The sequence below is a fragment of the Mytilus trossulus genome, chromosome 5 (assembly GCF_036588685.1).
Source record: "Mytilus trossulus isolate FHL-02 chromosome 5, PNRI_Mtr1.1.1.hap1, whole genome shotgun sequence".
Lineage (NCBI taxonomy): Eukaryota > Metazoa > Mollusca > Bivalvia > Mytilida > Mytilidae > Mytilus > Mytilus trossulus.
This window is the reverse complement of record NC_086377.1, coordinates 47,448,611-47,520,699: the sequence shown is the minus strand read 5'-3', so window position 1 is coordinate 47,520,699 and position 72,089 is coordinate 47,448,611. Positions and strand designations below refer to the sequence as shown.

The window sequence follows — 72,089 nt, the reverse complement described above, 5'->3', positions numbered from 1 at the left end:
CACAGTATTGCTCATATACCTTTATGGAATATACTTCAAAAGAAAATTCTTTGTTAAGGACAAAGGCATCAAAGTTGTGGAGGTGGTTACTGATGCACACGTCCAAATAGCTTCAGTAATGAGCAAGAAAAAATAATTTTTTCAAGGCAAACTTATTCCTAAATTCTCCAAAATTGAGACTTGTTAGGCAAGGAGGTAAAACTATTTGATGCATTTGTTCTTGTTGATCTAAAAAAAATAAAGTTTGGGTTTGCTATAGGAACATAGCTCTGGGATGTGAGGTTTAAGTAACATTTTGAATTATATATATATATGCGAAAGCAAATTTACAGATCTAACATTGTTTGGTTGATGTTTAGACAAGTTATATATAATTTGCGAAAGCAAATTTACAGATCTAACATTGTTGGGTTGATGTTTAGGCGAGTTGTATATATATATTTGGATTTTACTACAATATATGGAGGACCTTCATATTGTGAATATTTTACAGAATAACAGAAGATCTTGGAAAGTTATATTGTGTATATTATGAACTGTATTATATTCTGTGAATTGCATTTTTTATGCTGAACTGTTTGCCTCACATCCCGTATGAAAACTTCAACCTACAAGATCTAGGAGCTCCAACTTTTGTATTGGTAATTTGTTACATGGTGATGGTAGGATTGGACCCAAGGTCTATTTTATGGGATGGATTGCCTTTTTTTTGTCCTTTCTTGTCGGGTTGATGTTTTATAAGGGGAATTATTTAGCTAGTAAAATTGAAAATTTAGGGCGGTGTATTGGATTTGTCTTGAGGACGATTTTTTTGTGATTTGAACAAATTTTTGCTATATTTTTTAGTCTACGTATAAGAATAGGTGAAAATTGCATTGTAATTTTATTATCAGCTGTTTAATGTATTTTTGATGTAAAGTGGTTTACTTTTACAAAACAACCACCAAGATGACCACTCACCATACATGGCTGGTAAGATCTAGCCAGCAGTCAACACAACACACAGATGCACTTCCTGATATAGGTAAGTCAATGACAATTCTTGAATAACCCAATTACATCCTTACATACGGCGAAGAGTGACGCCAACCTCTGATGGAAGAAGCTGCAATATATGTAGCCAATCACATGTTTACTTATTCTACTCTCAGCGGCAGATAGAGAGGTTTATAGTATGATCATGCAATTATGAAAAGAATATTTTTACGATAATGACTACGGTATTTTGTAATTTATTTAAACATGTCGGGTTCAAATGCAATTAGTAACTCTTTTGGCAAAATGTGATATAATTTATAATGTAAATGAACACGTGTAGAACTTTATTTTTTGCATAACGTAAAGTAACACACGTTTTCTATCAATGAGAACATTTGACTTAGACAAACTGTACATGTGAAAAGTTTTGATGTTAATTAAGGGGTTTACTATAACAGAACAACCATCATCAACACCAGCCACACCGTACAACTGGATTTTAGCCTCCACCTCAAAGGATTATTATAATATTATTGTAATAAGCACACACACTGTACACTGACGCATGACTCTTGTTTTTTTGGGGGGTATTACTCCTCAATTCATCAATAATAACAAGGACATAACTTCACTGCAGACATGAGCCTCATTAGAAGGCTACTGATAATGGTAAGTCAATGCATTGTTGTATGATGAACCGTCCTACTCCCTGATGGACACTATTCACGCATGCGAAACTGTCAATCCATGTAGGTGCCTAAAAGGTGTTATTACTGTATTATATATGTATGCGATCACATGTTCAAACATCCTTCTCTCAACATCTTTCCTTATTTTGGCATAAATATATATTTTACAGGAAGAAAAGAGAGGGACGAAAGATACCAAAGGGACAGTCACACTCATAAATCTAGAACAAACTCACAACTAAGAAGCTGTTAGGCTATAAAATATATGTGTTTTAATTAAAGGACAACACACATATTTACTACCATTCAACTCCATTATCGATTGCGAAAAAAGGGACGAAAGATACCAAAGGGACAGTCAAACTCAAACATCTAAAACAAACTGACAACGCCAATGTTTTTTTTTAATGTTATTCAAACTTCGGACTCCTGATTACATAAAACTCTTGTACTTTAGAATTATAATTTGATGTTTAAAGTGTTCTCTTGAACAAAAGGGTAAACCAAATGAATGTTTTTCCGATTCATATTGAAGTTAAAATCTAGTGACCATGGGCGTTGCCTGTATTAGGTTATGTCAGAATATCCTATTAAATATAGCCCACGTTACACAGGTAAATTCAAAATAACTTTGTCGTTGATAGTATTGAACTGTGGACGGAAAATAATAAATAGACAATAATTGTGCATTGACTTGACATATCAACGATATATGGATGCGGCTTAGAAACGGGGAAACTTGATGCACAGCATTATTTGTTTCTGTTCCATTGCATTTAATAGAAAAAAGGGGACTTTGAGGCAAATAAATCAAGATTTTTATAGAAAATTCACAGCCTTTAATACAGAGATTTTTGTTTAATGGAGTTAATGGGTATGTTACAAAGTTGGAAATAGTTGATGAAAAATTTCAGGTTTGCAGCATGCTTCAATAAATAAATCAATTGAAATAGAACCAATATGTACTGAATTTTACCACAAAGGAAGGGCAATTATTCTACATCAGTTTCCTTTAATACCAGCATGGCCATCAACAATTCACATAGTCCAAGGGGATACTTCAGAAAGGGCAGCTATTTCAATTGGGACAACAAAATTTGGAAACGGCGTGTCATATGTTGCATTAAGTAGAGTTAAAAAAGTCTTGATGGACTATATCTTACTAATTTCTGTGCTCAAAAGGTATTGCCTTCCAAAAAGATTTTGATTGAATATGCTAGATTGAGACAGTTAGAGCAGTAAAAAGTATGAACTAAAATACAATTCAATTATAAAAAAATATGTTATTACAGATATGAATTAGTTGTAAGAATAGGTGTTTACTCTACCAAATATATAAGTAACCAGATGCTCCGCAGGGCGTAGCTTTATACGACCGCAGAGGTTGAACCCTGAACGGTTGGGGCAAGTATGGACACAACATTCAAGCTGGATTCCGCTCTAAATTTGGATTGTGATTAAATAGTTGACACAGCATAGGTTTCTGACACAGAATGAATGTATTCGAATGAACATAAAATTTTTGTTTTCTCTTAGAGCAATTCACTATGCTGTTGAATATTAATCCTCTCAAAAAAATGTTTGAAGAAATTTTCTTTTTATTTATGAAATTTCAAATGAGAAAAATTGAACCCAATTTTTTAATCACATCCCCTTTCCCTTATTCCAAAACTAATTTCAATTAAAATATTCTAATGGAGTTTGCAACAATTACTACTCATTTAAATACATCATAAAATATTAAGATGTAAAAAAAACTGCTTGTTATCACTGAATGGTAAAGATTATTTAAATTTATCAGTTGGTAGTAAAAAGTAAATATACATTGTATATTGTATATAACAAAGATTTAAGTTGATTCTGGACAAAGAAAGATAACTCCAATTGAAAAAAATTCTTGCAGATATTTCTTGCTTTCTATACTGGACAAAGAAAGATAACTCTTAATTAAAAATATATTTGCTATTTCACAATATTGTGAAATTAGATATTTCTTGCCATTGCACAATACTGTGCAATTGAAAAGACTTGCTATTGCACAATACTTAATATAATAATTTTAGATCCTGATTTGGACCAACTTGAAAACTGGGCCCATAATCAAAAATCTAAGTACATGTTTAGATTCAGCATATCAAAGAGGCCCAAGAATTTATTTTTAGTTAAAATCAAACTTAGTTTAATTTTGGACCTTAATGTAGACCAATTTGAAAACGGGACCAAAAATTAAGAATCTACATACACAGTTAGATTCGGCATATTAAAGAACCCCAATTATTCAATTTTGATGAAATCAAACAAAATTTAATTTTGGACCCTTTGGGCCCCTTTTTCCAAAATCAATACCAACCTTCCTTTAATAGTCATAAACCTTGTGTTTAAATTTCATAGATTTCTATTTACTTATACTAACGCTATGGTGCGAAAACCAAGAAAAATGCTTATTTGGGTCCCTTTTTGGCCCCTAATTCCTAAACTGTTGGGACCGAAACTCCCAAAATCAATACCAACCTTCCTTTTGTGGTCATAAACATTGTGTTTAAATTTCATTGATTTCTATTTACTTTAACTAAAGTTATTGTGCGAAAACCAAGAATAATGCTTATTTGGGCCCTTTTTTGGCCCCTAATTCCTAAACTTTTGAAACCAAAACTCCCAAAATCAATCCCAACCTTTCTTTTGTGGTCATAAACCTTGTGTCAAAATTTCATAGATTTCTATTAACTTAAACTAAAGTTATAGTGCGGAAACCAAGAAAATGCTTATTTGGGCCCTTTTTGGCCCCTAATTCCTAAAATGTTGGGACCAAAACTCCCAAAATCAATACCAGCCTTCCTTTTATGGTCATAAACCTTGTGTTAAAATTTCATAGATTTCTATTCACTTTTACTAAAGTTAGAGTGCGAAAACTAAAAGTATTCGGACGACGACGACGACGACGACGACGACGCCGCCAACGTGATAGCAATATACGACGAAATTTTTTTCAAAATTTGCGGTCGTATAAAAAGATGTCTGGAAACTAGTATAGCTCAGATATATATGAATGAAAAATGTGTAAAAATTAATACTATATTTTTAAACAATTTTAATTTGGAAGTAACACATATTTCGATTGGCAGATAATATTTTGCAGTTTATCAACTGATAGACACAATTTGTTGTTGGCGTTATCAACATTTTTTTCTTGATTTACGTCCATTGAAATTGGAATTGAAAATTAAAATTTTAGAAATGGCAAGTAATTTAGGAAAAAAACAGTTGGCTATGGAAATAATACCATTTAATAATTACACTTTATGTGTGAAAATATATATATTTTATAAGCAGAGGACCATTTTACAGTATATTTAAGTATGAATAATACATGTTTCAATATAGTACAAAAACACTTGATCAATACATGAATATTTGATAAAAATATGAAATTGAAAATTATATTTTAGATGTTGTTAACAGTTCTTGATATAAAGACAATGGAAGAAATTCCTCCCTGTCTTAGTACAAAGTTGACTGTGCTGAGTGTCAGTGAACTGGAAACAGCAATTGATAGGAAAAGATTTTATGCTGTTTTGGCAGATTCACTAGGGGCCATTTCTGCAACAGTGTATAATGAGAAGGACCATGGAAAATTCATAGAGGGCTTTGCTGTTACATTGATGAATGTGCTATGTAAAAAAATGTTGCATGGGTGTTACTATAAAGACAGGAGTAGCAATGTGCCAGGCTGTTGCAGTGAGGAAAGAGGTGAAGAACAATGCACCAAAACTACCAGGCAGCTTGGTAAACACTATTGAAGATACCCTAGGGTCCGCAGACAAAACAGTATTGACTGTGAAAGGAAAAGTAACAATGGTAAAACAATAGTTGAAATTGGCTACAAATTTAATGTATATATTAGTTACAAGTTCCAATATTAGTTGTAATGCATTATCGTATTTTATGTATTTTAACATATACTGAACTGTTTGTTTCTAAGTATTTTCCTATGTCATCAACAGATATATTAAATAAAGTTGGACTTAAACTGTCACCTTGTTTGACACCCTGATTAGCAAGAAAAGGCTTGGTAAACATATTTTTTGATATTTACATGAATATAAGGTATAAGAGTACATGTCATGCAGTATATTATAAAATTTGCCTTGCATTCCTTTATTTTGTAATTTTAAGAACAGAGCTGATCTCCAGACACTATCAAAAACCTTTTTAAAATCTACAAAACACACATATAGTTTTTTTTTTACAATTAAACTAATATTTGTTTATTATTTTTTAAAAATAAAGACATGATCTACAGTTCTGTAATTTTTTCTAAAACCACCTTGATTTGAAGATAATAACTTATGTGTTTCAAGTTAATATTGTACAGAAATTGCGTCACCAAATTCTAAACCTAGACTCCGCTATATTCTTGCACAATAATCACTAATCTCGTGTTGCATAAGGTGCAATAACACAACAGAAGATAGGAATCGATAATCGAATCTTATGGTGGTCATACGCCGCTTGTAGTTATGCTACCAATATCAGAAACATTCCGATTTTGCCAGAATATAAGGTACTGAAGTAAATTTAGAAGAACTGTCATAACATTAATTATGGAACTAAAACCTATGGCATACCTTTATTGCAGAGTAGGGAATTGGTCATAAAGTAGCTAGAATATGGATTTTAGCACAGGGAATACCAGAAATCCTCTATTCAAATTTATTTTTTAAAGAAAACGAAGACCAATGTGAATTAAATAGAGGAGAAGAGATCCATGACGACACCAAACATTCACATGTACAAAGTACCTATTAAATGTCCCAAAACAACATACCCTGTGCTTTATAAAATGATACGACAAAAATATTTTCCAATACCTATGTGATTGACACAACATTGACTGCTGTACCCCTATTTTTGACATTTTTGAGTATGTTTGTTTTGTTCATACATCGTTGACATTGTAATGGATTTGATGCGACTGTCATACAAGTGAGAGTTTTAGCTAGCTATAAAACCAGGTTCAATTCACCATTTTCTACATAGGAAATGCCTGTACCAAGTCAGGATTATGACAGTTGTTATCCATTCGTTTGATGTGTTTGGACTATTGATTTTGGATTTTCCCTTTTGAATTTTCCTCGCTAAACCTTTCACTTGTATGACAGTCGCATAAAATTCCATTACATTGTCAACGATGCATCAACGAAACAAACATACTCAAAGAGTAAATATGTCAAAAATAGGGGCTCATCAGTCACTTAATATCACTATAAAAACATCAAATGTAACGAAGAAGCACAAGGCAAATACATCAATTTAACTTACTCATTTTGCTATTCTTATACGACTTAATTTCTTTATGTAAAGTCTACCCTTAAATGATAGAAGGTTTTCAGTTTCGGTGAAAAATTGCGCGTTTGATATTCGCACAGGAAGACATAAAGATAATTTTGTCGTTCAAAGTATGACGGCCTACATACATGCATAGTCACTTAAAGTAGATTGAACAAAAAACAGACTCAACATAAAATAATATTACTAAATAAAATAATTGTATTGTTCAAAGTATGACGGGATACATAAGTACACGTCGAATGCAAGTATTATAAAACGGACTAAACAGAAAAAGTAGTATAATTGAATAAAATAGTTTGGTCATTCATAGTAGGTAAAGATCCATAAGTAAAAGTCATATTGTAAAATGAAATAATTTTGTCGTTCAAAGTATGATGTTTTAGATAATCACAGAGTTACTTCAGAAGAATATCTCAAAAACTGATAAAAAAAAAAATAATATTAATAAAGACAAATAAAAGAATTCTATAACAAAGTCAGTACGCAAAATATATGTCTTGTATTATTTGTGACCCCCAAGGGTGACGGGTTTGGGGTCAATGTCAGGTCATGGTGAAATTTCACCTTGACCGTCACAGTATACTTTGGCCTTCACCTTGTGATATCAGAAAGGTCAAGTGGTCCTGATTTGAATGGTGATAGTCCCATGTCTCCACGACTACCGGTTCTTGCATAATTTATTTGATGATTAATGGACTTAAATTGTATGCAATATTTGAAATATCCTACCTACAATGTTTATAATGCGACACAGAACATATTTATTTCTTTGAATTGAGCATTATTCTGTGCAGTAATATTAAAAGTCTTTTCCTTCCTAAAATTATTTGAATTAGATGGCGAGCCCTTAAACCCATGCACTGCCTGTACCAAATGAAACTAAGGCATAGTGACTACACAACATACACAGTACATTCAAAATATTCAAAACAGCCAATCAATGAATTTATATATCTGTGTATTCGATCATCTCCTTTAACATATTATCCTTTTTTGGAGTGTTTCCATAGTTTCGTTCCATGTTTTATCATCAACCTGATAATGAGTTGTCCCCTCAATCGCCTTTGGCTGACTTATCATTCCCAAAATGTCTTCAAAATCTCACCAGTTTTTGTCCAGAATTTTCCTTGGCCATGAAAAGCAATTTACATCCTTAGATCCAACTCTATGCCAACACTCAACATATAGCATCTGCGATTCTGAATCAATGTTTGAAAACATACCCTGGATACGCGTGTCCTTGGTATTGTATTAAAACATGAATTAATATAGTTCTCTACCGTATCATCAGTATCAACATAGATAGAATTTGTAGCTTGAATAATTCTTGGAATGCTAAGTCCCAAAGGGTGACTGGGGTATAGAAATATGGTCACTTGGTCTTCTCCCGACCGGCAGTTAAACGCTTGCCGAAGTTGGGCGTCCGTTTGGCTGTACGGGATGTATCAAGTTCGCAGTCATGCCCGGTCAGAAGAGGGGCATAAAATCCGATGCCTCGTGTAAAGAGAGTGCCACGCTCTTTGCACGTTAGGAATAGTTATCAAAAGTACCAGAATTATAATTTTATACGCCAGACGCGCGTTTCGTCTACATAAGACTCATCAGTGACGCTCAGATCAAAACAGTTAAAAAGCCAAACAAATAAAAAGTTAAAGAGCATTGAGGACCCAAAATTCCAAAAAGTTGTGCCAAATACGGCTAAGGTAATCTACTCCTGGGGTAAGAAAGTCCTTAGTTTTTCGAAAAATTCAAAGTTTTGTAAACAGAAAATTTATAAAAATGACCATACAATTGATATTCATGTCAACACCGAAGTGCTGACTACTGGGCTGGTGATACCCTCGGGGACGAAATGTCCACCATCAGTGGCATCGACCCAGTGGTGTAAATAGTTATCAAAAGTACCAGGATTATAATTTTATACGCCAGACGCGCGTTTCGTCTACATAAGACTCATCAGTGACGCTCAGATCAAAATAGTTAAAAAGCCAAACAAATACAAAGTTGAAGAGCATTGAGGACCCAAAATTCCAAAAAGTTGTGCCAAATACGGCTACGGTAATCTACTCCTGGGGTAAGAAAGTCCTTAGTTTTTCGAAAAAATCAAAAAGTTTTGTAAACAGAAAATTTATAAAAATGACCATATAATTGAAATTCATGTCAACACCGAAGTGCTGACTACTGGGCTGGTGGTACCCTCGGGAACTTGCGACAACTCTGTGAGGGGTCCGTAGATTGCATGTTGCAAGGCTAAATTTCTGTCCCTATCCAATATAATTCTTGTACCCTCCATTTCCAGTGGCAGTCAAAATTTCTCCGACCATCATCCCAGATGGCCTCTATTGTATCAACCTACCTATTGTATTTATTGTGAACATATTCTTGTCCTGAATATGCATGACATATTTGCCACTGGACGTCAAGCAACCAACAATCAATTAATGGAATGATCAGTGTCTTTGTACGCTAACTTAACAGTTATGTTTTCGTCTCGTGTGTTTCTGGACATATCTAATGATAGAACAGGTACAAAGTGATTGGGAACCCACTAATTGTTGTTCATATCTATAAGGGTTGTTGTCCATCGTATGATTGCCAATATAGCTGATTCCGGGTTTCTAGGATAAACTATCCTGTTCAGATGTCCTCTTACAACTAGATTTCCAAGGTCAGGATAAATGGAGCAAATTTTCAAAACGCTGGCTGGATAGATGAAAGAGACATAAAGATGTACATATTTGTTATAATATTTTGAATATCGTACATATTCATTATAATCTCTTGATTATCGTACACATTTATTATAATCTCTTGATTATCGTTCATATTTATCATAATCTCTGATTGTCTTGATTGTTTATTCTTCCTGTTCCATGGGTTAACTGTCGCTAATTTGGGGTAGCTGCCTGTTCTTTTGAGATCTGCAAGATAAAGAAAAACATAAATTATTGCGATACAAAATAATATATATATAGTGACTGCATAAAGCATCAACCATTTGATTTTCATACCAAAATACATCCCGAGAAGAGGTTATTCAAAAACATACCAGACCTTTAGCTCAGTCAATGTTTGGAGGAATAGCGAGTAACAATGCAATTCTTGTGCTAGATGTATATATGTGGACAGGATCAATAATTTCAATTCCAGCGAAGGTCATACAGTACACACAGACGTCTTGTAAAACCAATGATTGTTTGCACGTGTTTTAACATTAAAAATATGTAGTATGGTGAACGCGGATATAGCCTGCAATTATTTACAATGATTTTATACCAGTTGTGATATTCTAATAATGTGTATGCTAAAGATATAAAATGTATAATACTATATATTGATATGTTATTATTACATGAATTGACAACCGACTGTTGTTTATGTGACTCCACACAGATTGGCTGATACAGCAACAGGGAAAACTTACACCATTGGGCAAGATGGGTGGGTGACTCCTTCAGTCCTACAGCTGAATCAAGATTCGTTTGATCAAGAATTCAAAAGGGAGCAAACATAATATCCTCTCTTATTCATTTGATTTTGTTTAAACAAATTATCTCTTGTAGAGTTCATGAATATCAATTATATGGTCATTTTTATAAATTTTCGGTTTACAAAACTTTGAATTTTTCGAAAAACTAAGGATTTTCTTACGCCCAGGAGTAGATTACCTTAGCCGTATTTGGCACAACTTTTTTGGAATTTTTGGGTCCTCAATGCTCTTCAACTTTGTATTTGTTTGGCTTTTTAACTGTTTTGATCTGAGCGTCACCGATGAGTCTTATGTAGACGAAACGCGCGTCTGGCGTATTAAATTATAATCCTGGTACCTTTGATAACTATCATTCATGCATTTCCAGAAATTAAATGTTGAAGGTAGTGATGAATTGGAGTTCTTTGGTGACTTTTGGGCTAAAGTGGTGGAGTATTATGATGAAGTAACTAAAAAAGATAATGAAAGAAAATGAGACAGATTAAAGATGTTAAATAGCAGAAAAATGACTCAAAACTAACTTTCATTATTAAAATATAATGCTTACTTGTGTAATTGTATATGGTGTATTAAAAATAGCTATTAATCTTTGAATGTTTTGTTGATTGTTGTCTGCCAAACTAAATGGCAAGATTCTCATAACCTACCTGTACAGGTAATATGATTATTTGTATTCACATAAAAAATAAAGTTGGGATAGGAGTGGGAGGATTGTTGATGAGACTGCAGTCCACAAGATCATAAAATAAGATAAAACTTTCTATTACAACATACAGTTGGTGTGTCAGCATGTACAACATAAGATCCACTATTGGCAGCTGGTGGTGATGGAATGATGCACTGGGGACAGCTGGTGGCTCATGAAATGATGAACTAAAGCCAGCTAGTCTCAGAAAACCAAAATTTGGGTTTATTAAAGTAAAATGTTGTGTTGACTGACCGCGATTTTGCTGATTCTCCGGTTCTAATAATGGTCTAGTGGTCAACTGCTCATTTTCTGATTCTGATTCCACTAATAATTGAGGAATCGGAAAAGAAATTGTATCATATCCCCTGTTGGCAAAGTCATCCCTTTTCTACTCTGAACCTGTGTGTATTAGAATAGCTGAAATGTCTCCATCCAGTGCTGCCCCTCAACGTATCTGCTATTTGTTGCAGGATCAGATCCTTGTAAGAACGATATCGTTAAGTAAAAAAAAAACTCCAAGAAACCCAAAAGATGTCTGGGTTTCTAAAACTGATCATCTATTTTGTGCATTTGGCAGAGTGAGACAAAATCATACCATACCAAAAAGTACAGCCCCTAGTTTGACTATAATTTTGGAAAATGCAACTTTGACATTTACATGAACACTTATAAATATTAATTAAGAAACAACACGAACTCAACTAAAAGCCGGGAGTGATATCAGGTGCTCCGGAAGGGTAAGCATTTACTGTACCGTATAAGGCACCTGTCGTGTTAAAAAAACCTGTCGAATTAGTACCTTAAAATTAAAGCAAATTAGATCAAAGGGGTTTAATGTAAAGTCTCATTAGATCGTAAAATGGCGTTTCCAGTCGTGTCCGTGTATTTACGCATAAACTGTTCTCCCAAAGCTTCCATTTTTTTTTTGTTACCGATGACGAAATGGAGGTCAAGTTCAATAATGACGATTTTGACCATTCAGGAGTTATGGTTCTTGAAAGATTGAAAAATGGAGTTTCCAGTCGTGTCCGTAAATATTCTCACGAACCATTCAATCTAAGCTTTTCAAATTTTAATATGTTGATACTGATGACAATGTAGTAATTGAGTTGTGTTATATCTATTATTTTCTAATGTAGCTAGAGCTTTTGAGGAAATTTCAACCATCCACGCTATTTTATACATTTTTAAAAAAAGTGTCCGCAACATTTGCCTCTTCATTGTTCACTTTAACTTGGGATTTAAAGTACTTATCTTCATTAGATTTATTGAAAACAAAACTCCATCATTTTTTTAGTATACAATATCAGGTAAAGTTCTTGTTCATTGATTGATTGATTGTTGGTTGCTTTACGCCACATTAGCACAAAAAGGCTATATCGCGGCGAGAGCTAATTCGAATATTTTCCAATTCTTCCTTTTGTCTTTTTGCGAGATTTTCCCTGCCCCTTCTGTAAAGTTGAACTTATACTTGTTGGGTTTCAAAAAACTATCTTTCTGAATTTTATTTTCTGGTAAAAACTGTAGTCTTTAGATGATCTGGATCTTTTTAAGTCCGTTCCAACAGCCAATGGTTGGCCTTTCTCAAAGTGATTGACCATATGGCCTGTACCAAAATACTTATACATTTTTTTAGTTTTGCTATACACTATGAAAAGGCATTCCACAGGTTCATATATCTGTTGTTGTAAATTCTTGGCAAATTTTTTTATTTTTTTTATATTCTGGATTTGGATGCCCTCAAGGCCATAATTTTGTCCTGTGTGTTCTGCTTCTTGCTGATGAATGGGGTTTGTTTTTTCCGGGATTCAGTTTTTTTTCTAAACTCTGGTCCGGAGAACATGGGGATACTCTCCCTGTTGCTCATTTCTGTTATTGTTATTGCTTGTTCTGTCATGTTTGTACAACTCTCTCTCTCTCTGTATCTGAAAACAATTAGCAGATGATCAAGCTTCTACTGAACATTGCAGAACATGTTGAAGTAAAAGAGTAAATACTAAATGCAAATCTTGTACAAGAAAATTGGTACCATTAATTTTATTAGCTATGAGCATGATAAGTCTATGAACTTCTGTATAATTTTAAAAGTAAGTAGCCAATTTATTAAAATATGTAATTAGAATGAAATTGTCTGAAGTATTTTAAATTTACTGCGGACTTTTGTTTTGATAGGGTTGGGCCGGCAATTGTTATTCCAAATAGTTATTATATTTATCTGGATTCAGATCCTTTGAAATACCTGTTTTGCGCTTATTTGATATAGTGTATCCTTCATTTGGAATTTGGAATCCTTTTTTGCATTAACGTCATATACTTGATGACGTTTGATTATGTTTTACGTGGATGAAAGGACATAGCCCTTAATATCAATTCTCTGTAAATATAAAAATGAGCTGGCCATGACATGATACAGAATTCCACCAAATTTCACCTCAATACATTTAATGTCTTAATTTTCAAAAAAAAAAATATTTGCCACTCCATAATCATAATGTGTCACCCTGTTGTTGCCATGGAAACATGACTTTTCAGGTAAAAATAAAGGTAATTAAAATCTTGTTAAATATTTGTTTGAAGACTGCTTAATGTCATGAAAAATATTCTCCAAGCTTATTTTAATGTTTTCAAAAGTTTTAGTAGGCCAATATGCAGATTTATCAAGGTTTTCTACATTTTAAAGAATTTAGTGGTTCTACAGTGTTCCATAGATCCTTAAAATCTGTAGATGTTTTTATTCCTTTCCACACTGATTTCAAAGTACTATCTGACCTAAATATAATCTATATTATATAAATAACCAAGTAAACTTGTAAATTGAATGGGATATTCAAGCATGTCCTTAAAAAAGTATTAAGAAAATCTTCATTATTCATTATTGATAATATAGAGTTATCTCCCCTGGTAGAACTCTTCTGATCTAAAGCACACATGTACACAGGAAGTATACACAAATGGGAGAAACTTTGCAGACGATATCAGTGATCAACAGTCAGTGTTAAAACAATAGTTATGGTCTGTAAATAACCATGTCCTTCTGTAGCTTTAAAAGCTCACAGATATGTGAATGTGTAGGTGAAAATTCCCCACTGACTTCTTTGTCATCAGAATTGCAGTCCATTGTTCTTACTGAGGCTGGTCTACTGCCAAGTGATATTACACAGAAGTTTCAAGTGTGTAGTGAACATTTTCACAGGTTTTTGAATAAAAACAAAGCAGGTTGCAAATCAAAGATATGTGGAATACCTGATATAATTTCCTCTCACAACAAAGACAACAAAATATATGGAGGATGGTATGGGGTAAAGGTAGACAGAAATGTATCTTTGGAAAAAGTGAAAGAGATTCATGCTAGAACAGGAATCATAGTTCCAGTTGGAACTCGTAAGTAAAATAATTAAAATGATTTCTTTTTTTATAATTTAGTATCATAATTTGTTATTTATATTTATTAACCAGCTTGGGGATAACATCAAAAGTTCTATGTAGGATAAAAAAACTTAATTCACATAGTGTTTTTTTCACTGACCCCCACCCCACCCCCCATCTTAACTTGATTTGGGCAAAATTGATTGAACAATACGGATATATATGTAAAAATTGATTTTAGATATATACTAAATTTGCAGACATTTACCCCCCTCCCCTTAAAAAACCTACAAAGCAGGCGCGGATCCAGAAAAGGGGGGGGGGTCCAGGGGTTGGAACCCTTTTTTTGTTTGACAATCAATGCATTTGAATGGGGACATGTAATTGGAACCCCCCTTTGTCCTGGGTTTGGAACCCCCTCTTTTAAAATGGCTGGAACCGCCCCTGCAAAGGGTATTTGATTTAAGTTTTTTTTAAATTATATGAAAAGGGTAGGGTAACAGAACCCCAGCAGCACCCCCTATCAATTAAGTATTGAAGTGGACCCCAACCCACCTCCCAGGCAATACTGGACCATTATAAATTAAAACAAAATGTCTTTTATTTCCAAAATAAGAGACCTATTATTAAATTTACAAGGAACAGTCAGGATATTGCATAAATAGTTTCTAAAGTTATCAAAGAAGGAAAAACACCTTTACATTGCATGATTTTATCCATTTCTGATCATTTCTTTCCCCTACTCAAAATATTACCGATGTTTGAAGAAAGTAAATAAGAAACAGAATTGCTCTCCAAAAACATGTAGCTTAACCTGTCAACAACAAAGGTACAGAATAAGTTCAGCAAAAACTGACAGGTTTTATTTCAAAATATTTAAATTTGTCACAATCAGTAGTGTACTATAAACTTAATAAGGAATTTATAAGAATCCATTTCTCCTAAATGCATTTTTTTTCTCTTATGGGACAAACGTCGATTTAATTTGCATATACTAAAAATGTATCTTTAATTATAAAAAAAATAATTTGAACTGTATGTTTCAGCAATATGTCCAAGATGCAGAAAGACCCTTTATTGTGGGCAATCCACTTCATGTAGCGTGGCTGAAATTTGTGCAAATACAAGTGTAAGTTATAATGCTAGTACATGCTAATTATTTTATTCAGAGTCAATGTACATGTATGTATGGTATCTCTATCTGTTAATGGGCTTAATTGTATCAGTCCGACTGTCATACATGTCATATAAAGGGGTATATCAAACATCATGATACATTAAAATAGTTTACCCCTAGCACTGAAAGTCTGAATACCAAAATAATTTATAATGATTCTCCCAATTTATTTTTATTAAAAAGATATTAAAATATTTGTTGAATATTAAATTAACGTTAAACAAAAATTTGGTTGGGTTAATTTTTCTATCAATTTTGCACTGAGAAAAATGACAGATACAGACGAATTTTGTTAGAAGATCTGACAGTGAATTTTTATTCAATGCAAAATACATGTACATGTAGGTGTTGTGTTTCTATTGACATTCAGTATACTTCAGCATTTTTAATATATAAATTGAGAAAAAAAAATGATACTTCAAGTTTTATGTGTGTTATTTTAAAGTGCATAGTACATGTAGTATTAATTTCTTCTACAGTTCATAGTTTTATTGAAAACTTGAACTACATGTATGTACAAATTACAATCAATATTAGTGCAATAAGCAACGGCAGAATATTAACATTATTATTATTGAATATGTGGGTTCATTCAGTACTTCTAGACCTCTAGTCATATATATATTGCATATATATATCATTATGCAAATTGTGCTATCCCATTTTTTCAGTACAAATAAACTCATCAAAATTTTTTGTTGAATTTGCACATGAGGGTTGAACATGACATATGATGGAACAAAAACAAACGTAAAATTAACAGAGTTCTGATAGCCTGTTAATGGATAAGCTTTATACTGTGGTTTATGTTTTTAAAGACTCAGTTATCATCTGATATAAGACAACATTTTTTTTATGCAGTGTTTGATGAACAGCGACAACCTTAGTGATACATGTAGCTATCAATATGAAGAACAGTATAATCTCAGACCTCATCGACTTAATAGTGGATATAATGTAAGTATCATTGAAAATTTCATTTATATAAAAATTTGCAGTATTAAAGCTAGATACGATAAAGTAGGCCCACTCACAGCCTTACGCTGGTTGGGTCCACGTTAACGGAATGACATCATGTTTTCGATAAATGATGTTTGAATTGATTCTATTGAATTGGAAGTTATATAAAAAATTGTCTATATGTTGAATGTTACTCTGAATTTATTTTGCTACATAACGAGACCACAGACCGTATCTTAGCCCTATACAACAAGATGAAGCATCTCCTTTTCGTCATGGCTAAAGACTAAAAGATTTCAAGAAATTTCAATGTACTAACTGCATATTTTGATAATTTGGTTCAATTGAGATCACTCTGATCGTAAAGCTGTTTATTCAATCTGACTTTTGTTCCTGGCACATTTAAGAAATGACTGTAATATTTTTTCTGTCTTTGAAGAAATAACATAAAAAATTTGGTGCACACTGAATAACACGCGTAGCAGGTTATTTAACAGTGTGCACCAAATTTTTCTGTTATTTGAATAGACAGAAAAAATATTACAGTCATTTCTTATAATTTAATTCTAAATTCCATTCAGATTCCATTTTAAACCTTGAAAACCATGAAAAAACGTTGATGACGTCACGGTCAAATGACTAAATTATGTCTATAGGCTCATAACAAAAATGCCAGCCAATCAGAAGACACTTTATATCCAAAATTAAATTATTGTGCAATGTAGAGGATATATATGGAAATGTGGGTTCTGTTTGCCTGAATTTGTAAGCACTCAAGAATTTTTATTTCTTAACTGATTGACTTCAAACTTACAAACAAGCGTTTAAGTGAAAATCTCTTGGCCAAGTTCAAATTTGGGAAATTCCTATTTTATAGGGGTTATTGCCCTTTGATTGTTTTTTTTAATGAATTTCATTTGTAAACATTCTAGCTTTTTTATTTGTTAATTAATTGACTTCCAATTTATATACAAGCTTCATAGTAAGAAAAGCATGCATTTGTTATTTCAGCAGTAATTTTTTCAAATCCCATTAAACACATGACATGTTAAATAAATATAGCATTAAAATTATTTTGTCTGTATTAATCAAAGGCACACATTTAATAAAATTTGTGTTTTTTTATTTATATTTTTAAAATAACATTTATTTTCAGTTTGCTGTACATGCTTCCACATCATCAAGTCAGGAAACAACCAGTTATGTTGAAACTGAAAGTTGCTGCAATACTGATAGTCAGGGTACAGAAGCATCTGTTATCAGAATTGATAGACTTGGAAAATTCAATGAATTCTTGGAAACATGTGACATAAGCCCTGTAAAGTGTCTAACTGAATCTTTAGAGAAGTCAAGTGAGAGAACAAAAAGAAGATATTTATCAAAAGCTAATACTTGTATAACTGCTCTACTGAACACTATTTGTCCTGATGATTCTGAGTTCATCAAAAAATCTCTTTTTGGAGAGCAAGAAAATGACAAAAATAAAACCACAAGCTCTTTGTTGGATGCTATTGTCAGCTCATACATGGTTGCAAACACCTCAACGTTGAGGAGACAGTTATTATCAATAGCAACAAATGATTACAGTTTTGCAGAAGTCAGTGCCAGTATACCAGGATTATCTCACTACAAGTTTTATTCTGCTAAGAAACATGCACAAAATATTGGTTTAGGTGTTCCTGCACAAACATCAAAGATTCCTCGTTCAAAAATAAATGATGGACAGCTTGACCATTTTTTAGACTTCATTACTTCAAACCACTTGATCAAAGATTTACCAATTGGAGAAAAAACATTACAGCTTTCAACTGGAGAACTCATTCAAACACCAAATGTAATCAGAAGTATTGCCCCTGCAACAATCATCAGGCAGTATACACAGCTCTGTGAGGATGAAAACATTCAGAGTTTAGGTATTTATTTCATTTGGATTACAATTCTGCATTAACAGTTTGAATTTTATGAATTTAGTATGTTTGCTGATGACGTCAGCCATTCTGTTAACAAAATTTAAGGTTTTCTGGCTAATCCCATTTCATTGGATTACCTTAAAATATAATGTCCAAAAACATTTTATTTTTAACCGCCCTTTTTGGTGGTAGCATGCTAGCCTTGGGGTGGCATGTCTTCCTGTAGAGTGTTACCTTGTGTGGTAGCATTAAGTTAAAGATCAGGTTCAGCTTGTCCGACTAGTACAAAGCAGGCTTCATTTCATATTTATGTTCATTACATACATACACTTCATGTGAAATATTGTCAAAGATTGGTGTTCTTTTTTTTCTTCTTAAACTATTTTAATTCCATTTGCAGGCACACGTACTATGTACAAGATTTTGACCGACTGCAGTGCCTCAGTCAGACAGTCTATGGAGGGTCTTGACTCCTATATTTCTGAGGGAAGTCGAGCATTTACAGATCTCACAGAAACTGTAGAACAGTTAGATTTAACCTTGGGTGAAAAGAAGAAAACACTGGATAATTTGGTGGTAGCAAAGCATTACCTAAAAACAGATTATAAGGTTTTTATTAGTTTTTATATTCCCTTTTTCATACGACTTCAAAATATTTTGTGGTTGTACATTGTTATAAGGTTATGGATCTGTTATCCATCCATAAAAAATATGGTTTTGTGTCTAATTTGGGAAATTAATAGAGCCTTATGAAATGTTTACACATTTTATTGGCATATTACTTTGGTTATTTTTTTAATTTGGGATTCTGGTGCCACATGTTTCTAAAAAAAGGGCCAAAAAAGGTCTGATATAGTACTTTTGTCCCCCTCCCCCTCAATACAAAGTTTTTGGGGGTGTATAGGAATATGACTTTCAAAGCAACCATTATCAGGGCCTTTTATAGCTGACTATATGCGGTATGGGCTTTGCTCATTGTTGAAGGCCGTACGGTGACCTATAATTGTTAATGTTTGTGTCATTTGGGTCTTTTGTGGATAGTTGTCTCATTGGCAATCATACCACATCTTCTTTTTTTATATTATTCTTTATATTTATATATATATAGAGAGAGAGTATATATATATATATCTTTTCAGAAGCCAATCCAAAGATTGAATCAACTAATTTTTTTTTCAGCTACATGTAAATACATCATCATCCATAGCAGACCATTGTTGTTCGTATGCTTTGAGTGAAGAAAAAGGACCCTTCTGCCAAAAATGTGATAACCATTCACATACTGATGAATGCCAACAGTGTAGTTTTGTTGATGAAACACTATCTTTTATTTCAAAGAGTGCAATTGAAAGACACTGGGATAATCCTGAAGCTGTGCTCTTTAAGGTATTTTTAAATTCTGGTAAAATGTTATGTCCTATAGATATAGGAAGATGTGGTGTGAGTGCCAATGAGACAACTCTCCATCCAAATAACAATTTAAAAAGTAAACCATTATAGGTTAAAGTACGGCCTTCAACACGGAGCCTTGGCTCACACCGAACAACAAGCTATAAAGGGCCCCAAAATTACTAGTGTAAAACCATTCAAACGGGAAAACCAACGGTCTTATCTATATAAACAAACGACAACTACTGTACATCAGATTCCTGACTTAGGACAGGTGCAAACATTTGCAGCGGGATTAAACGTTTTAATGGATCCAAACCTTCTCCCTTTTTCTGAAACAATAGCATAACATCACAACATAGAAAAACATACGATAAAATATCAACTTCTTCATTACTAAGTTACTGTGTGACTAATACAGATGTGAGACAACATCTTATCAAATTTTATTCCTCATGATAGATTTTGATTTTAGTGTAGATAGATCCAATCTTTTCTCAAGTACTAAATATAAAAAAAAGTTACATGTATGCGACTTGGTATAGGAGATGCAGCAACGCAAGTCTGAGACCATCCTTCCAAAACATGTAAATTTGACCTACATTACACATTTCTCTGGTTTTTAGATCACCTGGCCTAAAGGACCAAGTGAGCTTTTTTCATTATTTGGCATCCTGTGTCCGTGGTCCGCAAACGTTTACAAAAATCTGTTCCAAAACTACTGAACCAAATTAAATCACACTTGGTCACAATAATCATTGGGTATCTAGTAAAGAAATGTGTCCAATGACCCAGCCCACCAACCAAGCTGACCAACTTGGCAAAAAAAAGTACATACGGTGTAAAATGCAGTTTTTGGCTAGTATATATATCTGAGACCAAAGCATTTAGAGAAAATTTGATATTAGTAAAATTATTCATTAAGTAAAGATCTAACCGCCCTGTAATTTTTAGACAAATCAGGCAACCAGTTGAATTGGTAATTTTAAGAAACTTTTGCATTTTTTTGTTATTATCATCACCAAAACAAAATTTGATCATGAATTCTACATTTCTATTCTCCTCTATATTATGTGTCCTTTGTTTAATATGCTACTTGCACACAGGCCAAGGATGAGCGACAGGCTCTTTAGAGCCTCTAGTATAAATTCTAGATATAATTGTGAGAATGAGGTGAATATGAACTTGAACATAAGCACAAGTGTTATTGTATTTTGTTCTTATAAATTTACAAAAACAAGTTCAAAATTGTTTTTGTTTTAGGTTGAAAAAGCAATAGCTGATATCTATGAATGGAAGAGTCATATCCTTCGATCAAAAAATCAAGAAAAGGCAAGACAAGCTGTTGTGAACTGTCTTGGGGAAAATGAGGCTTTCATGGTAGCTGACTGGGCCATGAAATTTTTACCGCGAAAGTTTAGAGAGGGCCAGACAGATTGGTTTGGAAAGAGAGGCATTAATTGGCACATCACTGTTACTATGTTAAAATCAGAGGGAAGTGTGAAATTTCTTACACATGTGCATATATTTGAACAACCAACCCCTCAAGATGCAGCTACAACTGGAGCTATTCTGGTCGATGTGGTTCAAAATATTCCATCTGTCAAAAAGGTCAACATATGGTCAGATAATGCCGGTTGCTACAAAAGTACATTGACCATTGCTACTTTACATCAAGAGCTAGACAAGAAAATAAAATCCTACATTTTTTGTGAGGCTCAGGATGGGAAGGGCGCATGTGACAGGAAGGCATCCCATATCAAGTCGGCTATAAAAAGATATGTAAACGAGGGCAATAATGTGACAACTGCACACCAAATGAAACTGGTATGTTAATTATAGTAATGAGTTTAAGAATATTTGATATGCAATTAAAGTCAAAGTATAACCCTAGAAAGCTTGAATGAGGTCTGTCAGTCCAGCAAACCAGCTTTCCACACGTTTCATGCTTGAAGATATAGGTTTGATATTTGGTATATAGTATAACCATGACAAGTTGCAGTCTGATGATTTTTTTTGCAGAGTTATTGTCCTTGGACTTGTAAAATTCACTCAAAATGTATTTAACCTATCAAGTGCATGCCAAATTCTAGTGCAATTATTTTGTATCAATGGATCTGATTGGATGACAGTTAGCGTAAAATTCTCTATCTCCTAGTCTGTAACTTAGAAAGCCGACATTTTGAATTGCTGAATGTATTGACATGTTATTTCTACTATAATAAGCAAAACAAAACCTCACATGTTGCACCTAAAAACCTTCTGTTTATAAAATTTTATTACATTCTGAAGCTGCACAGAAGCCAGAAAACGCCTGGTGTTTATGTTTGACGTCGGAAGCAAACATATGACGTCACCTAGTGTAGGGACCAAAGAAGATAACTTCTTTTCGCGAAATTTTATTTCTTTTATTTTTTTTTCAGGCAATTGATTCGCAACAAAGAGGCCAGTACATGGTGAAAGTGATAAGTCCTGTTATTAATGCTGATGATGATAAGGTCTCACTTAGAAGTATTCCATTGATTTCTATGCTCCATAATTTTAAGTTTACTGATAATGGATTGCAAGTCTGGAGAGCTTATGATATTGGTCAAGGTAATATAATTTTATGATTTACTTATCAGCTCAACTGTAGCTTGAAGAGCCATTTTATTCACTTTGGATATCAATGTTAACATTTCTCAAGAATATTTCATTACTCCAGAGAATGGAAGAAAGTTTCCTTCTATTATGATTTTCAACTGTATCAATTTCTGCTACCCACATAATTGTTTCTAGATAAATTGTTTAAGTGAACGACAATATGTTGCCTCTCATAATGTTATTTTGATAATCAATAATGGTACCTCTATTTTGTTACACAATGTGATATCTCTTAACCAAATTGACAAAATCATAACTAAAATGGTTTGCATAGATAATAAAGGGAAGAAATAATGTCTATTTTTGATACTACAGGTGACCAGTTAAAACCAACCCTAGGGGTTATGTCATTTGACCTTCAATATTTATCTGTTATAAATTCACAACTAAAGAAATTTCGCTCTATACATAAATCTTCATGTTTCATACAATATTCCGTTGTAATTGACAGTCCTAAAAATCAACCCAACAATATTAGATCTGTAAATTTGCTTTCAGATTTTTTTTGTTCTTCCCTCGCTGGGATTTGAACCCATACTACTGAGATATCGTGACACCAAATCGCCTGCACTGTAGCTGTCCTGCTTGACCACACGACCACCTTAGCTATATGTACTTCAGTATATTGATATTAGCATCCATACAAGATCCCTTTTGATTAATTTATATAAAATAATTTATTTGCTTATATTTTACATTTTAGGAAAGTTGATATCATGGAACAGCATTATTGATAAGAAAATTCCTGTGATACAGCTTTTTGTTCATCATGATTGGTCGTATACCCAGTTTGCTACCGTGGGTTCAGTAGTTGTTGACAGAGGTAGTTATGTTTTATTGAAAAAACTGTGTATATGTAACAATTTGTGTTTCTTTGTGAAATTATTTCAAAAGATACAATAAAAAAGATTTAACATATAAATTCATGATACAGAATCCTTGTACATACATGACAAAAAAAAACAAATAAAAAGTGTTTTTATTATTTTTTTTGTAATAAAGTTAGGCCTTCAACATGGAACAAAAGCTCACACCTTCACAATCATTTAATGGGACAACACTTACAAGGTCACGTATAGACAACTTTTATGTTATATTATGATGGATTTTTATATATATTTTTGCATGATGTCTGTCCATGAAAACTATGTTTTGTTTAGTATAACAAAAAACTGAATTTTCTATTAATGTTTTTGTAGAGGATGATGATGGTGATGATGATGATGAGGATGATAATGAAGATGAAGATACACAAAATGAGAGTAATGATGAAGATAAAATTACAGAGCCAGTTCCTAAGAAGAGACGGACAATATCAAAAATCTTTACTTGTCCTGAGGAAGGATGTACACGTTCTTTTAAACATTCATCTTCACTAGATCAACACATCATGTTGGGGAACTGTAATGTGAAGGAAGAAAAACTTAGCCTGGCAGATAGAACAAAGGTTTTATATGCTCAGAAGTTGGAAGATGGGAATTTAGGAGTGTCATTTACCAAACAATCTGACAACAACAACAATGCTGCTACTGACAAACTAAACAAAGGATGGGCATTAAAAGTGAACAAACCAAAAACCATTTTTACATTAGACCAAAAGGCTTACTTGCATGAAAAATTTATGATTGGGAAAACAACTGGAAGAAAAGAGGACCCATCAAAAGTAGCTGAGGAGATGCGATATGTCTTAAAAAATGGAGAAAACAGGTTCACTAGATCTCAATATCTAACCTCACAACAAATAGCTAGCTATTTCTCAAGACTTGTGCAAAAAGAAAAGAAGATCGATGAAACAGATTTAATAGCTGCAACTGCAGACAGTAAATGTTCTGTTTTGAAAAGGAAGGTTTTGAAAGAATGTTCTCTATAATTTTAGATTAAGATGTTTATCAGTGAAATATCTGTATTTTATAAGTCTTTTTAAAATACTTGTTTGTTTTAATATTTATATTAACTGTAAATTCAAAAAGTAATAAATGTATTTATTATTGCAAATCTCTGACCAGTGACAAACTTTTTTGTATAGGAAAATCGCCACTAAAAATGTCAATGCCAATTTAGGTTATTGCAAACCTGATTCTTACATTTTTCAAATTTTTCGCATTAATAAAAACATTCCAATAATTTTTTAATTTTCAGTATACCTTTTATAACACCTATGCATAAAAACACAACAGACAGGGAAAGGGCACTGAAAGATAAAAAAAACTATTCACCCCAAAATTTATATATTTTTTCTCCCCACTACCACAAATTTAATGGAGAGACATATTGTTTTGGCTTATTTGTCTGTCTGTCTCACAGTTTATCAGTGCAACTCCTGTTGAACTAAAGAACTGAATTTTATGATGAAACTTGGTATGTAGTTGTGCATGTTAACAGGAAATTTTGATAAGCTAAATTTGTTGAAGTTATGCCCTTTTGAACTTACTTTACCTCTGAAACTACTAAACGGAAGGAGACATGTTTTTAGACGAAGACAAACTTTAATTGAAGTTATGTTTGTCAGTCCCTGATGAATCCAGATGATAACTTGAGAACCAATAAAAAAATGTGTAACAATCTTAACACAGTGTTTTAATCCTATAAACAACAGATCAAGTTCAGTTTTCATCTAAATCCAACAAAAAGTTTTATGATTTATGCTATTTTTAAGTTTATGCCATCTGACCCCCCCTCCCCCTTTTTTGGAAGGGTCCAGATGACAACTGGAAAACAGATAAACCTTTAATTTAAAACTTTACACAGTGTTTCAGTACTAAAAAACAAAAGTCTCCTTCAATTTTCATTTAAATTGAACAAAAAATGTGAGAATTATGCTATTTTCAAGTTTTCAAGTTTTGCACCCCCTTCTCCCCCCACCCTTTTAAAAGTTTCTTAATGAAAACCTGAAAAATTAATTAACCTTTATAAAATGTGGCTGAGTATCATTATTTTTGTTGATTGTTTAGTGAAATATTTTGCCAAGAGACAATATATTGCAATTTGAAATGAACTACCATTTCCATGGAAATATGCATATTTTGCATTTTTTTGTCATTTTTTAGGATTTATGTACAGAAAGGTCTTGAAATTTCCCACAATTTTTTTGGGGGGTTTAAATCCAACTATATATCATCTACGTATATTACCATTAGTTTAATTTCAAATCAGTGTGCAAAGGTAAAAAAAATCTATTCAAAATAGGCTCCCAAAGGGAATTTTCTTGATTTGGTAAAATGCCAAAATTTGTATATATAAAGTGCCGTTTTGAATTATGCAAAATTATTTTTATGAATATTTTTTTATATGATAAGAAACTTGAAATACAGTAGTTTAAGATAAATAAAGCATATTCCACTGTATTGTAAATATTATACTATATTATGTCAATTAAATTGGTCAGAATTGCAGTTTTTGTGTTTTTTCTCAGGAGGCCATTGTATGAAAAATAGGTAACACCGTTTCCATAGCAACCCATCATTTTGGTAACTTTTTTTTATTGAAAACATTAATGGTAATGTAGTGTGACTACACACAATAAGTTTAAAGAAATTTGAAAAGGTAGTGTGGCCAGCCAGTATTGACATTGTTTGATAATTACAGAGAATTGATATTAAATATTATGATCGACTTAAACAGCATCTATCTGACAGATTGCTTGGTGAAACATATAAATTAGATCATTCATTATATACTGATGGACACATATCTTGGCACAAATTTATCTCTAACTCTATTGAAAAATATAATTTAACAGACAATAATCTCAATTTAAAGAACTTAAAGGAAAATATTAATAACCAACATTCTAATAACACTTTGCATAATCTCGAAAAATTACGTTCAATTGAACAAGACAATAAATTACATTTCTATGCCAATATTTATTCAGAAGAATTTAAATTGCAAAATTATCTATCCTATAAATGTTCTCCTTATATAACAAGAAATCTTACAAAATTAAGAATTAGTTCCCACCCTCTTTTGATTGAAAAGGGTAGCTATTTCAGACTAAAAAATAAGAGAGAAAACAGAATATGCTCGAACTGCAATCAAATAGAGGATGAAAAACATTTCCTCATTTATTGCAAAAACTTTGAAAATTATAGAAAACAAATATTTAATAAACTTAATTTTAATTCACAAGATCTGTGCCCTGAAAAAGTTATGGAAACCATTATAAGTTTACTTAACCCATAAAATATTGTTGATGCAAAAAATATATGCCATTACATACAATTATGCCTTGAATCTTTGTAATTTTATTCATTTAACTTCATTTTGATTTGATATTTTGTCATGCATAATATATATTTATTCATGTGATGTAATATCTTGTTAATGTGGGGGAAGACATCATTATACTTGTATTGATTTTCCTGATTTAATAAAAACTTGAAACATAGATTGGAGCCAGAAATGGTCATAGATTTGAGTAAATAAAGGACATAGATTCGGTACGTCTACGACGCAATATTATAAGGACATAGATTTGAGGCTTACATATATATAACATGTATAAATATTAAATGACTGAATAAATAGTCAACGATCAATCTTACAGGGCGATGGATCATGTATAAATACACACACATATATAATATTTTTTATTTGACATTTGAAATGAACACAGACCAGATTATAATTTTTATCAATGAACACAAGATACACATGTGTATGAACATGATGAAAGATTTAATCTATGAGTTCTTACTTTTTCATATCTTACAATATTTGTTATAATATTTTAAAGATCTGTGTACGTTTTGGTGACGATTCAAAATTTCATTTTTGAGTTATTAGTATTTTATAAAAAAAAAAAAGGGGAGGTGTTTTTTTTTTTTTACATATAATGCCGTATCTCAAAGACGATTTATGATTATTGCTTAAAACTAACCACACTTCTTTGTTATATGTATCCAAAGTTCTATATACTTTTTGGTGATGATTCAACCACAAATTCTGTGTTTTTGAGTATTTTGTAAAACAGGAGAGGTTTTTTTTTACATGTCGGGCCGTATCTCAAAAATAATTTATGATTTTTGCTTAAAACTTTACATACTTCTTTGTTATATTAATATAAAGATCTGTATATTTTTTGGTTTTGATTCAAAATTTTAGGAGTGAGGAGTTAAAATACATTTTCCAAAAAGCCCCAGATAATGAAATGGTTGGTGCCATATTTTTATGTTTTTTATTTCGTTTCCCATAGTCACACATTGCCTTGAAAATGAGGAAGGGTCTGCAATTAACTGAAATAAGTTGTTATATCATCTAGTAACATATATTATGCACATTATCTTTTAAACTGCGACGAAAAAAGAGGGACAATAGAAAACAAACTTTTTGTTTTGTTCGACAGTCAAAATGCTCCTAATACTCATAATAATCATATGCTGAAGTTATGAAAATCTGAGAAAACAGAAAGATACAAAAAATAAGACCTCGGGCATCAGTTAATGCTAATACTTTCATTTTCACAAACCATTTCGGGTGAGCTAAGGTTCGATCCATGTTGAAGGCCGTACTTTTATCGATAATTTTTAACTTCTAATACATTGAAACTTGGATGGAGAGTTGTCTCAAGATTCAAGATTTCAAGATTTATTGATAACGCTCAGACACATAAATGTGAAACATGAGGTCAAAGTATAATACATAAACAATTGAATGACGAAATGAGCATGCAGTACTATCTAAACACATAGAAATACAATAATAATGGTAAATATTTTAGAATAAACAAGCAATTTTCTTAATAAAAAAAGACAATCGTTGGTAGACCTCCATATTACATATGGACAATAATCCTTCCATTTTAATATATTGAGGATTAATAGTATAATATTTAGGTAAGTATTTGTTTCTATAATTAACAATAGAATCATGTTGACATACAAATAAAACATGAAATTCATCACCAATAAATTTATGACATAAAGTACACATTCTCTCTGGTCTAGGTACATTTTGCCAACGGCCTGTCTCAATTGGAATACGTAGGTTCGATGTCCTTAATTTAGTTATCCACCCTCTATTCTGTTCAGATAGTCTGATCAGATATTTTTCTAGTCCAAAGTCCTTTTTAAATGACCCATAAAATTGTCCCCGGGATGAATTTTCTATATCGCCAAACCATGAGGTAATAAACTGATCACTCAATATACGATCAAGATAAGTTTTCTCACAAAAGCCAATTTGGTTCATGAAAATATATCCTAGACCAGTGTTGTTAAATATTGATTCGACAGAATCAATCCATTTGAAAACATAATGGCCATGATTCTTCAATGATAACATCAGCCTGTACAAAGAACTACTGAGTTTACTGCTATTGCTTACAACTTTACACCAATACGAAATCAGTCTACATTTAACTCGAATTTGCAGAGGGAATCTTCCCAATTCTCCATACACCACAAAATTGGGTGTAGTGTTTCTAACTTTTAAAATTCTTTTGCAAAATTTCAAATGCATCTGTTCAATAATTTTCAAATTCTCAAAACCCCAAACTTCAGAACCATATAAAAGAATGGGTTCTATCATGGAATCAAATAATTTCAGTTGTAAATCTATAGGAATGTTTTCGTTTTTAACAATTCTTTGTATAAAATGCATCGATTTATGTGCTTGATCAATTAGTTTCTTTTTGGTATCTAAAAAAGTACCGTTATATTTAAAGATAACACCTAAATAAGAAAATTTGTCGACAATCTCAAGTTCTTTATCTTGTAATAAAAATTTCTATTTCTTCTTACTTTTTCTCTTTCTAAAAATCATCACCTTTGTTTTATTTAAATTGACTTCTAATTTCCATTTTTCACAGTATGAATGAAAAATATTTAATGATCTCTGCATACCTTCTTCTGTTTCAGATAAAATTACAGTATCATCGGCATATAATATAACAAATAATTCAAAAAATAGGTGCAATTCACTTTGAAACTTCTCTTTAACAGTTTCTAGTGGAATCTCATCTAGATTCTTAAAGTATTCTTCTAAGTCATTAAGAAAAATTGAAAACAAAAACGGCGATAAATTCTCCCCCTGTCTTACACCTGCTATTAAAACAGGGGAAAAATCTGACTGACATCCATTACATTTTACACATGATTTGATTCCTTGGTACATATTAAAAATAACTTTAAAGCACTTCCCTTTAATATTACTCAATTGAAGTTTTTCCCATAAACCAGATCTTGATACAGTATCTAATGCTTTCCGAAAGTCTACAAAAGTACAAAAAAGTTTTTTTCCAAATGAGAAATACAGCTCTATGAGTGCATGAAGCACAAAAATATTGTCTACAGTGTCTACCCCTTTCTAAAGCCAGCCTGATTTTCATGTATAAGTGAAATTTCATTTGCAAAAAAATTCAATCGATTATTGATAATGGAAGTAAATAATTTCCCTATACAGCTAATTAATGTTATAGCTCTATAGTTATCTGGATCCTTTGAACTACCCTTATTTTTAAAAACTGGTATAATTATTCCTGCTGTCCAAGTTTCAGGAATTATACCTGTATCCAATATCAAATTAAATAGTTTAGTGTAAATACAAATAAAAAATGGTGGCGAGTTTTTCAAAAACTCATTCAGTATCTTGTCAGTACCAGATGCTTTACCATGTTTCAAGTTCTTAACGGCATCCACAACCTCTTGTTCTGTAATGACTCCATTAAAAATTTCATTATAAATGGGGTCACTACACAACGCATTGATGTCGATGCCGTCAAGATCTTCTTCGTCATTTGCATTCATGTTTTTAAAATATTCATGAAATGCATCAATACTGATAGAGGGGTTGTCTTTTTTGTAGCCAGAATATTTTTTAAGTGTCTTCCAAAATCCCTTAGAGTCATTTTTTGAGAGTGCCCTCAGTTCATCCGAACATTTTTCTTTATACTGCTGATAGTTAATGTTAAGTGTCTTGCGGTATTCCTTGGCCTTGCTATTCATTTTTTATTACCACCTGATTTCGCTCTGCTATATAAGTTTCTAGCCTTGTGAAACTCATTACGTTTGTCTTGGCAATTTTTATCAAACCATGGTTTATTTTTGCGGTCGGGATAAATAAAGGCAACAGTAGTATACCGCTGTTCAAAACTCATAAATCCATGGACAAAAAACAAAATCGGGGTAACAAACCAAAACCGAGCGAAACGCATTAAATATAAGAGGAGAACAACGACACAACACCGAAACGCAACACACACAGAAACAGACCAATCATCAGACAAAACACCACGAGAATAACAAATGTAACATGAAAACCAAATACATGAATAAACCGGTCTTTTTTTAGTCTTGCCTAGAACTCCTTCTGTCGTATCTAACAGTACATTGCCAAGGTCATCAACTAGACCGTTTATATTTTCAGGTGTAAAATTATTTGTGTCAATACTACTCAAAACGTGATCAATGTGTTGTAAATTACCTGAGACACTGTCACTGGATAAAGCTTGACAATATTCGTCTGCTTTTCTATAGTCCCATTTAATGTGAGTGTCTGTGTTACCTGTATTTTTTTCTGTGTTTACCTTATCAGTGTTGTTACTATCAGTATTGAATGACAATGTAAAAAATATACTGTTATGGACATCTGAAAACATGGGATTAAACTCATCTACTCTAAATTCAGAAATATAATCAAACATGTGAGGAGATACAATTAAATAATCTACTACGCTAGAGTCTTTACATGTAGTATGACCTATAAATTTGTCTGAGAAAATACGACCATTACATATAAAAATTCCACATCTTTTACATAGTTCTAAAAGAAGAGTACCATATTTATTCACTCTACCTTGATCATAACTGTATCTTTGTAGAGGAATATTTTTACTTTCTAACAAAAGATAAGAAAAAATATCTTTATTTATAACATCGTCTTCTACCTGTAAAATTTCTAGTAAACTTTCATCAGGTATAACATGATCACTATCAATAGAGGTTCTAGAATTAAAATCACCAATCAGTGCTACTTCTTTTGAAGTATTTGAAAATCGAATAAGTTCATCTTCAATCTCTGAAAAAGATTCATCAGATGAATATCTAGAGAATTCTGGAGGTATATAAACACACCCAAGTAAGATATCTTTACCCGTATCAAAATTTCCATGTAAAATTTACTCACTGAACGAACTCAGATTCTGAGTTAATAAATTTAAGAATATGTGACAGTTTCTTTTTATAAATGATAATAATACCTCCTGATTTCTTTTTGAATTTTTGTCTATTCATAGTAAATAGAGTATAATCTTTTGGTAATTTAATTTCGTCATAATCATCAGTTTTTGTTTCTACAAACACCAGAATATCATGTTTTTTAATAAAATTCTCAAAGTCAGGGTTCAACAATTTTGATTTTAAACCACAAACATTAAGGTAAGCGATATTGAGTTTATTCACATTGTTATTTAACGATCTACGACTGTCTGATGCGTTATCCTAACAGTGTCCCGTCTGATTACTGTGTATTGGGTTGAGAGGCTCTTCACGGGCTGGTTCAAACGGTTGACCGTCTACAAAAATCTGATCATAAACTAATGATGCCCGGATATTACGCCTATGGAGTTCCTTTAGCTTTGGTAACAGTTTTTGACGACGGTTGCTAATCTCAGTGGGATATTGCTTGTTAACTGTAAATTTTGGTTTTAGTTTAAGTTTCTGCGGAACGACTTTTTTCACTCTTTCATGGTCTTTATAGTGAGTAAATCGAGCAATAATATTACGCGGTTTTCCGTCCCGTCGTGGTCGTAATCTATGGACGTTTTGGAAATCTATTTCATCCGCTTCAGGAATATCAAGTTCTGTTTTAATAAAGTTTTTGAGTACAGTTTCAGTATTTTCCTCCTCATCAGTTTGTACTATACCGCCGAATATAAGGTTGTATTTCATCGAGTGACTTTGTAGTTTTAAATACTCCTCTTTCAGTTGATTTTTTTCTGTATCAATGTCTCGGGTGTAATTTTCTACCAAATTCATTCTGTCGGCAATTTCAAAATGGTGCTTTTCTTCATTTTCCAAAATTTGTGCATGTTCATTTTGAGTTTTCTTTACAGAGTCGATTTCTTTGTGTAAGTTTGAAATTTTCGTATCAATGTTGTTGAATCTTTCATCAAGTTTTTTTTCCAGTTTAAAGAGTTTATCACCCACTTCAAATTCTATTCGTTCTAATCTTTGGTTCATTATGTTAATTGTTGAGAACAACATTTCCATGGTTATATTTGAACGAACCCCATCAGTTTGTGATGATGGGAATGAAGGTAATGGTGGAGGTTGATAGCCGGGGTAAGAAGTTGGATCAGCATTAGGAGAAAAACGAGATGACTGTTGTATCTGTGGGTTCGGGCATTCAAAGGTCTGGTTCATATGATTCGTAGGATTGTGATAATTTTGTTGAAATGTTCCCGATATTGGCGTTGTGTGAGAGTTCATTGGTGTACTATTATATAACGTGTCGTGAGCTTGACTCGGTACATTAGAGAAACTTTGTTGTTGTTGATGACAGGGTGACGCCACATTGATTTGTGTTTTGTTTGGTGGGGTCAAACCTGTCTTGTTGTTATTACTGTTCCTCCTTTTCCCCATTTAGATCTCGTAATGTCACAAATGTCACAAATGTTCATATCTGGTTCAAATCACAAAATAATGAGTTGGAATATAACCACAAACACATCCATATTGATCAATATGAGTAGACCTTCACTCATACCGTCATGTTCAATCCGCCATATTTTTGTATCTTCTCATTAGCACTCATACCACATATTCTTAAATATATTGTATGAGGTTATTGTCAGTGATTTATTATATAAAGTTGATAAGTAGATGGCAGTTTCGTTTGTGCACTGAAATACTTTCGTTGGTCCAATTAAAAAGTGTCACCAACTGATATTATTGTAGTGGGTTGTATATGTACTTTTTAATGCTATTACAGGGATTTTGTATAACCAAAAAAAATGTGTCATCCTTTCAAATAGTTTTTCAATTTTGGCCTAAGGCACAGGCCATTTAATTTTTAAGTATAACCATGACGACAAGTTACAGATCAAGTTCTAATTATGTAATGGTCTGATGAGTTATGGCTCTTGATACTAAAGTTATAGATCAGGTTTGAATTTTGTTCTGGTCTGATGATTTTTTACAGAGTTATTGTCCTTGGACTTGGAAAAATTCAGTCAATAATTAGTTTTCCACATTTAGTTTTTTAATTATTGAATTGAAATATGGCATGTAGTTAAACATTGACCAAGTGCGAATTGTGTTCCGGTATGATAATTTTATGAGTTATGGTTCTTTTGGACTTGGAAAATTCATGCAATAAATAAATGTTCCACTTTTTTTTTTGGTCATACTTACAGATTTTGATTTGATTTTTTGTTTATAATAGTTTTACCATTACAAGTTACAGATCTAGTTTAAATTTTGAGTTTAATGATCCTTAGAAATGTCACACAATTAATCAATTTTCTGCACTTTTTTTTTGTCATGCCGGACTACTGTTATACTGATTTGGTATCTATAGTTTTAACATGATATTAACATTAGGCTACTTCCTATATTTTAAGTGGTATGTGTGTGCCACAAAACAGGTCCCCCTTTCATGCCCTGCTGTTAGAACAGGGTCACTTTTTCAACATGGCGGTCTAGAACAGGATCGCTTATTTAAAATAACAGTCTAAATTGTCCTAATCTGGGAATAAATTTTCTGAGTGTGTCTAGAACAGGGTATGTTTTTTAATATTTTCTGGTAAGAACAGGGTATTATTATCGGCATAGTTATACCCAAAATGATGGTCAGTAGCCCCCCCCCCCCCCTTTAGCAAAAATAGGTGGCTTCTCATCTGCAAAAGGTTGGGTCAAAGTTATTTGAAGTCCATCAGGGAGATCATTTTTTGGCATAGAAATAAAAAAGGAGGTCAATTTCATTTTGGAAAGATAAGACGGGGTCAATATATTTTACTTTAAAAACATGATAAGGGGTTGGGGGTCATTTTATTTCTAATATATTTGAAATGAAATATTTAATCGCCGCAAATCTCTATAGACATGTTGTTAAGATTTCCCAAATTGCAAAAGTCGTAGGAATATTGTTTGTCGTCGATACGTAGTCAACTACGTATATATACTGATTGATTGTTGGTTGCTTAACGTCCAGTGGCAAATATGTTTCATGCATATTCAGGACGAGAACAAGTTACAATAAATACAATAGGTAGGTTGTTGTAATAAAGGCCATCTAGGATGATGGTCGGGGAAATTTGGACTGCCACTGGAAAATGAGGGTATATTGGATAGGGACAGAAATTTTGCCTTGCAACAATCCACCTACTGACCCCTCACATAGTTGTTGCAAGGGTTCTTAACGTGCAAAGAGCGTGGGACTCTCTTTACACGAGGCATCGGATTTAACGTCCCCCTTCTGACCGGACTTGACTGCGAACTTAATACATCCCACACAGCGAAACGGACGCCCCACTTCGGCAAGCGTTTTACTGCCGGTCGGGAGAAGGTGTGACCATATTGCTATACCCCAGTCACCCTTTGGGTGTCATCTGATGTACAAAAACAGGTACTTCAGATTTGACGAACAGGCAAAATGAACCCTCTTTGGTGTAGGTTTTTTGTTTTTCAATATTAAAATTTACAAATTAAAAGAGTTATTTACAATCAGTACCAGTCAGTTAAGCTTTCATTTGATACAACAATGCCTAAATATTCTACATATTCTGAAAGTAACACTGAACTACTATTTAGTGTTAAGGTGGTACCTAACACTACTAGGAGATAATTCTGTAAGTCAGCTAAACGTTATAATTACGTTTTGTTGAAAAGGGAATATTAACCTTCTCAATGATCAAAATTGGTGTTTGTAAAACTGCTATATAACCAGTATATTTTTTCTGACATAACGGTTGGTTAACATTTTTGAAGTGTTTATATTTTTGTGAAAGGGTCCAAAGAAATACTTAGTCAACATATTAGTAATATTAAACGATCCAAATTAATTTGAGTGCAAGTGCAATTTACCACCTTAAATATGTACTATTTTCTACTTTCTGTCCGGGCACGAATTAGAGGTGTTACAGAATAACTCAACAATAAACAGTCGATGACGTGTGTCGGACTAGTTTTAAATGATGGCATCGTAATAATGTAGATCATACCACAGAACTTCAAATATTTTAAATATGAAAAAAGGTCATCCATTTTAAAATTAAGTGAAAGTCCTATTTACTTCTTGTTTTGAAAATTTGAAATTTAAGGGAAAAATTAACCTGGTTGAACTTTGTACAAGTAAAAATTTGAAACTGGAATTAAAAACCACTCAAGTTTTGATATAGAAAGAACCGATACTATGCATTATTTAGCAATAGGAGATTTTTCACAAATAAGACATTTTCACAACTTTAAAATGATATTTCACGATCTTCAATATACTTCAACATCATAAAAATGATAAAGGAAAACAAAACTGTATTTGATTTAACAATCTAACTGAACAAAACGCAAGTGTACGCAAAAATATATCTTTACCAAGTCCGTTTGGTTCTTTCAAAGGATTGATTTCCCGTCTCAACTGTGCAAAGTTTGCATCATTGATTGGGCAACTAATCATTGGGATCGAAACCGTATCATTTCTAATTTAAGGCATAGGGCCTGCCCAGTCAATTCCATAGTTTTCTATATCAATGTCCGTGATCTCTTCATCATAGTGGAAAAGGTCATCAATCCCACGCTTGCCTTAATACTCCCATTACGAATAACTGCTTTGGGGATTTTCCTCCTGCTGATGTTAAACTATGGTTATTCCAACCTTCTTTGAATACTCGGAGTGCTGCCCGGATTCGCGGTACGAACACATAATGTAGGCACCATCAATGTAGCTCGCTTGTTTCGACAAGGATATGGTGTTTTTCCAAGAAATAAAATAGTTGGTAAAAGACGTTTGTGCATGACTGGAATAAGTCGCGCCACAACCGCTCTATTATTTGGTTGTGGACGCTGCGTTCAGTGATTATTGATCCCTTATATGCTCCTTTATAAAAAAAATAATGAAAATATACAAAGTCTTTAAAACAAGTTTGAAGAAAGGTTTGGGCCTTCTACAAGTAAAAAAGCAAGCAAAAAGGGAACCTCTGAGAACATTCAAAAAGGTTTAAAGCGAAAATTGGGAATTGAAATGAAACTCGCAGGCAGTTAAAGGAAAGCAGTTAATACAGGCGAAACAAACTTATTACATACATTCTTTAGCCGAAAGAGTGAATTGGAGCAAGCAACTGAACTTCAAACAAGTGTACTTCTTTCATTTTGTATTAGATATATAAACAGTGGAGATTCAAAGTTTGTTTGCAGTCCACATGCTCTATTACCATGATTTTTAGTGAAGGTCAAGGAATACCATTCTAGTCTTTTGTTATGCCAAATTTTATTTTTTATATTAAATTCAGAGATATAGTTACAGTTTTCAATTGTTAGATTGATATAATTTCTTTGAATTTTGAATGGTTACTTTTTTTCTCCACATTATTTCTTTAAAACTAAATGTTCAATGGAAATATAACATTTACAATATTCTCTTATTGGTATTCTATTAAGAAATCAGTTCATATAAACAAATAGAGGTAATCATTACTATCATATTGTTTTTTATGCTCATAAATTTTATAATAACAGAGACAGTAACTGTCAAACTGGTTTGTGCAGCAACTGATGAATTTGTAGTTTGTGTCACACCCATCATTAGACTTGTTTTGGGTGTCATTTTGCTGGCTAGTGAAATAGTTGTAGTTCTAGGTGTGCGGACTGTTTTCCCTACCTAAACTAGTGTAAATGAAATTGTTACCAATGTTACTAAGATTTTGCTTGATTCAACAGGAAAAACTGTTGGTGTAGTTACGAAAGATTTCAGCTCTAAATTCACCATTTTATATAATGTTTCACAATGGTTAACAATCACGTAATTTTACAAGTCGGATCCGCATAAACGTTAGCGGTGGTTACGCGTGCGTTTTATTTTCAATGAGACGCTTGTATCTAATGTAAACTATGGCGGCGGCAAAATACCGTCTGTGGACCGTCCCGAAATTGAAGGCAGAACTGAGTATTAAGGGTGCAGTAATCACAGGCAGAAAGGCAGATCTGATTGATAGGTATATGATGACTTAAATCATGTCAAATGCACAATATTTTATGGGATACTAACGACTTTAAAGTCTGCCTAAGTACAGTGAGTATGTGGAAAAAACGTCATAACTTACAAACGTAATAGTCAATTTTTAGTTGTTGTATACATTTCATATAAAGTATATTTTTTTGGTATTCCATGTTAGATTTTGATGAACTTGGCACCAAAAGAAGCGGAAATGTCTGAAGTATAATTTTGTTTAATTGGAATTGATATTTTGTCAATCGTTTTTCTTTTTTTTTTGGTCTTAAAAGGGGTACTTTTTTTAACAATTTGATTAAGTTGAAATATAGAACAATCTTATCACATGCACTTATTTCTATTAGTTGGAAGGTCTACTTTCCATGTTCTTATATTATTAAATAACATGGATAGAAAGTGAAAGAATCAAGGGCCTGTGAAACTTATAAACAAAACAATAACATGCAAAAAAAATCCTTGTTTTTATACTGTATGATACAGTATCAATATAATAAAATATTTTAAAATTCTTCGCAACAAAAGTTTAACCAAATAAAAAAAAATCCTTTTAAATGTCCTAATTATTACATAGAAATAAATTGTTTTAATTTTGAATTCACACACTAATAATTATGCTTATAGACTGGTTGCATATGACAGAAATCACAACTTCAAACCACCCCTCATAGAAATTCCAGAAGCTACAGACATAGAATGGCCAAAACATGGATATAAGCAGCTTATAGCAGATCACAGATTGGTATTTTCTAAAGTAACCAGAGAGCAAATTGATGGCTATTTTTTATTTAGATTAGCAGGTTAGTATCTCCATGGTGGTAAAGTATTTTAAAGTGAAAGTTACCAAACAAACATATTGCATTTGCCAATCATGTCTCATAATGTAAATAAATTTTAAAAGTGTTTAAACAAGGTACATAATGATAGATTTTGATTTAGTCGAACTATATAAAATACCATTTTGAAAATAAAGTGGCGTCCATATTAAAACAATTCTGTAATTGTCACCAGTAAATGTTCATTTAAAAATCCTAAAATCATTTATATATTATTTATATATGTTGTTATTTTTACAGGTGATAAGCAGGTGAATGGCGACATAAAGGCATTGGAGAAAGGCAGAGATTTACTACAAGCGAAAAAAATCTTAGCTTGTTCTGTACTTATCCTTGTTGATGGTATTTTCCTAAGTGGTATTGTTGGGGCAGCCATGAAAAAACAGGTTTGCATCATTAACAGTTTTGTCCCATCCTTATAACATTTATATAACGTGTGTTATAACTTAAATGTGGAATATTCTATTTGAGAAAATAATACAAAAAAAAGAAGATGTGGTATGATTTCCAATGAGACAACTATCCACAAAAGACCAAAATTACACAGACATAAACAACTATAGGTCACCGTACATCCTTCAACAATGAGCAAAGCCCATACTGCATAGTCAGCTATAAAAGTATCCCATAAGACAATGTGAAACAATTCAAATGAGAAAACTGGCAGCCTTGTTTATATAAAAAAATGATTGAAAAACAAACGACAACCACTGAATTACAGACTTGGGTCAGGCATATACATAAAAAATGTGGTTAGGTTAAAAATTTTGGCAGGATCCGATCCCTCCCCTAACCTGAAACAGTGGTATAACAGTACAACATAAGAACGAACCATAAAAATCAGATGAAAAAGGCTTAACTCAAACCATGTCTAAGATGAAATAAGTGTTATTGATTTTTGCTTCATGTTTTCCAATTTTCATGATTATACTCTGTAATACTTTTTCAATAACCATTATTATATCTCTTTCAGTTTATTTTTATTGAGTGAATGCTCTGCCAAACCAATATATGCTCAAATAAAATCATCTGATTTGTTTTTAAAATTAAGCTTCACTTATTTTTTTTATTTGCAGGTAACTTACAACTATCACATCAAACTTGACAAATCTGGCAGCCCAGTTAATTCTAAGTGTGAATGTCCAGCAGGAAAGGGTCCCAACGCCACCTGCAAGCATGTAGCTGCAGTGCTGTTAATGGCTGATGTTTTTTCTAATACTGGAGAAATTTCAATACAGAAGTCATGTACAGAAGGTCTACAAACTTTTCAACAACCAAAGACATATTACAATGGTAACTTCTTTTAACTGACTGTCCTGTAAAAGCCATTTATTTCAACCAAAGAATTGAGAGAATAAACAAGTTTCATTTCTTTATATCTTATGTCCCACCGTAAATCAACAGTACAAGAAGTTTTATGTCATTATTGTTCTAAAAAGTTAAACATATATATGGAAACATGTCAAGGTTCAGAAAAAAATATCTCCGCCATGCCTCTGACTAGAGTTTTTGTCTCTTGTTTTCGTTCATTTTTAATTATTTAATATTTTAGGTGCTCCAGTGAAAATTGAAAAATTGGCTAAAAGAAAACCAACTGAAATATTAGAAGACCCAAGACCACAGAAATACAGAAATATGGAAGGGTTTACAGACCATGTCAGAAACACCATGATTAACTTCTGCTCTCAATCTTCTCAAGACCTTACACTGAGATATATTTTTCCTGCAGCTGATATACAGGTACAATGGAAGTTAAGGTTAACAAGAAAAACTTGAAAAATATTTTAATTTTAAATAGAATTAACAAATTTAAGGTAATACAAAGAATAAAATTAACAATAAACAACATTAACAACTTATACACTCACATAGTCATATATATTAATAAACCTATTTGAATCATACACATGATAAAGACAAAAAGTTTGCATGTTCTTGATTTTTGGAAAAATTACCTTGCCTTTCTATTTTTAAACATGACACTGTTCTTGTAAATTTAAGTAACTGGTATTAAATAATCCAAAAAACTATATATCAAGTAAAGAAAGCAAGTAGCCTTGAGTTTTCATATTGTCAAATTCACTGTAATACAATGTATGTAGTATATCGATATAAATTTTGTTAGTCAAAGGTAGATAACTCCATGTTTAAAAAATAATTCAAATCATGTGCATTGTAGTTTGATTTTATATGCACATGGCTTCTTTAATATAGTTTTGAATTTGTATTTCAGACTGCCCAGCTTGATCATGCCTACCTGCCATTACCATTTGCTGAATATTGGGTCGATAGAGCTTTACTGGTAAGATGAAAGATTCATCAATTTATATGTAAATCATTGCCAATACAAGGAAACTCCAAAATATCTGGTCATGTACAATAAATATTAATGTATAAAAACCCTTAAATATTTTTACGCTAAAGTTTAACAATTCATAAGCACTAAATAAGAAATATTCAGCTTTCATATAGCATATAGGGTACCACTAACCATAAAATTTACTGATCATTGTTGTACTCTAAATAATTCAGTTTTTATTCACTTAATTTTCAAAACAGAATAGTCACTTTTATAAACATGATTGACTGTGTATTCAGTACCTAGGTCCAAAATACTTGTATTTCAATAAAAAAAAAACATCTTATGATTGGATAAATGTTTCTATTTCTGAATAAAATAAAAAGGATTGCTTGAATTCATGAAATATCCTATAAACTATATAAAATATCTTTATATATAAAAAATAATCAATTATGTTATCTTATAAATCTTATCTTACATGTCTTTTATATATATATATATATATATATCTTATAAACTATATGAGATATCATATACATAGTTTATAAGATATCTTATATAATGTCTAATATATCTTATATAGTGTATATTAAAGATATATTACATAGTTTATAGGATATCTTATGTAGTTTATAATATCTTAATATAGTTTATAAGATATATCTCATATATTATTTTTATGAGATATCTTATGAACTATATGAGATATATCTTATAAACTATATGAGATATATCTTATAAACTATATTAGAAATCTTTTAAGATCTTTTAACTATATAAAAATTAAAAAAAACTGCTTTCTTCATTTACAGGCTGGAAATTTCTTAACGTCAAGATTTTATACTGATTTCACTACTATTTTAGGTTACAGAACAACAGGCAAAATTGGCTGAAAAGGAGTCAAGAGGACAATCCAGCAATAAGAAATGGTTTTATTTAAGACAGTGGAGGATTACAGCATCTAGATTTGGAGAAATTTCAAAAATTACCACAAGGAGAAATATACAAAAATTATGTGAATCATTGTGTTCCCAAAAGTTCTTAAAGGTGAAGTCTGTATTGCATGGTAAAATGTATGAGCAGAAGGCAATAACACAGTTTGAAAAAAAGTTTCAAATGAAATGTCAACCATGTGGACTGTTTATATCTGCTGACAAACCATTTCTTGGAGCTTCCCCGGACGCTTTAATTGGAGATGATTGTGTTGTGGAGGTGAAGTGTCCATATACAGGACGAGATGAGAGCATTGTTCCAGGTGTTAATTTTTCTTTCTTGGAATATGACAAAGATAACAATATAACATTAAAAAAATCATCAAACTATTATGACCAAATTCAGGGTCAACTATTTTTATCAAATAGAGAACATTGTTATTTTATTGTGTACACATTCAAAGACCTCTTTGTTGAGAAAATTGGAATTAATCATGACTACTGTGTTGGTTGTCTGCTGCCAAAGTTGGAATTGTTTTACTCCAAACACTTTAGGCCATATATTGCCTCAATACTATAAAAAAATTAATAAAATTATTGAGACTTTATATTTTTTAATTTGTTATCTCCCTTCTGATTTATAATCAATTGAAGCCCCCCCCCCTCTTTTTATGGATAATTCTCAATTCATGACATCCCCCCTCTTTTCCTCCAATAATGCTGAACTTGATAAAAAAATAATTAAACATACTCAAAGAAATAAGAGCATTAGGTACCGAAAATGTCATACATGTATTTATCACACGCCAAAATTAGTTAAAAAGTATAATTACATTTTTTGTAATTAGTGGATACATCTCAGGAGTATACTTTAGAACTATGAAAATATGGCCAATTTTACTATCTTTGGTTAAATTACAATATAAATATAAAAATGGGACCCTTTGAAAATCTAGGCAAATTTATCAACAATTGCATTTTTGAAATTTGTCAATGCAAAACAAACAAATACAATTCTGTTATTTAATGACAGTTTGGTGTTTGGAAGTTCGGACTTAAGAATTTTAAAACGTTTGGCTAATCCTATAACACGTTCTATATGGATACGCTTGGATGCAACACGTCTATCCCTCACAATTTCTTCTGGCTCTAGTTGTGATTTTCCTTTCAGCATTGTAGGCGTATTAACATACACATCGTTGTTTGCAAAGAGGTCTTGAACCATTATGCCTCGATCCGCCATTATACTATCCCCAGATTCAAACCTGGTATTATCTAAAAGACTTGAGTCTTCAATAATCTGCCTGTCACTGGTAGATCCCCCATAGCAGTCTGAAATATAGGATATAGCACCTCTTGGGGTACACCCGACCATAGTTTTCACAGTATTTTTGTGCTTGTAGGATGACCAAGTCACACTCTGAATGTTAACGTCTTGAGATTTCTGGATAGGAATCTCGGTAGCATCAAGAATAACTCTCGTCCTTGGAAATTTTCTATGAAAATCTACTGGCATATGCTTATCAACAATGTCTCTTGATGGCCAAATATTTAATTCATTCAATTGAAAATAAAGGAAGTTAATCCAGGTATTAAAAATCCTAGCAATGGTTGAAACAGATAAATCAAATAGCAAGGATAACTCTACATCTTCTTTGGCACATCTAAGTTTAATCAATGTTATAAAAAGCTGATCCGATGGATGAAGGGTTGAACATTTGTATTTGAGCTCATATGCAGCAGGACCTAGTGCATGGAATAAGAACATAAAATGTTCATAAGATTTAAAACCTGTATAAAATGAAACTGCCTTTGGATTGTCCATAAACCTCTCAATCGAATACCGACCAAGTAACTCGCATTGGATCTGCATGTCCTTGGGTACATGTACGTCAGGCTCTGAAGGTAAGGAAATATCAGTACTATTTGATGTTGACTCAATTTCAACCTCTTGTTGTACTCCTTGGTTAAGAGCTGTGTCCACACTCATGGCTTTTCTAGATTGCATTCTTAAAGCTCTAGGGCTTACAATATTTATTTTGGGACGAAAGCTAAACACTGATGGTACTGCATCTACCTTTAGTCTACTTCGATCACCTGGAAACAAAGCATGAAACTGATTTTAAAAATATTGCACACTTGTGCTTGGAAACCATTTTTTTTTTATTTTGGCAATATAACTACCATCTACATGTACATTGTACATGTATTCTGCATTATTTTTGTTTATATTGCAGTGGGGATAGCACTATACATGTATTACTTTACATACATTTATAAATAATAAGACTTATTAAGATTTTATTTAATTGGGTTAAACAAGAAATCTTTGCTCCACATCCAATCACACTCTGACATTGAGTAAGTTTATCTATGGCAAAAACCAAGTCTCCATGTTGCAGGTGTGACCTATAATTGGTGGTACATGTATTTACAAATTAAGTAACTTTGTTGTGTGAGTCAAGGCTCAAAGCTGAAGCTGTAATTTGACTATCATGCATAATTGCTTATTTTTATAATTTATGTATTCAATGTAGAGTTGGTTGGCAATTTCTTAGGTTTAAATCATTTCAATTTGTGCCTTATGAAACCTGAAGTGGATACTTTCATGTAATAAAACAACTCATTGATAACAAACAGCTCATTTTAAATTATGAGCCACTGACATTTTTTACATACATTTGTAACTCTCATTAACATCAATTTATGGAGTTGACAGTTAATTTATTTTTTATTTATCTGAAATTATTTTAATCCCAATTTTCCATTGATTGTTACAGTACATGTATGATCATATTATTATTAAAAAGATAAGGATATTATTCTATCATTAAATAATGCTGTACTCACATTCTCTTTACTTGCAGTCTTCCTAAAAAAGGAAAACAAAACCACAAAGCAACACGAACTTTAAAACACAAAAATTCATGCTAAAACAATATTTTTTTTCAGAAACAATATGTCAGTCAGCTGTGATAATGATTGTGCCCAATACATGATCTTTGAACATGAATTTACAGGTGTTAAGAAATACTATTCATAAAAAAAATTACACATTATAGTGATAGAAAAGGTAAAACACAGGCTTGAACAGTTGATGTAACTTTTGATATCAATACAAAGCTACTTAAAAAAAAAATAAAAAATTTATACCTTCCACCCCCTAAAAACACTTTCTGGTCACTAAAAATCCAACTACTGACATTATAATGCATGCCGATAATTTTAAGAGTAATAGAATGCAAATAAACTACCTGTAGATCATACAAAATTTACCTAATAATGTCTCCTTGTAATCATTTACTGTAAAATGTTGATGACAAACAATGTCGTGCTTTCCCGGTTTCCATAGACCTTTGGTGGGGTCGGATCTTTTTAGGGCAACCCTCCACTTAAGACACAGCTCAGGATTTGAAGGGAATTTGTGACCACCACTCACAGAACATCCTGGGACACAACATCTTGTTGGCATCTTGTTTTACGTCAGAACGTTAGAGACCGCCATACATTTACATTAGTTACAAGCGTCTAACTGATAAAAAAACGCTCAGGTAACCACCGCTAATTTTCCGGCTGAAATCGGTGATTGTTAACCATTGATTTGACATATATAATGGTCTTTCCTCTCTTTTAACAATTCCAATATACATTTTAATTCCACCTCATGTTGTTCAGATGACTTAACTTCTGTTATCCTGTCAGTCATCTGTTCCGTATCAAATTTAAATTATGACATGTTGGCACCATTGTTCTGGTTAATAGTGTAAAATGACATTACATTTTCTGGACGTCGAAGAAGATACTCTTTGAAGAGCAGTATTGGAAAGCGATTACATTTGTTTTTCAAACATTCACGTTTTATCTTTACGATTCTTTTTTCATTGAGACCATCATTAGTTTTCGCAAGTCTCTCAGAAACACTGTCGGTTTTACACAGGTTCCTTCTTCATTAAAATATCTCCCAATTGTATTTGCCGATGTTCGTTTCTACCACGTAGTCCGAAAAATTTTGTATAATGGTATCAGAAAGGTATTTGTTTCCTTTCTTGGGTCATCTTTCATTTTTTAATTCAGGAATTGGGTTATTAATTTCTTTTTAAATAACGCATGACCTTATATCTTTGTCTTCATTAAATAGTTTTTTTTTACTTCGTCTTCAGAATTATTTAAATATATTAGCTTCAATGAAAATTACACACTTCATGATTAAGTATATAATTTTTATTAATGCCTAAGTATTTAAATAAAATTTGAATACTGGAAAACAAGCTATCTAATTTTTTAGGGCATGGACCAAAAAGTCCAGCTGCAAGAATAATGCCTCGGTTTGCCAAATGATTATACTTGACTGTTACTTAGTGTAGCTATATATGTAAAACGTGGCTCGGTACTGAAACATCTCGTCAATGTGTTTGTCTTGACTTTCATTTTTTGTGGTTTGTTTTGTATATGCGACTTTTGGTATTTCTTTTCTTCTTATTACGTGACTGTAATTTAAAAGATCCCGTCAGTATTATATTGGTCTACTATATGTCATTATGATATATTTCTATTATGAATTAATATATATGTCGTGTACAAGTTGCGATTTTGTACAGGTTATAACATGTACAAACATATTGTGCATGTTATAACTTGTATAATGCAAAAATACAAGTTATAACATATGTACAAAAGTACCTCGTACATGTTATAACCTGTACAAAATATTGCTTAAAAATGGTTTCAACTTGTACAAAATTGAAAAATAAGGATATATTTCTATTATTGCAACAGATGTTATTAACCTAAATAATATTTTTATTATTCCTTCATGTAAGTGTGTTTTGTCCTTTTTTGATACAGTTAATGTCCAGGGGTCGGTATTAGGAAGCATTCCTAAGACCTGTCATAAGATATATCTCAGGACATGTCTTATGATCCTCTTATTGATCCTCTTATGACTATCTATTGACATATTTTTATTTGGTGAATTGTAAATGTGAGTATCCACTTTGAAGGCTAGTAAACACTTTCATTCTAGTTGACACCAAAAGACATCAGAGGATAGCCAGGATAGATGTGTTTACAAATAAAATTGAGAATGGAAATGGGGTATGTGTCTAAAAAACAACAACCCGCCCATGGAGCAGACAACATTCAAAGGCCACAAATAAATGCTTTCAAAGAAGAGGATATATATTTAAAACAATCAAAATGACATTCGCCTCATGTAATGATCTTATAGTTTATAAAATAAAAATTGAGTTATAAATTTACATAAGTATTTGGAAGGCCAAAAATGAGTAGATCCAAAGATTGATAATGGAGCGTGGTCCAATGAAAACTATTTCAGCTCTCTCTTGCATTTACAGAGTAAGCATATGAGAAATTGTTTTAGTCTTTGCGTGCTATTAAACGAGAGGGAGGAGTATTACCCAAAGTTATTAGGCATTATTTTTAAATTTTTGGGTGAATTTAGTTGCTAGTATATAAGGTAATTGTCATTGAGGAAAGCAAGATTTTAGTAAATAGTGTCACACTTATTTAAGCCATGATGTAGCAACAACACTTTTTTTTTTTTTAAATCATTTTCTCATATAAAACAATGTATTCTACCCTAAACAAGGTGTCCTAAGCCCAAATTTCTAGTCAGTTTCTTTCTATCTCTTAGAAAAACAGTCTGGACTATTTTTTAATGGTATGGTAATGTACTTTGAAAATCAAACATTTTTACAAAATTCAGAAAAAGTGACCCTATTTAATTAAAAACAGAAAACAAGAAATAAAATTGTTTTACTTACCTATAAATGTTAAATCAGCCTTCCTCTTTCTAAATATGGCAAGATTTTAACTGTAAGTTGAATATAAGTGTTGTAAAAATAGTCACATATAAGGTTACCCCCTTGGCGGAAATGGTCTGAAATGAGAAAAAAATCATTGTATTACAATACCATACAAGTTTATATAATAAAATCAAGTTTGCATAGCTATGACATTATCACAATGATAAAACAACAGTATTTTTTCCAAGAATTTAGACAAAAATTAGATGAAAAATGTAAAAATAATGTAAAAATATTAATTATTAAATATTCTATTTCATAAAATTTCTACAAAACAATTGACATTTAAATTATATAAAGCTATTTGATTTTTTCACCAAAACCTGTACATTTTTATTGTATCACTCAACAAATCTAAGTATCCTCTTCAAACTAATTTATATTTTATAAATAAATATATTATCTAACTATTTATCTTTTATTATGCATGAATGTTGCCACAGAAAGTGGAAATAAACAGATTCAGACAAAAAAAAACAGAGTAATTCCATTTCAGTCACAAGAAATGATATGTGCTATCTTAATTTAAAACCCTTTCGTCTTCTTCAAAGTAAAATAATCTCTCCAGATTTATAAAATTATGGCAATTGGAAATTGAAATGGAATTACTCGGAACAAAAATACATGTCTATTTCAAATTCAGAAATTATTGTGATTTTGAAATGACCGATGAAACCGGAATTTGTGTATGCAATTTCCTGGTAACTTGCATTAAAAAAAAAGTATACAGATTGAAGATGGAGGAAAACAGATTTTAATCAAAGAATAATCCTGTCGTAGTATTTGTAATGAATCATCACATTAATTTTTGAATTTTAGTAATTAAACTGAAAACAATCAACCTAAAATCAAAACAATGCAACAAATCAATCGGGTTTTTGGCTTACATTTAAAAAAAAATATCTGTTTGCTGTTGGTTCAAGTCTGAAAAGTTCTTAAAAACTCTTTGTAACATATAAGTATAAACATAAAAGAGGGGTGAAAGATACCAGAGGAACAGTCAAACTCATAAATCGAAAATAAACTGACAACCCTATCGAAATAATATTAAACAAACAGACAATATAATAGTACATAAAAAACAACATATAAAACTTAAGACTGAGCAACACACACCCCACCAAAAACGGGGGATGATCTCAGGTGCTCCGGAATGGTAAGCAGATCATGCTCCACATGTGGCACCCGTCGTAATCCAGTAAATAGTCTAATCAGAACAATATTTAAGTGATTCACTGATTCAAATGGTCCTATTTCAAAATTAGCACAATTCAAAAGAGGAAATGTCTTAAGAAACTATTTATTGCTGATTCAAACAGATACTATTTATTTCTTAAGGCAATATTACAATTTTTACATCCCCCTTCTCATAATCTTTCCCTAAATTGAACGCATAAATTGCCTCGTCATCTTGGTATTTGAGATTATACCAGTCTGGAAATCCTGGAACAACTGAAATAACATGTCCATAATATTTAATACCATCACTAAACAAATGTTCAATTTTCTTTCCAACAAATAAGGGTATATTACTATTAGGTTGGTTTCTTTCTGTAGTAGGTTCCTTTAAAGTGTCTTTAATCAAAGTGAGAACATTTTCCTTCAATTCATCTACCGATAACTTGTCATATTTATCTCTTTCATTTTTCCTTGAAAAATTGAAAATCTTTTTATCTGCATGCTTCTGCTTCAAAACATTTTTTCGAAATTTTAATTGGGATTCCAGAGCTTTTCTGTGTTCATTTACAGGAATTCTACCCAAACCCTCATCAACTTGAAGTCCACTTTGCCAAAGTCCATAATAACATACATTGTTAGTTATATTTTCTGCATTTTGAAGCCTATTTCTTTCTTTTTTTTCAAGTTCTTCCTGTCTTTTTTTCATATCCTCTCTTCGTTTCTGTTCAATTTCAAGTAACCTAAGCTGAAAGTTTTTCCTTATTTGTACCCCTTCCTTTTTTGACTTGGCAATCATAACATTTCTTTCCACTTCACTCAAGCTGTCTAACCACTGGCCAGTTTTGTTATGTGAATATAAAAGGTAGGCTTCGTTTGCAAGCAAAGTTGAGTTTGGTCTATACCTTAAAAGTTGATCTAACTGACCAAACACAAATTCTGGTAGCTTATTATGAGTCATAGTTGATTTACTTTCTTTAATGAGTCCTTCAGTTGGATTCCAGAACTTACCCCCAGGAAGGTGATCTACAACCATTCTTTTCAGAAGCGTACACATAGTCTGGAATAAACTTTGGAGAAGAGGACAGACAATGTCATCAATTGGCTCATTTCCAGTAGTCAAGTGTACAAAAAGTGGGTCCTCCAAATCAACGGACGTGTCAAATGGAGTATGCTCACCAATTACAAATTTAGATACGTCATCTACATTTGTGGCACCTTTATGAAGAAACTCTATTAATGACTGATAGTGATGGTTCATATCCAGTATGTGAATATCACTTTCAAGAATTCTCCAGAGCGGACCAGTAATAAATTTCGAAATTAAACCTAATGCTTTTGCTCCAGCTAGAAAAAGTTTCTCCTTTATATCTAATGAAACAGCCTTGAGAAGATCATTTTTTGTGCCATGAACAGAATCTAAAAAAATTGAAATGTCCTCATGGTGGTAGTACACCGCATTACCAAGAACAAAGACCAGATTGAACCTGTTATGTTTAAATCTCAGGAATCGATTCTTTTCAGACTTTTCATTTAAATAAGTTTTCCAGTATGAAGCTACACCATTCTTTTCATCTTCTCCAATGGCAAAAGATTTACATGCTGTTCTTAAAAGACGTAAAGTACCGCTTTCATGTCTATGATATCTTTTTAACTCAGGCTTTTCTGCAGAACCAATGTCTTTGCCATCCAGAAATAATCGTTCAAATTTCTTAACTTTCTTCACAAGAGTCTGCAAGTCCAACAAGTAAGTGGAGGCCACAAAAAAAATTATTCATCCTTGAGCATAAAGTCTTTTGATTTTCATCAAATTCATTCCAGTTATCAATAACCTCAGGTAAAATATCTGTTCTAAATTGGTCTAACAACTTATTAAAATTCTTTTCTGTTGATGCCCGGTCAGACATTGTATCCCTAATACTGGCCAATATTTGATATCCAGCATGCATATTTTTGTTTCTCTCTGATTGATGACAATGTTCGTTTATATCCTTTAATATTTCTTTAAATGTTTCTAAAGTACATTGCCCACTTTTATTAAACATTTCCCGTAATCCTAAAATGTAAGATGTCTTTGTATCGTCCGTTAAAACATATGTCTGTATACATTTACCATACTTTCTAGTCTCGTCTGTGTATAATGTATTATGTTCCTTTCCTTCTAGTACTTTGTCTAATTGTTTGTGTGATAATGCTAACTTACTGTCTACAATTCTGTTAACAGCTGTTGCAGAAGGAACTGCATTTGGAATTTTACCATACAATTTGGAAACTTCATTTATAACTTTACCAACTTTTTCAGATGGCACTTTTAAGTCAGTAAGATTCATGACACATCTGACAGTTTCTGTAGTGTATTTGTTTGATGATTTGTCGAATAGTTCAATTTCAAAATTATCATTTAAAAGATCTTGCACATAATGCAAACTTTGTTCACTTTCTTGAAATTTACGTTTAATGTCATTCAAATTTGCATAATCTTGTTCTATTTGTTTCTGTAAATTGGTAAGTTTTATTTCATCTGACTGTATTCTTTGTTTTAACTGAGTATGTGATCTATTAGCTTGTATATAAAGTTTGTAATATTTTTCTTTCTGTTCTCTTGATCGTGCAAGCTTACTTTGTAGAACTTTTACTTCATTATCTTTTTTCTGAAATTGTCTTTTTAAAATACTTTGACTATCCACAGCCTCTTTCTTTTCAAATTTCAGAAGTTTACCTTTATCACTTTCTTTCTTTACTAATCGTTCATACTTCCTTTTCAAAAGTTTATGATCATTTCTTATAGTTTTAATTGATTTTTGTTTTACATTCAATTTTAAATTTGTCTTCACAATTTGAATAGACTTTAAATCTATTTCATTGGTTAAATTTGATATAATATTTTCTTTCGTACATGAAGTTTGTGTTGCCGGAAGTTCTGTACATGTTGGGATATTAAATACTGAAGCAAGAAACTCATCTTTTTTGATTCCTCGCTTTCCTTTTGCACATTGTATATGTCTATGAATTTTTGCGATTAAAGCAGGTAGGTTTATGTTATTTGTATTAAAATTCAATAATTTAGCAATCCACTGTGATAAGCAGCTTCCAATTTCAATTTTCTTTTCTTTTGCAAAATTATATAACGTAATAGCAAGTTCAACTGTAAATTTGTGTACAGGTATTGTAGACAAACCGTCTATATTATTTAGCAATAGTTCTGCATTTATTGAGTTCTTTTCAAGAACATTCATTTTTAGTTATAAGTCAGTAGCAAGATTCTACCACCTATTATTGATTTTGTGTTGCTTTTTCATTTACAACTCCAGATGTGACTACAGCTCCAGTGTATACTGATTTGGAGAATGTATAAAACTCCCCAGAGGAAACAGTCTGACAAGCTTTATGAAATTTAAATGTACATCTACCTTTCTTTAATATTGATGGTGAAAATGCTTCTGCAGCAGGTAGCTCTCCTTTTAGTGGTGACAAAACTTGCTGTGTACTTTCAGAGTCATTGGGGCTGAATTCTTCACTGTAGTCATTCTCTGACAGAGAAAACTGTTGAAAAAAAGACATATATAGATATAGGAAGATGTGGTATGAGTGCCAATGAGACAATTCTCCATCCAAATAACAATTTATAAAAGTAAACAATTATAGGTCACTGTACAACCTTCAACACTGAGCCTTGGCTCACACTGAACAACAAGTTATAAAGGGCCACAAAATTACTAGTGTAAAACCATTCAAACAGGAAAACCAACGGTCTAATCTATAAAAAAAACCATGAGAAACGAGAAACACAACATTTTTATATTTGACATTTTTGTGTACTACATTTAGACAGAAAATTATATTGTGATGCCCTTCCCAGATATATCTTCAAAAATAATTGACTGGTTTAAATCAATGAATTTCAGAAATATAATATTTACATTGAATGCAGCAGCAGGCAATTTTCTTTTTAGAGACAGAACTTTGATTTCATCTGTATGGTCAGTAGGATGGTCAGTAGGATGGTCCTCACTGTCTGATGGAGACAACTGTAAAAAAAAGACATATAGGACATTTTTGTGTACTACATTTAGACAGAGAATAATATATTTTTATACCCTTCCCAGATATATCTACTATAAATTGGGTATAAAGTAAATTGACAGAGAAAAAAAATTGGTTGCTCTATACATGATTTTGTGAAAGGCAGTAAGACGGACAGACAAGGCCAATGCAGCACCCCCCCCCCCCCCTCTTTGTTGAATGGACCATAAAATAGTTTATGTAATGTACTTACTAACTGTGACTGGTACTGTGTGAGAGAATATGAGTCACTATCAAATTCAATCTGACTGTCATTCTCTAAAATATAGTTATGTGTGGAGTCTTCCTCAGGCTCAGTATTGAATAAATCAAATTGTGTATCATTATCAATATATTTGTCCATCTAACAAATAGCCACCAAACCTGTTGAAACCAATAGAAAGGCAATGACTATTAAATATTTATTGGGGCGGGGAAAGGATTTGATTTGAAATCAATGGGCCGTTTCTTAAGTTTAGACTTTAGTATAGTTCAAAGACATTACAAGTAAGACAACTTATAAACTTTTAATGTAAAATTATTTAATTAAACTACAGTGTAGTGAGTGTACTATGAATAATAATATGAATTATAAATTAATCTAATATATATATATTCCTGTCCTGGACAGGGACTGAGCTTAGCCTTAGGTCTAAGTAACTTAGTAAGGACCATGTTCCCCCTTCATTGGATTATCATTAGATTAGTGTGATTAGAATATAATTATGCACTAGTCTTACTCTTAGAACTTAGAAGTAAGGACCTTGTCCAAATAATTATGACGTCTGGCAAGGCTATTTTATTATTTATCTGAGTCGCTTTCCTACGACCAGTCGTAGGAGAGCAACACAGATTGGCCAGAAGAAAAAAAGCCTTGCCAGATGTCATAATTATTTGGACTAACCCCTTTCATTAGAATATAATTATGCACTGACAGTGTCATTCAGAATTTAATAAAAATTTGTAAGAAATTGAGTTAGAACAAAGATGAAGTCACTTACTGACTTAGCCAGAAAAAGCCTAAATAAAAAAGTAAATTTGGACAAAAATTATTTTTTTTGGTCAAAAATCGGTATTTCACTGATTATATTGACTATCTGGAAGTAATTTGGGACGACTAAAGCCATTCAAATATATTGTGGTCCTATTTCAATGAAGAAATGCAGTATTTGTTGCAATTACACACTTACAAGTCCTAGATAATGAGTACAAAGTGAAAAACAATACAGTTTTGCCAATGTTTTTGACACGAGTAGATCAACTTCCGGTAGTGAATGTCCGGAGTTATCTTTCCTGACCTAATTTTGGGTGCCACTGAAGAAATAAAAATACGGTACATTTACATGAAAATATTTGAAACTTTAATATGGAAGTTGTTAAATGAATAATAATTCTATTTAGAAAAAGAATTGTTGGTCGCGTATATTTTGAATTAACAGTAGTAAATGCATGCGATAACGTTTACCTAACGAGTGTTTCAACATTTCGCTATGGAATTCCCCAAAGCTTAATATATACACTAAATATATCCATTGGTCGATAAAAATAAACATACATTCGGAGCATACAAGTCAAGGTTTATCAATACAAGACTGTAATAGAAGCGAGGGGTTGCGAGTACGCCATTACTGACATTCCAAAATTAGAACCGGAAGCGCCACCTGGCGGACGTGGTTGTTGCTACATGATGGAACACATAAAACATACAATTACATAAAAACATATTTTGCCAGCATAAGTCATGAAACATTTATTTCTGAAATTTTGTGAACATTGTCCTCTACAGAAAAAGACACGTTCTGGCCTATTTATGGTTGTTCTTTATGCATTGGTGAATTTAAATGTATTTTTGACTTCATTAAGATTAAATTTTGTACAAGTTAAAACAATTTTTAAGCAATATTTTGTACAGGTTATAACATGTATGAGGTACTTTTGTACATGTTATAACTTGTATTTTTGCATTATACAAGTTATAACATGTACAACATTTTTGTACATTTTATAACCTGTACAAAATTGCAACTTGTACACGACATATATACGTTGAACCACAAACGTCAAAATCATTCAATCGCGTAGTGGTATTAACTATTTTTGGGTTCTCATAAATTCTACCTATAACTTTTTGACTAGTTTTAATATCGGTCTATTTCTGTAATTTATTCTTACATATATTTGATTTTTTAACCCTGTATGCTTACATTGCCTATGTAAATTTTAAAACTGTTTGTATGCACATTGAACGACAAACGTTTAAAATTTTCTGACGTCAGACACTCAAATCAATTTATGTGTTCGTAGATAGAAGATGTTTTTGTGTTCGGTTAAATTGTCCCCTTTTAAAATTATTATACGATGATGACTGATGTACCCATATTTTGATTACTTTATTAATTGTGACTGTTTATTTAACGCACTATGTAAATATAACGGAATTTGACGAGACTGTCATTAAAGTGAGAGGGTTAGCGCTTTAGAACCAGGTTTAATCCCGATTATCTACATTTGAAAATGCCTGTACCAAGTCAGGAATATGACAGTTATTATCCATTCGTTTTTTAAGCGTTTAGTTATTTGATTTTGCCATGTGATTATGGACATTCCTAATTGATTTTCCTCTGTGTTCAGTATTTTTGTGATTTCACTTTTTTCTGCTTATCATGTAGAGATTTTGAGAGGTTGAAAGCCACTTTTATTTATAAATCCTCTGATTCTTTTACACGTATGTAGTATTTTCAAAGCCTCATGTTACATTATTTAGCAACGACAAGCTATTTTCAATCTACCTGTGTCATGTGGGTTTAAATTCCTATGTTCAATACTAAACAGTTATCAAAGGTACCAGGATTATAATTTAATACGCCAGACGCGTGTTTCGTCTACATAAGACTCATCAGTGACGCTCAGATCAAAACAGTTAAAAAGCCAAACAAATACAAAGTTGAAGAGCATTGAAGACCCAAAATTCAACGACAAAGCTATTTTCATCTACCTGTGTCACATGGACTTTAATTACCAGAATATGCAGGGTTATCTAGTGACAGGCGGCGCGCATGGTGGTTGTAAGAGATAAATTGAACCATGAATACAATTAACTCATTATCCTTTGTTCTCACAACAATTTGTCACTAAGAATATTAGCAATAAGCTTGTTAAAATGAGTTTTCCCCTTGAAATCTTCCACGTCTCGTGTTTTTACACCCGGCAGTACAATGCTTGTCGAAAATAAGAGGATATATCTATCATAAATATTTGCACCATCAATTTCAATTTAATATGTATTTATAGTCATGTATTACATATACTTCCGGTTAAAAATGGCGGGTGCCATGAAAATTGCAAAGCGAAGTTTTCAGTGAATACAAGGTATTATGCACTCAAGACCTCTCGATTTTACTTTATGAAGAAACAATACAACCATCAAAATGAAATTACCCAAGTGCTTATTCGACGTGGAATCGTATAACTTTAACAAAACGAGTTTTGCTCAAGAAATCAAGTTACCTCCCCTTGATCATGTTTCGAAAAACAAAGACATTCCTTACGAAGAAATCAAAACAAATCAGTACAGAAATGCTGCTAAAATGTACAGTTTCAAAACAGATGGAAACCGTCTCCTAATATGGATCAAAGCTTTAATGCTCCGATATTGGAAACAACTCGGAAGTGACCCAAATTATTTAATAAACTGGACAGATAAACGACCATCAGACACTCGTGAAGAAATACAAATAGATGTTGATGCACTAATTAAAGGAAGTAAAGAAATAGATCACAGAATATACACATTAACAATTCATTTAAGCACAGGAACAATTACAGTGCAAGGAACACATTACAAATATTTTGGCACAAATGAATTTCCAGTCTTGAAACAATTTGTAAATAAAAGTTGAAAACTTAATAGTGAAAACAAAAGCGAGGTATCAAACATGACCCACTCCAACATAGAAGAAAATAAAGACGAACCGGCACTTGATAATAGTCAGACTACTCTCAAAGAATTAAAACAAACTGACGATATAAACGTCCAAGAACAGACAATTTCTGACGTAACTATTATGAAGTTAGTTTCACAAACAGATTCTCTTTCTGACACTTTTCACACACCAGCAATATCCCAAGAAAATATTCTGGACCTCGACAATGCTGAACTACATCGTTGCCTAGCTGAAAGCACCCCAAAAATGAAAACTAAAAAGAATCCAGATAAGGAAATTAAAAAACTATGGGAAAAATTTGAAAATCAAGAAAAATTCAACGACAAAATCATTAAATTGACCTCTGCGCTTCAAAAACAATTTTGTGAAATAACAGTAATGCAATTAAAAACCAACCCACCCCATATGAAAGAAAACACTGAAGCATTAGAACATTTTAATACAGAGAAAAACAATATTATATCAGAACTAAAGACCTGCCTCTCTGAAAAAAACAAAATTATTGCAAATCTTCAGGAACAATTAAGAATTCAGGAACAAACTATTTTAGGCATGAAAGTTGAACAAAGCACTCTTACTGGTCAGTTTCAACAAGAACAAGCTGTCTCAGAGACCAGAAAAGAAACTATTAATAAACTAGAACTTGAATTAAATCAAGTCACCAACACAATCTCAAAATGCAAAACAGTCAAACCAACACCTGAGAAGGATAAATCAAAATCAGTTGTAAGTGATAATGTGAAAGTCAATGTGTCAACACACAACAGATTTAGTGCATTAGAAGATCAAAATACAGAAGAGACCAGAAATATAGTTAATCACAAATTGCTAGACGCATTAATTATAACCGACTCTCATGGAAGAGATCTAGATCCATCCAAACTTTATAGGTACAGAAAAGTAAATGTACACATTCTCCGAAGAGGTAAAAAGACTATTCAAGGTGCCCATGAATATATTGAACAAACTGATATTCAAGCCAAAAACATTCTTGTCATGGTTGGTAGCAATGATCTTTCACAGAATAAATCACCAGATATCACAGCAGAACACCTCAGTACTCTCAAGAATCTAGTCAACAACAGATTTCCAAATACTTACATTCATGTTTTTCCTTTATTTCATCGTCTCAATGAAGAACTTTTTAACCAAGATGTAGATATAGTGAACACAAGGCTCGAACGCCTAATTTCAAACTCTCTATCCCTAGTCCGAAACGACAACATCAATGTTAGAAACCACCGTTACTATCATACTGATGGAGTACACCTATCGATCAGTGGAAATTTTGAATAAAATCCCACATGAATCCAGTTCTTGGACTAAAAGACTACCATAACTACAATCAATCTGAAAATATTCATCAATTAACACATCCACGCAAAAACCACTTACCACCTCAACATACCATGCCGAACAGACTTTTTTCGCCAGCTAACTTTGAACATTCATTTTATGATCGTCCAAATGCGAATGCTTTCCGTGAGCAAAGACCACTAGTCCCTCCAGAATCTAGTCAACCCAAATGGTTCAGAGACCGTGAACTGATTATGAGGCTTTTGAATATATAATTTGTTAACAACATTGTAGTTTATAGATGTTATAGTGTACATATAAAATTTTGAGATACTCGGTAATTAATTACTCAAATATCATTTTTGAACTGTTTTATATTTTTCTCTTATTCTGTTTGTAAATTTTTTACTACAGTTACCATGTATGTAATGAACGTTATAGATAAATACCTAATACAAAAAATATTTTCTATCTGCACAGATAAATATGATGCAAGTAGCATCTTATATTTTCTTTTGAAGATCTTATGTATAAAATCTAATTATTTGACCAAACATGTATTTGAAGTCTGAGTTTATTGAGTGTATATACCTGTATTTTTCACTTACATATATAATTATCATCATGCTAAATCTAGCCTGCTGGAATATCAATGGGTTTCGTATTGAAAAATTAAATGCTATTGTTGCTGATAACTAATATGATATCTTTAGTATTGTAGAATCTTGGACATCTGGGGAGTCAAACATTTCTCTGCCTGGCTACTCACATATTACAGTTCATGCAACTAAAGCTAAGGGTAAAAGAGGTAGACGATCAGGCGGAATTATAGTATATTATAAAAAAGAACTTTCAACTTTAAAAATCATAGATAAAGTTATATCTACTAAAGACTATATATGGATAAAATTAAATAAAACTCAACTGGGTTTACCCCATGACATTTATATTTGCACTGTTTATATTAAACCAAGAATGGCTTCAGTTTCCCCTGATCATGATTTTTTATTTGAAAATTTGAAAAACTCTATAGACAACTTCTCCCAAAAAGGGAAAGTTGTTTTAATGGGAGATTTTAATGCCCGGACTGGAGATTTGTTTGATTATATTGAACTAGACCACATTTCACATATAGATAATAGTTATCTTCCAACAAACTACTCTGTAGATGACCCATTAACCATAAGACAAAACATGGATACAATTGTAAATGAACAAGGCAAAAATATTATTGATCTTTGTATTGAATCAAAAATGAGAATTCTTAATGGCAGAGCGATGGGTGACTCCCTAGGTAACTTCACCTATTTTTGTCCAAATGGTAGAAGTAATATAGATTATGTTATTGTCAGTGAAGACATTGTAAATATTTTTCCTTTTCTACATGTACTTCCCCCTAATGAACTATTAGATCATTGCATTGTATGGTTTAGTCTGAAAACTTTTAATTATCTAAACATTAACTCCAAACAAGATTACAATTTTACTTTTCCGATCCCAGGAAAATTTTGTGTTGAAGATGGAAAAAATGAATACATATCTCTGCTAGAAAATGATGAAGAGAAAGATATTCAATCTTTTCTCCTCCAAGTCAATGATCCAGAAAAAGATATTAATACTTTAACTGAACATTTAACTAATATCATGATTAAAGCTGCAAAGAAATCTTTTAAATTCAAATTATTCAAAAAGAAAAAGAAGCATAACTGGTATAATGGTAATTGTTTTATTATGAAAAAAGAACTTCGCAATTTAGGCAAGAAAATGCAACAGTATCCAAATAATGCATATATACGAAGTAATTTTCATAGACTTCACAAAGAATATAACAATTCTTTGAAATTAGCAAGACAAAAGTTTGTCAATGATTTAGTTGCAAAACTTGATACTCTACATGAAAATAATTCCAAAATTGTTTTGGGAAACTATTGATAAATTAAAAAATAATACTGTTAAAACTAATCCAATTAGTATCTCTGATTGGCACAAATATATGAAAGACTTATATGCAGCAGATAAACATGAAAACCCCAATTGTATACCTACAGCTCAAGATTTTTCAGATACAGGCCCTCTAGATTTTCCCTTTACTTGTGGAGAGGTCCGTAAAGGTATTCATAAGTTAAAAAACAATAAACAACCAGGCATTGATCTGATTCCTAACGAATTTATAAAATATGGTAAAAATAAGCTATTACCTTCCTTTGTCAATTTATTTAATAGGATTTTGTCATCGGGTGTTTTTCCAGATTGCTGGAATATCTCATGTACCACATTTATACATATAAATGGTGAAATTAATTGTTGTGATAATTACAGATGCCTAGGTCTAACAAGCTGCTTCGGAAAACTTTTCACTTCCTTATTACAAACTAGACTTAATGGATACCTAGATGATCATAATCTATATAACAAATTTCAAGCTGGATTCAGACCAGATTACCGTACAACTGATCACATATTTACAATAAAGACAATACTAAACAAATATATCTTTAAAAATAAAAAACAGATATATGCCTGTTTTGTAGATTTTTCCAAGGCATTTGATTCAATTTGGCATGATGGATTATTTGAAAAACTTTTAAAACTGGGAGTAAAAGGACATTTTTTCCAATTACTTCACCATATGTATAATAATGCAAAATTTGTTGTAAAAAAAGATAACACTATTACTGAGCCATCTAAATTAGGAAAAGGTGTGCGACAAGGTGATGGCTTAAGCCCCCTCTTATTTAATATATATGTCAATGACATTGATTCAATTTTCCCCCAAGAATCATGTTTTCCGGTGCAGCTTATAGACACTAGAATGAATTGCTTATTATATGCTGACGATTTACTGTTACTATCTGAAAGCAAAGAAGGTCTTCAATCCTGTTTAAATTCTCTAAAAACATACTGTGATAGATGGAAGCTAAATGTCAATTTAAATAAAACAAAAATTATGATCTTCAGTAAAGGTAAAAAAGATTTTAAAAAATTTAATTTTTTTTATGATAACAAAGAAATTGAAATTGTTGAGAAATATAAATATCTGGGTATTATCATTTACTTTAATGGAAATTTTAAACATGCTGCAGAACACTTATACAAACAAAGCTTAAAGGCACTTTTTTCTCTGCATTCTAAAACATTTGGATTCAATACTATAGATAATAAACTAAAATTAAAACTTTTTGATACTCTTATAAAACCCATAAGTACTTATGGATCTGAAATATGGATTAGTGACTACAATATAAAAGACTCAAATATTGATAAATTACATTTTGAAAAAAATCATAGTAAATTTTGTAAAAATATTTTAGGAGTTCACAAGAGAAGTTCAAATATGGCAGTGAAGTGTGAATTAGGAACACAACCTACTTTGAATCAAATACTAACCCTAGCCCTTAAATATTATGATCGACTTAAACAGCTTCCATCTGACAGATTGCTTAGTGAAACATATAAATTAGATCATTCATTATATACTGATGGACACAGATCTTGGCACAAATTTATCTCTAACTCTATTGAAAAATATAATTTAACAGACAATAATCTCAATTTAAAGAACTTAAAGGAAAATATTAATAACCAACATTCTAATAACACTTTGCATAATCTAGAAAAATTACATTCAATTGAACAAGACAATAAATTACATTTCTATGCCAATATTTATTCAGAAGAATTTAAATTGCAAAATTATCTATCTTATAAATGTTCTCCTAATATAACAAGAAATCTTACAAAATTAAGAATTAGTTCCCACCCTCTTTTGATTGAAAAGGGTAGATATTTCAGACCAAAAATTAAGAGAGAAAACAGAATATGCTCTAACTGCAATCAAATAGAAGATGAAAAACATTTCCTTATTTATTGCAAAAAATTTGAAAATTATAGAAAACAACTATTTAATAAATAAATTTTAATTCACAAGATCTGTGCCCTGAAAAAGTTATGGAAACCATTATTAGTTTACTTAACCCACAAAATATTGATGATACAAAAAATATATGCCATTACATACAATTATGCTTTGAATCTTTGTAATTTTATTCATTTAAACTTGATTTGATATTTTTTCATACATAATATATATTTATTCATGTGATGTAATATCATGTTAATGTGGGGGAAGACATCATTATACTTGTATTGATTTTCCTGATTTAATAAAAACTTGAAAACTTGATACATATATGTAACATGCCATGTATGAACACAATATATGATCTCTAATATTTTGAAAAAATCTAATTTGATATTGCCCCCTTTTCATCTACACCACACATGATTTCCATTTCAGTCTGATCTATTGGTTGCTGTGTGTACATGGGAGTAAAATACCTTTATATCTAATCAGTTGGGGCTGCATATCATTTGTATGCAACTCAAAACACCATATCTGTTTAAAGGGGAATAATCCTTGCAGAAATTGATTGATTGTCTCCCATATTACTTTCTATTCCATTCGCATGCAATAACTGTTCAGAGTTCTATTGTCATGTATTTCATTTTATTATTTCATTGTTATAACAAATCATTGTAATCATTGTATGAAATTTAAAACCCGCAAGGGTCCATAATTGGATTAATAAAGTTTTCTTATTCTTATTCTTATACTAATTGATATGTATTTAGTTTTATTGAAAGTTTTCAAAAAAGTTTTTTTTTTCTAAAAAACCAACAAAATGATAAAGTGAAAAAGACAATGCTAGCAACAGTTGCGACACTTACCCAAATCACTGTCCTAGAATTTGATGAATAAGATGTACCTGCAATGCTGGCCACGGTTGAGACGACCCAGGGTACAGCGTCTGTAGTAGTATGTTCCTGAAATTAAAACAGTAAATACTATACAAATTACATTTGAAAAGAATATACTTAAATGTGTAATATTTGTAAACTCTTTATCAGCTTTTGATTGGGAGTTAAATAAAGATATTTAATGTTATGTTTTATTTTAAAGTTGTAACAATATTTTTAAAATTTAAAGTTATTTTTGTATAATTATAGGATAAATGAGAACAAATAGGAAAAACAAACCGAGGATTGGGGGAGGACAGTCGTCTGAACAACCACCTTCTCAGTCTTCCCATTAGTCGAGTAGGATGTGGACATCTCTGATGTAAGGGTTTCCGCTGTAGAGGTTGATGATTTATCCACATCAGAAGCAGTCACCATATTTGTAATCCTAGAACTTGTTGACGAAATTTTACTGAACACCTCCGGCTATAAATAGAAAAAAAAATACAAATAGAACAGTAGAGCACAGCATGTGAAACTTATGTAAATGAGATATGCATAATCCACTAGATTTTATATAAAACACATACTTATAAAATTAGCGTTGTCATCATTATTACTATAATTAAGTACATAAAATCTTGCTAACATGTTCACCTCTAGTGTTAGAAGCACTGGGTTCCACCTAAACTTAAATATACAAGACTTAAAAATTAGAATTTGCCACTCATCTGCAAAGTACACCTTATTAAAGAGATAACCTTACTACAAAGGTGCTTAATGTTTTATATATTTGTTTTATTCTGTTTCAATAAGTGGTTGGTTTATTTTAGTAATGTTGAATGGTGTGTGTGTAGGTGTTGCATAAACCTTCAACCTTAAAAAAAAAGGGGGGGGTGTACTTACACAGTATGCACTCCCAATCTTCACTATGGTGGATTTGGGTACTGAAATCAAACTACACAGTTCAAGTTTCCCAGTTAGCACAAACAATTCATGCAGGTCTCCCAAGATGATGAAAATCGACTCCTCCGTTAATCTATCGATGGTCACCCTTCTAATTGATGACGGTCCCTCAAACAAGTATCTCCCTTTCCCCTCATATAAACAATTCAGCTCTACCACACTGTACGTTGAAGGGTCTTCAACTGTCTTACACGTCCTTGTATTCATATCATATGCATTTGTAATGTAAATGCATTGACATAGCATCCAAATCATTTAAAAACTCATCTTGTCTTATCAAATAAACTTTCCCCGCCAAATGTCAACATCTATTACGTAATTTTTTCGTTGTTTACTTTTTATTGGATTGCTTTTATTTTATTCAAATAGACTATTACTTTAAGTAAAATATCTTTGATTTTTCTCTTTGGGTTTGATTTGAAAAATAAAATTTATTTATTTTCTCAAACATGACATACATGTAATGTATACATATGACAACCACATGACAATAGTTCTCAGTTTCTTGTACATTCCTCCATTAATTGTGGAGCATTACCCAAAAAATATATAAAAAATAAATTGACAGTCAATCCAATGTTTCGTCTTTAAAGGTTGAACAACTACGGACTGGGACGATCTATTCAAAACATCTTTTGACACTTTTTGTTTGTTTTTTGTTTTGTTGGTTTTACGGATTCAAAACTATATTCAAGTTAGGATAAGGGTACCAGTCTTCAAAATTCGTACGTGTTATCAATCCAAATATTTATATTATATACCTGTATGACACAACTTTGCCTTTCCAGTGGCATCAGCAGATGCACCTTTTTGAAATGTAACCTGAAGAAAGAGATAATCTTCTTATTGCTGAAAGGTTTAAGTCTCATTTAAAAATATTCTTATGATAAGAAAAAAATCGTGTACAGCAAACTGCAAAAGTCATGGACATAAAAAGTCACATTACAATAATTCCAAAACTTCAAATATGTTGTGTAACGTAAATGTTATTTGATTTTTTTTTATACTTTATATTTCTTTTGTTTAGTTTAGTATAGTATACGTGTATATCTAGGAACATTCATACAAACTAATTAACACGAAAGCCATTCTCAAACATTAGTAAAAACGAATACTGTATTGTTCACACATCGTTGAAAAGACACTGGAATTGTATACAACTGTCATGCACGTGAGAGGTTGTCAATCCACATAAAACCAGGTTTAATCCACCATTTCTAAAATGTCTGTTTCAGTTCAGGAATATGACGTTGTTATCCATTCGTTTGATGTGTATGCAGTTGAACGGCATTCAGAATATTTCAAGCTTATTGGGGCTTGTATAATTCACACCTGTACATTGTCAGCATACTCCTCGCAAAGAAATTTCATGTAATTAATAGCTGAAAATGATAAAGAGCGTCATCTGCGATATCAAAAACAAATATGATAGAACGTAAAATAGATTTTTTATATGCAAATAAAACACAGGATTTAGGCTGTGAATCATCATCAGACTCTGTTATCCGAAAAACAAGACATCAGAATTGTTTGGAGAAGACTGGAGCAGGCCCTTCTACTGAAAATTACTTGATCCACCTCTACATCATAAGAACAGACACTAAAATATAAATACACTAGCACAGATGAGTAATTTGTAATATACCTCGAAATATCAGGGTCACATGCTATCTCAGCCATACATGGGCCGTAAACTTTCTCCGTTAGCATTGGTATTTCACAACTATGTTTCTTTATACCTAAACCACACATCCAGATTCGTAGTATGCTGCAGCTCAATGTAAGTATTTACGTGAACTAGCCGTGAACCTAACTAAGGATAAGGCAGTTCTTTTTGCTGATGATAAATAAAAAATCCATTTAACCAAGGTAAATTATATGTACTTGATATTATAACTCTTTCATTTATGTTTGCAATGCACATCAGAGCGAACCAGTATAAATGGTTTGCTAGTTTTATGCGAAACATTTTATGGGAGTTAATATTTTTATTCTTTTAATTTAGAAACAATCACTTAAGCCTTCCGGTATACTTAATTATAAAGCCTATCACATATGCCATAAAGCCTTATCACACAAGCTTCTACAAAAAGACTGTTTATTACATCTGTGTTCCTTTAAAATGTAAGCCCTTTTAATAACATTACCCTTTTGGTCCATCGGTACTTTAGCGCAGACCATACTCCATTCTCAACGAATATTCATAAGTTCCGCCTAAAAATTCAAAACGAGGCTAAGGTCGGTAAATCGAACAAAGATGGACGTCGAAAACACGTGCAAATCCAAAGGGAACGATAAGCACTGATGTGTGCCGTTTTGTGATTCTGATAAACTTGAAGAGACATGGAGAAGCCTTCTTTGTCATATTTCGAATAGACACACCTTTCCTGGGAAGATTGTGACACAATGTGGACACCCCCCACTAAGCCCTGATGATATAAGGAAAAAGAAATGGTTGAATCAAGACAGCCAAGCATATGCAGCATTAGAGAAGGTCGTCACAGACAAGCTAATTCTACGGGACATACGTCAACTAGATCTTTTTTGCCACACAGGAGCATTGGAAACATATCACTCCATGATGCTGAAATACTGTCCTAAGCGACTCGAGTTTGAATACGCATCAATGGTTGCCCGTACTCAGTTGGCAGTGGTAGACAACAATGTAAACATCGGGAGAAACCAAAAGACCGATGCCAATGGCAAACTGTCCTTCGCAACCCGATGTCCCAAGAGCACTGGAAGGTGGACGGCCCGCAAAATATACGAGAAGAAGGATTACGATTTCAAAGCCGATATATTGCAGTTTGCAGTCACTAGCCAACAGGAGGGTCCCAAAAGGAAAACAGTTCACCAGCTAAAGTCACTGTCACTGCCCGTAAACATAAGCAAGGATCCTGCACCGTGTAAGGAAGACCTAATTGACGATCACAGATCTCGCTTTTCTTGATTGAATATCTAAAATTGACAGTATGTTGAGTGTGGTATGCATTAATTGGTCTTATAAATTTATATGTATAAGCAAGTTTAAAAGAAAAAAAAGAGTGATAGTTGGCATCCTTAATTAGATAGATCAAGAGAGGCAGATGGAAGAAATATGCAAGCCGAAAATGTTTGAATTAATTTCCGTTTGTAATATCTATATTTTAATCATGACGTGTAGCAAATCGTAATTTGTTGAATTATTGAAGTACGCTTCTGGATAGTACTGCAAAGTCCGTATACAAATATATATTCATGTATAAAAAAAAAACTCAGGGAAGTAGTGAACAAAGGCTTTGTAAAATGAGACGAAATCGAGCGAGTCAGAGAGTAAAAAGATGCAAAATGAAGCCTTTGTGAGATACTTGTATTTACCGTTTGTAGTATTTTTATTTGAATCGTGTATAGTATTATAATTCGTTGATTTATAGATGTTAGGTTTCTGCATCGTATAAAGTTATAATGTAACATGAATGATTATTATTGTGTTTATTTGTTAAATTTTGTTATTTTGTTACTGATTGTGTCAAAAAAAAATAAACCTGTATGAAGTACTTCAAACTCTGTTGTCTATCCAAAACGTGTAAGCAGTATAGCAACCATAAACGATATAATTACAAACATTTAGATATAAAAAAGAAGATGTGGTATGATTGCCAATGAGATAACTCTCCACAAGAGACCAAATAACACAAAAAGTAGTAGCTGCAGGTCACCGTACGGCCTTCAACAATGAGATGCCTAATCAGCCGAAAAAGACCAAGAAATCACAAATATGAAGAATAAAAAAATAACGGCCTAACCAATGAACAAAAAAAGACAGAGTGGCATGTTCTCTTACAAACTTGTTGCATTGTGTAGTAGCATGATACATTTCCAATGTTAAGTTTCAAGGTCTTGTTTGTATAAAGACAGAAGGTACCAAAACGGGAAGTCATATTTAGTATTAAAAAACACACTGACAACGTCATAATAAACGATCAAAAGACACAAAAAAACAGATAAAAAACAGATCATCGGAAACTGGTTTAGGTTGCCCAACAAGAACCCCACCAACATCTCGGGAGGATCTTGTGTCAAATGATATCAACGCTCCGTGGTTACTGTGGTATACCAAACCTTCATGTTAATATATACAACAAGCAACTCTATAAAATTAGACATCAAAATTAAATAGTTCATAAATAGGTTTATTAATACACAAATAATGAAATGATGAAATGAATCTGAAACATTGTGAAAAATTGTATTGGTTAATCGTGAAAATGATTTTAGAACTATTCCGAGTCTGAAGTGTCACTTTCACAACGGGGTTTAGACAAACTATTCTAAAATCTGTATTTTCAGTGACACATTCACCCAAATTCATTTTTTCTTCTAATAGCGTAAATTCGTGGCAGCAGAAACACTCCGCCGGCAATGGCATGACTATACAGTTTTTACATGAACACCAATTGGTGTCAAACTTGCGAGGATTATTTAAAATATCCTGTGGTCTAGAAGTTTCTTCAGCTTCAATTTGTTGGAGTTCTTCTTCAGTGTACTCCGGTTCTAATATGTACCCAAATTGACCACACTCGTCAAAATTTGTCTCACTTTGGGAGCTGGATACATCAGAACTTTCACTCTCTGAACTAGACATTTTAGCTTATAGTATAGATTTATTTAAAAAGGCTTATATATCAAACTTTTTTTTTTTACAAAAACAACCACGCTCCAATCATAAGAAAACAAGGGATTGAGAAAAAGTTAATTGATTAAGTTAATTCGACGTCTTTTGATTTTGGCTAAATATCAGGTAGAAGTTAAAAGTTAGATTAGCTTGTGTATTTATAACAATGGTGATTCCATTATTTGAATTCCAGGTTATCCAAACAAATCTCTGGGTATTCATGTTAGATTTTGAAGGACTCGGGGTTGAAACCATAAACTGATTGAAATAAAATAGAATGCTCATTTCAAAATTTAATCACAAAGAATTAAAAAAAAAAATCGTTCTTTTTCAAGTCCGTTCCAATAAGACAAAGTTGACCTTTCAATTTTCTGTCAACATTTTGGATATATTCTCGTTCAAATAGCTAAAGAATTAGTACGCGGTGAGAATTAAATTATTTTGATAAGGACGTTTCTTCCTGAATATTTCGCTTTGAACCACCCAATTATATAACTGCAGTTGGTAATAACTATCTATTTCAAAAATTCAAGGTCACCGATTCTTATTTTTTTTTAATTCATTTACTCGTGTTGATAAGGACATCATTATTTATAACTTTATTCAATTAAATTAACTAAGTATTTCTTATTTTTTTGACCAGAAATATTCAGCGTTAATAATATATTTAATTAAACTGAGCTCATGGAAAATATTAAGATTCCCCCGTTTAAAATAAATACGAAATGTCGTTCACACCTAGAAAAGTGAACCGTGACGGCTTAAATTCACCAAGTAAAGATCAAAAGATACAAAATGTTAATCTTTTAATTCACTTGAATTTAACCACGCATTCAACAGGTAGTAACTTTATGTATGTGTCAAAGTACAATACACATTGTATTTGCGGGCCGTATTTGCACACTATGTAAATGTACTAGCAGCACATATTTACTAGACTGACGTAAAAGGTAAAAAGTACAAACATGCATTTTTAAAACACTTTCAGTTATATATGTTTGTTCAAAATATTCGTCGGGAAAAAAAATCATAAAAAATATTTTATACGATTAACTTGTATCACTATAATCATTACAGAAAATATTAAAATATAAATCGCACATTCTAATTTCAGGATGAGCGCTGTTCCATCTTTATTATTAGTTGGTTTATAGCTACACCAAACGTCGTCGATGCGCTTTAAATAGAGTTATAAGATGATTAACGATTAAGATTTAAAATGAGATTATTTTCACTCCCGGCATGCTTAAAGACTTAAACTACTTCACATAAGTCAGGAAGTTTGAAGAAATAAAATTAATAATTCTTAATTTTCTCCTTTATTAGATTTCATATCAAAATAAAACTTGGTGAATATGTTTTTTATGGTATTATGAACATAATAAGATGAAAAGTGAAAAATCGCAAATTATCCCTTTAAAACATCCGGTCTTAGGAGAAAATAGTGAAATTCTTATACTGCAATAAGTGGGGAAAGTTCATGTTTGTCCAATATTAAAAAATAGTGAAATTCTTATACTGCAATAAGTGGGGAAAGTTCATATTTGTCCAATATTAAATAAAGCACCAAGAAAAATATACTGTGTTCACTGGTTTAATATTACAAATTTAGCTCTTACTTCACAATATCTTTCAACACAAAAATTATTGTGGATTTCTGTGATACAGTGTGTATCACTATATCATCATTTTGCATGATTCTTAGCCAGACTGCTACTTAAGTGTTTAAAAAGTGGTCAAAATCTTACGTCAGATGAACATAAAATTTTAGGCCAAAATCGGTCCTACCGGACCTACTCCTTTTGACTTGTCTGGAGTAGCAATAAATTTCAAAGCCAAAATTATTGCCTGTGCTTCAGCGGTAAATATGGATGTATCAGACGACAAACCGACAGTCGCAGCTCTATGTCCAAGGACATCAGCAGATGCAACTCGCTTACCATCCTTCGATCCATCAGTATAAACACTTAAAAAAAATGTATAATTTGCTTTAATTTCAGCAAATTATTATTGAATTAAAAGATGGTTTGTTTCATTTTTTTTGTATTTGGCAATTCGCTGCTGTATACATGGTATAGGTGGAGGATTATTGCATGCAGTGCTAGCAATTATTTCCTTAAAACAAGTGTATGAATTTTAATATTGGTTAAAAGAAATATAATTATGTACCTATTAAAGTACATCCTAGGGTGTTAAAATTGTATTTAAAAAAAAACTCTCTGTATTAAAGTTTGTGCATTTTTTGCAAATATCATAGTTTTATTTGCAACGTAATCCCCTTTTTTACATAAAAAAGGAAACATTATATAATAATGCGTTGCACGTTGCACGAAGTGTCCCCTTGGTATATGTACAAAATAGCCCATTTATAATATTTATTATATTTGCTGTTTTGCAAATTATAAGCCTGTTACCTTGGAATATTTCAGTTTGAAAATTTTCTAAATTCACATGGCTACAGAAAGGATCACAAACCTTAAAGGGTGGGAACTCTGTTATTTACTCTCATTGTAATCAAATGTAATTTCTCGAATTACCAGACGCATAGAAACGAAAGAACTATGAATTCTAACTCAGGACGAGGGTAATTTCCAAATAGGATGGTAAACTAATGAGGGTTTTTTGCCATGTTTTTAATTTTTTATAAATTGTCTGATTCTTACATAGACTCACATTCAATAATTTGATTAGTCAATCTTCAAATATCCCAGACACGTTTGTAGCATCTGTTTGATAACAACATAATCCAAATCAAATCAAAATCAAATATATGTTATTGTCAATTAAAGACGCCAATTACATACAGAATAATCACAAGTTAAATTTGGTACAAATAATTACAAATGATAACAATTATTTGAATACAATTAAATCAATGAATACAATCAAATCAATGATTACAACGAAGAGAAAAAAAGACACACTCATGTATATTTGACGTGTTAAATCATTTTCATTTGCAAACTTAATGAGAAATCAATAGATAAGAACTTAAACATCCGTTGTCTGATGTGTGTACGTGATTCTAGATAGATGTATGTATAAAAGTTGAATAACTTACCAATAAGTTCTTGAATCTTTTACTTTTAATGTTTTCATTTGTCAGTCTAAAGACTGTGTGACGTACTTTTGTTACAACTTTTAAATAATTACTTGATCATTATGTTCATTTATTTTCATTTATAATATAAATGAAAGTCAATAAATGAGTTATAATATATATATATATATATATAATGATAAATTGTTGTTAGACACACACATACATAAATTGCCCAAAACACTTCAACCGTTTCTACCGAAAGAGTTAACAGTGAAAATAGTTTCCGATTAATAACATAGAATACACATGATAACCCTATTTATAATGACAAAGCTATACAAATTGATAGATGCATAAAACTTACTCTGCTCATTCGTGGAGTCTAAATGTGACACGCCCTATCACACTGTATATAGGCTCCCGAGGTTCACAGTCTAGATTCGCATCTATATAAAAACATAATGCTTATGTAGAGTACACAACGGAGACGGCGAATGTGTCAGAAAGTCAACGACCCG

The 72,089-nt window shown here is 31.9% G+C and overlaps 6 protein-coding genes across 7 annotated transcripts; 3 read left to right on the top strand and 3 right to left on the bottom strand.

Annotated features, from left to right (window-relative positions):
* The first annotated feature begins 14,025 nt into the window (after positions 1 to 14,025).
* LOC134718897 (uncharacterized) lies at positions 14,026 to 26,223 on the top strand. 2 transcript variants are annotated; one of them, XM_063581746.1, is made up of 10 exons: positions 14,026 to 14,575; positions 15,607 to 15,689; positions 16,599 to 16,694; positions 17,854 to 18,610; positions 19,008 to 19,216; positions 19,787 to 19,993; positions 21,260 to 21,823; positions 22,420 to 22,591; positions 23,343 to 23,462; positions 23,839 to 26,223. In XM_063581746.1, the coding sequence occupies exons 1-10, from the start codon at positions 14,221 to 14,223 to the stop codon at positions 24,507 to 24,509; spliced, it is 3,234 nt and encodes a 1,077-aa protein (XP_063437816.1). In that variant the 5' UTR covers positions 14,026 to 14,220; the 3' UTR covers positions 24,510 to 26,223. The 2 variants fall into 2 exon arrangements, with proteins under 2 accessions (XP_063437816.1, XP_063437817.1); XM_063581747.1 differs by lacking the exon at positions 14,026 to 14,575 and adding an exon at positions 15,319 to 15,389 and having other exon boundaries at positions 23,839 to 26,221.
* Positions 26,224 to 37,578: 11,355 nt separating this feature from the next.
* Positions 37,579 to 42,476, top strand: LOC134718895 (uncharacterized). Its single transcript, XM_063581744.1, has 7 exons — positions 37,579 to 37,784; positions 38,423 to 38,598; positions 38,875 to 39,020; positions 39,711 to 39,927; positions 40,187 to 40,374; positions 40,868 to 40,936; positions 41,801 to 42,476. Exons 1-7 carry the CDS (start codon positions 37,681 to 37,683, stop codon positions 42,446 to 42,448), a joined length of 1,548 nt encoding a protein of 515 aa, XP_063437814.1. The 5' UTR covers positions 37,579 to 37,680; the 3' UTR covers positions 42,449 to 42,476.
* LOC134718896 (uncharacterized) lies at positions 41,841 to 45,445 on the bottom strand. The gene is made up of 2 exons (XM_063581745.1): positions 45,145 to 45,445; positions 41,841 to 43,965 (listed from the first exon to the last, which is right to left on the bottom strand). The coding sequence occupies exons 1-2, from the start codon at positions 45,338 to 45,340 to the stop codon at positions 42,821 to 42,823; spliced, it is 1,341 nt and encodes a 446-aa protein (XP_063437815.1). The 5' UTR covers positions 45,341 to 45,445; the 3' UTR covers positions 41,841 to 42,820.
* A 2,211-nt stretch (positions 45,446 to 47,656) lies between these two features.
* LOC134718023 (uncharacterized) lies at positions 47,657 to 55,729 on the bottom strand. Its single transcript, XM_063580523.1, has 5 exons — positions 55,721 to 55,729; positions 54,122 to 54,229; positions 52,790 to 52,897; positions 52,280 to 52,412; positions 47,657 to 47,767 (listed from the first exon to the last, which is right to left on the bottom strand). Exons 1-5 carry the CDS (start codon positions 55,727 to 55,729, stop codon positions 47,661 to 47,663), a joined length of 465 nt encoding a protein of 154 aa, XP_063436593.1. The 3' UTR covers positions 47,657 to 47,660.
* LOC134719252 (uncharacterized) lies at positions 49,027 to 52,105 on the bottom strand. Its single transcript, XM_063582256.1, has 2 exons — positions 50,702 to 52,105; positions 49,027 to 50,601 (listed from the first exon to the last, which is right to left on the bottom strand). Exons 1-2 carry the CDS (start codon positions 52,103 to 52,105, stop codon positions 49,027 to 49,029), a joined length of 2,979 nt encoding a protein of 992 aa, XP_063438326.1.
* Positions 55,730 to 65,299: 9,570 nt separating the features above from the next.
* LOC134718022 (uncharacterized) lies at positions 65,300 to 66,840 on the top strand. Its single transcript, XM_063580522.1, has 2 exons — positions 65,300 to 65,423; positions 66,214 to 66,840. Exons 1-2 carry the CDS (start codon positions 65,300 to 65,302, stop codon positions 66,822 to 66,824), a joined length of 735 nt encoding a protein of 244 aa, XP_063436592.1. The 3' UTR covers positions 66,825 to 66,840.
* The last annotated feature ends 5,249 nt before the right edge of the window (positions 66,841 to 72,089 follow it).

Excerpts from the sequence above, each read along its gene's own strand:
- LOC134719252 (XM_063582256.1), bottom strand. The coding sequence starts at position 52,105 with ATGAATGTTCTTGAAAAGAACTCAATAAATGCAGAACTATTGCTAAAT. Across the intron at positions 50,602-50,701 it reads GAACAGATATTTTACCTGAG|ACTCTTGTGAAGAAAGTTAA; the intron begins GTTATTGATAAC and ends TTGGACTTGCAG.
- LOC134718023 (XM_063580523.1), bottom strand. Across the intron at positions 52,413-52,789 it reads TGCCTGCTGCTGCATTCAAT|TTTTCTCTGTCAGAGAATGA; the intron begins GTAAATATTATA and ends TTTTTTCAACAG. Across the intron at positions 47,768-52,279 it reads ACCATCAATATTAAAGAAAG|ACCATTTCCGCCAAGGGGGT; the intron begins GTAGATGTACAT and ends TTCTCATTTCAG.
- LOC134718896 (XM_063581745.1), bottom strand. The coding sequence starts at position 45,340 with ATGCCAACAAGATGTTGTGTCCCAGGATGTTCTGTGAGTGGTGGTCAC. Across the intron at positions 43,966-45,144 it reads TTACAAGGAGACATTATTAG|GTGATCGAAGTAGACTAAAG; the intron begins GTAAATTTTGTA and ends CTTTGTTTCCAG.
- LOC134718022 (XM_063580522.1), top strand. The coding sequence starts at position 65,300 with ATGATAGAACGTAAAATAGATTTTTTATATGCAAATAAAACACAGGAT. Across the intron at positions 65,424-66,213 it reads TTTGGAGAAGACTGGAGCAG|AGACATGGAGAAGCCTTCTT; the intron begins GCCCTTCTACTG and ends ATAAACTTGAAG.
- LOC134718895 (XM_063581744.1), top strand. The coding sequence starts at position 37,681 with ATGGCGGCGGCAAAATACCGTCTGTGGACCGTCCCGAAATTGAAGGCA. Across the intron at positions 37,785-38,422 it reads AAGGCAGATCTGATTGATAG|ACTGGTTGCATATGACAGAA; the intron begins GTATATGATGAC and ends TTATGCTTATAG. Across the intron at positions 39,021-39,710 it reads GGGCAGCCATGAAAAAACAG|GTAACTTACAACTATCACAT; the intron begins GTTTGCATCATT and ends TTTTATTTGCAG.
- LOC134718897 (XM_063581746.1), top strand. The coding sequence starts at position 14,221 with ATGTCCTTCTGTAGCTTTAAAAGCTCACAGATATGTGAATGTGTAGGT. Across the intron at positions 18,611-19,007 it reads TGAAAACATTCAGAGTTTAG|GCACACGTACTATGTACAAG; the intron begins GTATTTATTTCA and ends TTCCATTTGCAG. Across the intron at positions 23,463-23,838 it reads TTCAGTAGTTGTTGACAGAG|AGGATGATGATGGTGATGAT; the intron begins GTAGTTATGTTT and ends ATGTTTTTGTAG.